The sequence below is a fragment of the Tetrao urogallus genome, assembly GCF_951394365.1.
Source record: "Tetrao urogallus genome assembly, chromosome: 1".
In the NCBI taxonomy this organism is placed as follows: Eukaryota; Metazoa; Chordata; class Aves; order Galliformes; family Phasianidae; genus Tetrao; species Tetrao urogallus.
In genome coordinates, this window is record NC_136813.1 from 182,951,519 (window position 1) to 183,023,607 (window position 72,089).

At 38.2% G+C, this 72,089-nt stretch overlaps 1 protein-coding gene across 1 annotated transcript; it reads right to left on the reverse strand.

Moving 5' to 3' along the window:
- Window positions 1-13,461: 13,461 nt before the first annotated feature.
- On the reverse strand, window positions 13,462-38,320 carry GNAT3 (G protein subunit alpha transducin 3; the record flags this gene model as incomplete). The annotated part of the gene is made up of 8 exons (XM_079541831.1): window positions 13,462-13,652; window positions 14,709-14,862; window positions 15,051-15,180; window positions 19,378-19,506; window positions 21,866-22,023; window positions 26,655-26,796; window positions 30,887-30,929; window positions 38,203-38,320. The coding sequence occupies 8 exons, from the start codon at window positions 38,318-38,320 to the stop codon at window positions 13,462-13,464; spliced, it is 1,065 nt and encodes a 354-aa protein (XP_079397957.1).
- Between the last annotated feature and the right edge of the window lie 33,769 nt (window positions 38,321-72,089).

Below are 72,089 nucleotides of genomic sequence, written 5' to 3' on the forward strand. Positions count from 1 at the left end.
TTTCAGAAAAGTCCTTTGAAACCTTATTTGCATTGAAAATACTTATTGAAAAGCTGAACCTCATGTCAGGGTTTCTGTTCTACTCAGAGGATGTAATTTTGCTTTGTAAATTGGTCTCTCATCTTGAATGAGCAAATAAGCATCCTGGTGGATGTCAATTAGATGAACTTTTGTATCCCAAGTAGAACTGCTGAGAGCAATTTTGATGGACTGATTTTGCATTTGAATGTGCTTTCAACTGGATCTAAAATACATTTTAAAATCAGATTGACCTCTCTAGAGTTTTTCTGAAGAAAAAATTCCAGTTGTGTTCAGACATTTAATTTGGAAAGTTTCAGAGCAAGACATTTTGATTTCTGTTTAGTTCCTAAGTCTTTTTTTGTTCACAACCCAAACACCGTAACTTAAAAAGTCAATGTGAAAATATTTCAATTTTGCTAAAAGTAAACATTGAGAATGACTGCATATATGACGTTTGCCTGCTTTTGAGATTTATCTTCAAGGAACAGTCTGGAACACTGATTCTTATCAGAATCAAGTCAACCATTGAAATCCTGACATTCTTTTGAAATGTAACTTCCATTCTCCCAGCTCATCTGCAGAAAGAAACGCATTGGTTGCTTAAAATGTCTCCAGCTGTAATAGTCTAAATCAGGAATTTGAAAACATTTTTGACAGACTCTGCCTTTGGTAATGGCAGCGTGGGTATAATCAGTGACAGGAATAGCACTGATTATTGGTGTCAGTCAAAGCACTTCCAGCTCACAATGACTATCTGTCATTTACAGCCAACTTCCACACCCTTACTGGTATATGTAGTACCTCCAGAACTGCTGGGCTTGTACCAGGGTTTCTGGTTTACTGCAGTGCTTACTGACCTGGGCTTTCTTTGCTTCCTCATATTTGCTGGGGGGCTATTGGTAATGTTTGTACATTCAGAAGAAATAACGCTCAGGAGGAGGTGCCAGTCACCATCCTTCCACTGGCACGGAAGATAGGGAAGAACTTTTAAAATCTTCTCCTAAACTACTGAGACTCCAGTGAAAGCAAGATATGCCTTTGTCTTGGCTTTGGACAAATGATATACCAGTCTTTTGCTGCAAAGATATATTGCTCAGCTCCACAAGGCTACAGACTGGTATTACTGATATACTGCTGTAATCCCTGTTCATCCATACTCATACATATAGTACCAAATCCTTCTGGAGTCAACAGGGAAGAAAAAAGGTGCCAGGTTTCCTATGAAGCCACTCACAAACAGTCGTTTCTGCTTGTACTTAAAATCTTCAAATTCAGCAGTTGTGGGCACTGCAGTATGAGCACAGGCACAGATCAGTGCTCTGTGACATGCGATCATCCCAGCTGGCTGCTCAGAGGCTGTGTGGTTACCCAAGAAATCCCTCTCATTTAGTTCCTGAAGACTAAACTAAAATCCTGTATCAGTGAGAGGCACTGACTTCAGCACTGCGGGTTAAAAAGGAACCACTAAAGGAAAGTCAACTTCTAGACAGTCTCCCATTCTTCAAAGTAGTAATGGTAAAATACTGTACTTCCCTGGAATGGAGAGAGAGCGAGCAGCGGACACTGCTTGCCTTTCTTTTATCTACAGGTTAGTCTACATCAAGGACATTTTTTCTAAGTATTTTCCAGCATGACTCACATTGTTCCCAAGCTAGAACTGATGGGATCAATGGGGAAGAAATTTGGCTGCTCCTGTTGTTTTATCCAACCCTGATCAGTGTAAATGTAACAGAAGCAGCTATTTAAAGCCAGCAAGCAGAGGGCAGCTGATGGAGCAATTCGGGGCCCTGTGGGTAATGAGGAAGTCTTCTCCCATGGCAGTTTGCACAGGACAGCTGACAGATTACTCTGAAACACAGCCTCTCAAGGATGAGGCCCTCCTCACACGGCCACCAGAGCTCTTTCTTCATCATCACATTTACAGTTGTCCCCATGCTGCTTCTTTGTGGCTGAAGGAAAAATGAATTTACCAGAGGACGTCTGTTTGGCCACCAAGTCTCTGTCATGATGAATGATTCTGTGGGCAGCCAATGTCAAACAGATAATAACAGGGAACTGGAAGGGAAGAAGGAGGGAGAACTGTGTCATCTTGATGTCTCAGAAGGCTATTGGTTTCCAGCGCTAAAGATAGCCCTTACCACTTCCACACCCCCCAGCAACCAGATCCCATCTCCCACAGGCTGCTGGATAGTAGTACTCTGAAAGACAACCTCACATGTTTAGCACTCTATGCAATTATCTGAAGCACACAAATCCATGTTTGTTATGGCAGCTAGACAAACTCACAAACATCTCAGAATAGGCCAGGTTCATATGAGATCCTAGTCTCCAGGGAGCTGTGCTGTTCTCAGAAGCTGAAGACCACACCCTTAAGTAGAAAGTTCTGAAGCAAAACACAGCTTTGTTTCTTCAACAATGCCCACAGTTTGGAGATACACAGTTTGACTCAATTGTAGCTTACTAGAAGCACAAGAAACACTTAGCTACAGTTAAGAAAATCTTTCAAATCATTATGAGTTTAAAGCTTGAGGTTGTTCATTTTGCTCGGCTAGCTCCCTGACCGTGCTCTGATTTCTGTAGCTGCAGAAAATGTTATGTTGTAGTAAAGAACTGTTTGGGAGAAAATATCTATTACATCCAGATGTAGGGGTTGAGGCTTTTTACCCTCAGGAGGGCCCTACGAAATGGAAAATATCAAAAGCAACCCATAAATTTTTCATATTTTTCATATAACAATGCCTGTGTGTATGCACACATGCACATTTTGGCACAGCACTTTGTTCTGACCTATATCAGGTGGCTGTGCTTCATCTTGTGGGCCAAGTTTGTTTTAGCCATTTTTCTTCCCAACAGAGCTGGCTCAAGATCTTCACCTCTTTTCTATCCAGATACTCTGCTGAAAGGTCAAAGTTTGCAGGGTAGTTTTCAGAGACTCTCTGTACAGTCAGTGCCAAGCTTTATTTGCCTTCAGCAAAATTATCCAGGTCATCTTGCTCCTAAGGGAATTCAGAAAATGGCAAAAGAAATAACAACCTTTTCCAAAAAGTTCAAGAGCATTTGAGTTGCTTGGCCCCACAGTCTAAGGTTCTGCTTGAACTTCTTCTTGTTGGTGGGCAGCAGCTAGTGCTGCTCACATGGTCTTAGAATTTGCAGGTATGCAAAGAGTTCCCTGGCAAATGCTTGTTCATTGCTTTGAAAACGTGAAATGGAGATTTGAATCAGATCTGCCTACGAGAAGGCAAGATCTTGTCTGATTCCATTATGTTTTTTTTCTTCATCAAACAAAACTTCCAAAGAGCAGAAAATCTTTGCATCACGGCAACTTGTTTTCTTTAGAGGAAGAAAGTGAAGCTAATAACCTGGAAAAGGAAAATTCAGTATTAACAATGCTGCACCTTTCCTATTCATGAGGAATACTGCTCCAGTCTGCCAGATTGAACAGTGTTAATGTCACTTCAAAGCACAGATTACATTAAGATTATTCTTCTGCATTGCACAACACTAAATAGCATTGAAACTTCGTGGAATCAACACACAGAATCACAGAATAGCTTAGGTGGGAGAGGACCCCAAAAACCATCTAGTTCCAAACCCACCTGGCATGGGCAGGACTGCCAACCACTAGACGAGGCTGCCCAGGATCCCATCCATCATGGCCTTGAATCCTTCCATGGATGGGTCATCCATAACCTCTCTGGGCAGCCAGTTCCAATGCTTCACTATACTCTTCTTCCTAACATCTAACCTAGATTTCCCCTTTTCTAGTTTGAAGTCATTGTCCTATCACTGTAAGACTGAAAAAAGTTGCTCCTCCTCCTACTTGTAAGCTCCCTTCAATTACTGGAAACCTCGAGGAGAAGAAACTAAATGGTGTGGTTAAGAAGATGAATCTATTACTTCTCAAGCTAAAAAAGTATATGACCTGTGGTTGCTGCAGCTTCAGCAGGAAATATCTGCTTCCTAACAAACGACACAGAAAGAGGCAGAACAGGCAGAACTTTTTACAAGATGCTAAGTGCAAGCTTTTTCTTGGCTAACATTTTTTCCCTCATGACAGCTCTCAGTCAATTCCAGTTGAAAGCATCTGCTTCCCTGGAATGGGCCACAGCTTTTCTGACTTGGCCTCATGTCTGTCAGAATTTGATACACAATCTTTTACTAAAAAGCATATGTAAACTTTTTTTTCTTTAGTTATCTTCTTGCAATAATCTCTAAAGCTACCACATTTTCCATCACCTCAGAAATGCATTCTCTGCAATTCTTTGTCTCAATACTCTCTTTGTAACTACTCAGTGTGCATATTTTTGACTGACTTTGATTGTGCACGTAAATTCAATCATACATTGTTGTTCTTTGTCATTAGTTATTATTTGATTTTGGCATTCCTTTTCCTCTAAGAAAACAGAAACACTGAGGCACATTCAGATTTTTGGCACTTTTTCTGATTCTCAAAAATCCTTTACACTTTGAGGATCCAATTCTGTCAGGTGCTGAGTTCTTCTAGCAAAGTGCTTAATTTCATGTTCACAAGGGGAAGTAGGCAGGAAGATCTGGCTTTTGGCTGCTAGATTTTCTTACAGAGAAGTGTCTGGGTCTTATGTCTAGAAAAGACAACGTCCCTATATTCAAGCCTTCCCTACAGCACTTCCTATTGACTGCACTGAGCAACTTTACCATATGCTGCCTATTGTAACCTCTTACTGACTTGCTAAACTTCCCCACCTTTTTGCAGGGAATTCCACTGCTCTACTCAGGGAGAATTTTGCCCCAAGAGCTGCTTGTTTGCACCTAACTCCCTTTGCCCTATGGCACAGAGGCATTTCTCAGCAGCCAGGTCTGGATGTCAGTCTGAGCAACGTGACGCTGCAATGAAAACCACCACCTTATTTTGGGTCCTTAAGAACTGAGAAATCCAAAATTAGAGGCAATCTTTGAATGCACTACACTTTAAAATGAGTGAGTCCATTTGCATTTTGCGCGCTGCCTCCTACTCCTTCCCAATCCATCTTCTGGATCCATACCAGCAGCCAGGACTACATGACTTTCACTACAGGATGAAATGACTTTAAATGGCAACATGGCTTTAGTACAGCATTAACATCTCAGCAGCAGACAGTGTGAGATTAATGTCACAGTTAGCAAGTGGATGTTTGATATCTTAACCTCAAGGATTCATTGCACTTGTAAATCTGTGGAGGCTCAGTTGGGTGCTCTGCTGTTACAGATCACTGAGATAATGTAAACAGGGACTTGCTGGGGCCTGGTGGAACCAGGAGGTTTCTGTTTGTATGAGCAGCCTTTTCAAAAGGTGAAAATCTTGTTATAATACAAACATCAGGTGTATGTATGTAAACATTGTTTTATGGAAGAAAATGGAATAAACCAAAATTCAGTAAACAAGAGTTAAAAGCAACTCCATGTTAAATACTGAAAGGGGGCAGGAGCAGCTCTCTTGTACTTGTGAACTCAGGAATAACTCTAAGCAAATGTCGTGGGCAGAATTCCTCTGTTCCTGCCAACCTAAAGAAAAACACAACTGAGGACAGCAAAATATTGCGTACTATTGCCTGTGCAGATCCTGAGATGGGAGTAGCAGGATAAAGCACACAGACCTGATATTGACGAGCTTTCTGGATGTCACCTGTGAGTCAGAGTCTGCAGGCCCCACTGTGTACTGAAACTGAACAAAAATAGTGATCCTGCCAGGCCTAGCCCTTGCTGATGGGGGTACTATTGCTCTCTGCTGGTGCAAAGGCACTGGTAATAAAACATTTCTGAATGTGCCCTGCTGATGCAAACTATCTCTAAGAAAGTGAATGCTGTGGATAAGAGCCGTGTAGAGAATGGACATTCCTCATCAGGGAACATGTTGAGACTTTCAACATTAATCTTTGTTTCTGTTTTTCTAACAAGTGCCAGAAAATCTTCATACGTGAAAAGGGAAATAGATAGGATTTATCAAAATATTTTAATTCAACCAACCAAAATGTTTTGTCAGAACTTTGAAGTTTTTACAGTTATGATATGTGAAATTACAAAAGTAAGAATGGTTTTGAAAAGGAAAAAATGTTCTCTGAAGCCCCCCAAACATTATACACATACTTTCTCTGCCTCCTGTGTCTTTTCAGAAGATTTATTTAGAAATTCAGATTACATATAATATGAAAAACACTGGCTATAAATGAACTTCAAAGTAAATGATAGTCTGCTTATTCCAAAGAAAAGGTATAAAGTATTTTATTAAGACCTAGCTTTCATTTTACTTTCATGTAGTTACTACTTACAGACTCTATTTAACTAATGGCTTTTTTTTTTTCTTCCAGTGGGAGAACTGTTCACTAGTCTAAACAGAGTTGAAGCACATTAGATTAATCAACTGAGTGCATTATTTAAGAGAGTCATTATTGATTCCATGTAAAATAAAAGCAAGGAAAGAGAGTTGTAAATAAACCTAGACGTTGTCATACACATATACATTAAAAATTCAATGGAAATTCTGCCTGTATACTAACTTTAAATGCTGTTCTATTACTAATACAACATGTTGTGAGTATCTTTTTTAAATAGAACTACTGAACAACATTTGTATTGGCTTTTCCATAGTAGCACGATAAGGGCAAAAGTGTTATCAGATCCAACTGAGCACCAAAAAAAAAAAAAAATCACCTACAGTGCATCATTTTACTGATGTTAAGCAACCCACTAACTTTTAACTCGTGGTTAGCTCTGACATGAAGGGGAACTCCTTTGCAAATGTATCTTTATAATTGGAACAAACATGATTTCCCCTTAAGCTGCAGCTCTTTATCACTACTACAATAAACACACAAAAACCGTGAAAATATTCTCAGTTTTAAGACATTATTTCCCTTTGTAAACCAAGCAGGATATGAAGCCTTATCATTCCTGTCTATATGTCCTGCTATCACAAAAACAGCCTCTGAGAAGTGGCGCTAGGCAGTGAATTAGTTTTGTACCTTTTGAGACAAATTCCCCAATCTCTCCTGGCTGTATAATTTAATCCTACAACTTTTTGCTCCTGTGTGGACAGAATCTGCACCCCTGGGTGCACACAGTTAGAGGTTTTGCTTGTTGCATGTTCAGCGTGTATGCATTCTTGAGCCTAAGGTCTCAGATGATCTTCCCATGTGCTTATTATTAGAATTTATGATTTGTTTTTAATGGACTGTAGCAAGGCTAAGAAGCTTTCACAATGCTCATAAGCAGTGTCTCATATCCTGTGATATATATGCCACTCCTATGCTTTTAAAATGCTCTAGAAAAAGACTGCATTTATGGCAGGTTTTCTACAACGTTTTAGAATTGGGTTCAGGACATGTCATGTATCTTATAGATTATACATTATAAGTAGAATTTATTATCTTCTCTGAGAGGCTCGCAACCTTCATTGACACTAACAAGATTTACATGTCCCAGTGGACAAAGGAATGGACTTCAGAGTCCTTAATTCAATTTATCAGAATGAGTGGCTGACTCAGAGTTGAGAAGAAACACGACCTTTTGACACTAGTTGTTTGCTTCTAGGGCCAATGTGGAAAAACTTGTGATCCCCAGGGAGAAGAATATTCTTTGAGTGTCTACTGAGTGGCCTCACTAGCCATTTTGGCCCCAGAAGAACACAGCAATTTCTTTTGCTGAAATGTTTCTTTTCACACTCTTAGTGACTGATGAATTTTGCTGAATCAGGGCCTTGGGAAGTATTTCATCTTCAAAGATAAGGCAGTGCAAAAACAAGTACATCACAGGGTGATTTGTTTCCTTCTCTACACGGTGCCTATTGACAGTTCTCAAGGGAAGAGATGAGATTTTTTTTCCTCTGTTATGTTTAAAGAGGACACACTTGGATTTCTCTACCCTTCCACATGCTTCTTAGGATTAGAGGGGGAAAACAGGAGGTGTAGTTAAAGAGAAAAGAGAAAGAGAACTGATGGAAACACAGGCAAGGGAAATCAATTCATGTACATATATCTTGTCACTGAAGTGGTCCACATCACAGTTCAGTGGTCATGAAACTGTCCTCATGGACATCACACTTCTGAATTTCAGAAAAGTTACAGGTAATCAAGATCTAATTTATTCATTGAAATGGCTGGAGTAATGATTAATAATCAATCAGACCTTGTAGAAAAAATGCAACCTTGTAGAAGCCCTCTCAGCAATATTTAAGTCTGATGCCCATTGCTTCATGCCGTTTATGTAACAGATGGGTTGAAAGTCAGTGCAAGATCAATGCATGAAAAAAATGATCCCACACAGCTCATTCAGCTAGATTTACAGCTCTAAAGAAAACAAAGCTACTTTCTTGATACAAAAGATTGTTAAGTTTTGGATGCCAATTTCAAATTAAGGTGAATCATTCAAATATTCGTGGACTACCAGAGCCACAGGTAAACTATTGTAATAATGGTACCAAGTAAAAACAATTTAAAGGCAATGCTGTAAAGTCTATGAGTTTCTGAGAACTCCTTCAGGAGGTTAATGTTGTCCATAGAAGAGCCTGAAAAGTAAGCAAAAATTATAAATATTCTACGCAAAAAATCTTGTTTTTTCCAACACCTGGAAGACCCTATACACAAAATGGATGCCACAAAAACTTAGGAATGAGAATTAAACAAAATTAGAAATGCAGTTCCTGAAACAAGGAGCTCAAAGACAGTTACAAAAGAGTGTGCTGTTCAACACAGTGAATCTCTTCTCATTTGATCCCATTCGAAAACATATGCATTCCTAGAGATCATCTGAAAAACAGGGCAGGGGTCATATAGCTAGTCTGATATAACTACTACCTCAGTGTTTGAGTATATGCCAAATACACTGTGCTTGAATTCTTGTCATGGGCAAAGAGAGGACTGTATCTTACACCCGAAGCCAGGATTTTATTGTTAAATCTCATTTAAAGGCTTAACTATGTAACCAAGATACAGAAAACAGTTAAAGCTACTAGCCTGAATGAAGTTTAAAAATTTGTTTTGAAATTACATCTAATGAGCAACGCTACATGTAAAGGCTGTAACAACATCCCTCTCCTCAATCTAATGCTTTTTCTTTGGTGCTGCATTTACTGCTCCACTGCTCCACTTGCTACATTCACTTCTCCATCTACTAAAGCTTTTTTTTTTTCTTTTTTTCCCAGGGATAATAAGTGTGACAGAAAGCTATCATCCTGAAATACTTGTTTGAAGAGTATGATTTTCATGCAGGGGATTTCTCCTCTTTGCTAGGAAAAATGCGGTATTGATGTTAAGTGTTTCCTCCTCACTCTAGGGACAACTTGGTTGTATTTTTATATGTTTGTTAATGTGTACTTACCCTGACTTTTCTTCTGTAGTTTTCAACTCTTATATTACATCTAACTTTACTATATGTGGCAGGATTTATATATGAGACACTTGGCTTTTTTTGTTATCCCTACAAGTGCTGTTGCACAGTTTCTAGGATTGCAGTATCTTCTCTAATGACTAATTGAGAGTCCTGAGGCCTTTATCACACTACACCTTCATAATGCTCAGTCATTAATCTAGAGATTCAGGGGTCATTCTACATAGCATAATTAATTGCTACATCTGTTTATACAAGAACTTTTAGCTATAGGCATTACATCAATATGAAGATAAGAAAAATGAAAACAAATGAGGGAATAGACACCTGATCACTGGACAATAGCTGTTAGAGGTAAACAAGCTGAAACAAAGCTACAAGCTGGCTGAGACTAGTCTACATAAAACCTGACAAGCACTCCGGACTGTATTGACTTAATACAAAGCCTGTGGCTTGTTATCAGCAACAGCGATACTGTATTTACTTGGGGCTACACAGGACACTCTAAGGTGGAGTAGAAATTTCAAGGGATCCAGTCCATTTTTTTTTTTTTTTTACCATTTAATGATCAATTTTGCGTCTCTGAAATACACAGCATTTAGACTGAAATTTAGGGTGAGAGCTGAAGACAAGTTTAGAGTTTAGACATGAATAGTTTTGAGAAATCTAAATTCTCAGTGAATTATTGTGAACTCTGAGAAAAATGGAAAGGACAAATAGATTAGAATACTACTTTATCTTCTGTCATTCACATCTCAAGGACCAGACCTGATTTCTAGCTAGAATAGGTTTAAGCTAGGAATGGGGTTAGAACCTGGGAAAGTATAGGCTGAGAAGCCCAGTTTCCTGCTGCATCTTATAGGTCATTTGGAGTAGGGAAAGGGATTAGTGTTATCTTAATGAAAAGTGTCTTCTTTACTCTTTGTTGGTTCCTGTCTCATGTCCATATTTACATTTTGGAATGAGGTAGGACTGAGACCAGAATTACAATTAGGGCTTTGGAAAGCACAGGATCACAAACCCAGGTTCTGCCTATGGCAAAAACACAAAAAATATATGGTAAATGAAAGTTTTCCCTCTTCCTTCTCCCTCCAAAATACAGCTTGTTTATTGCAGTCATCCTTCTATCTCATGTATTGATCTTGCTGGGGAATTCAGAGTTTGGGTCACTGTGTGCTGACAGCCAGGGTAGGCTTCAGCACTAAGAGTGCCTGTCAGGGCAGATCTGGCGTTGCTATTCATGTGTTGGTGCCTGAATTCAGGTGCTCGGAGTCTCTGAAGTGAATTCAGAGATACTTAGTGGACTCGGGCACTCAGTGCATGAGACAGCCTGTTAGCAAGCCAGGTCTCTGCCGGGATGACCCAGCTCCAGAAAGCACAAGTGTATCGGGCTGCACCCTCACTGTGCTGTCACATGCAGACACGCTGTTCTTTTTTTTAGTGGTTTTGTTCACAGACCTCTCCATAAATTAAAAATAATGACCAAAATTGCCAACAGGACACTGAGCTCCTTCTCCCTGCGCTTTCCCTGCCTGCCTGAGCCAGGAAAGGATTGAGTCGGAAGAAAGCGGAGATGGTGACGGCCATACAGAATCTCAAGCGCTGGCTGCCCGGACCCTAGCGGTGTTATGGCGTCCCCTGGCGGTCGTGCCTGGAGCCGCTCACGTCTGCGGGCGGGGCGAGACGCGGCGGAGCGGGCCGCCATGTCGGGGCGGTGCGGTAGCAGCGGCAGGGTGGAGTTGCATTGATGCCGCCCTCTCTCAGCGTTGTGACCCTAGGCACGGTTGTGACCTGTGCGGAGCTCTAGCGGATGAGTTCACAGTTCGAGCACCTTGGGCTCCTCTGGTATAATCACTATAATCACTAATACATATTTTTAACTCCGAGTTGCTTTTTGTTAACTTGATTTTCTAAGTAGTCCTTGAGCAGATGCAGGCATCCCCTAGCCTGCCTGCTGTGGTGAGCGCATTCCCCAGTGTGAGTTGTCAGTTGTCACCGCCTCCTTGGCAAAGTGCAAACCAATGTGCCGCAGCGGTTGTCGACGGCATAAATAACACCCTTAAAAGTGAGAATGAAGTGATTATTTGGGGTTTAGCCACCTGTTCTAATTGAGCTGGCACCAAAGTGGGATGCGCAGTCCCAGCCAGCAGCTCTACCCGGCTGTGCCGTGTCTGAGATCACTGGCTTTACTGGGAGAACTTTGGGGCCAGGGATGGCTGGACTCGAAACAAACCTCTTCCTGAGGTAAAGAGAAACACATCAGTGAGTTTGCATCCACAGTCATTTCTCTTGGAGGATCACAAAGTACTGTGCTTATGTATCACTGGTTTGCCAGAAACTCAGGTTAAGGATTGAAAAATGAACAAGTCATGCCAATCACCATGTGTCAAGTGTTTCGTTTCTCCCATTGATCAGCCTGTCTTCTTACTGCGTGATGTAGGATACTCAATCTGTTCAGCTTTGTATTCATCAGCTTTCAGCCTGCAGTGCAAGGTCCATCTGATTCTAAGGTGTTTGCTGGATATGTTTGAGAGATGTGTTTGCTTATGGGTTTGTTTCTTAAAGTTCTTGACCTTTATTATTCCACTAGGACTTTCAGAAATTAATGCTGATGCCACCACAGTTCAAATTGCTCATTTAAAATGAGATTTATTGCTGGAAATGAAACCAGAAACCTTACCATTGGAAATACAGTATTTTCAGCACAAACAAGGAATTAATCAAGTGAACCAGTACAGATCAGGCTGAAATAGAAATCCAGAAAATACAAATTATATCTTAGTCATGTGCTGGTTTAGGACAACTCTCTGCACAGCTCTGGCTAAGGGTTCATGCACATGATTTTCAAAATCAAGCATAGAAAGACTGCACTGTAGCTTGGCGAGTGTCTGTCAAGGTGCTACTCCACGAACTGAAGCTTCAAAGTGCTACTCCATGAACCAAAGCCTAATAATGACTCTTGAAATGTCTTCAATTGAAGGCGTTTGTTTTTTTTTAAACATTATTTATCATATTTCAAAAGTGAGTGTTGCTCCAAGACAAAATTCCAAAAATATGTTTAATATATTTAGAAAGAATGCTGGTTTTGTTTACCATATTTTTTTTTCTAGTTAAAGGCACAATTAATTAGGGGGAGCTGAGTGGAAGCAGTTCTTCATCAGCAATTAATTTGCATAGATAATAGATCTCTGCATCAAAGTGTCACAAATGTGCTTTGCCCTGGGGACAGGGGCATCTCATTTGCTCTGCCCTGGTGGGAATGATTGCAGATGTCAGTGGAAAGGTGCTCAGCTGAAGAACTATTAATTACTGTTTTGTTTTTTTTAAGTCGAGTATTTAATTGTTAAAAAACGTTTCAGCTTGCCTTTATAGTATATGCAGAAACTGACAGTTACTGTAATATTTATTTCTTTCTCAGAGATTCCAGAAACTTACTTGCTATCTATCACTATCTTACTTTCCTGTCCCCCAACAACTGAATAGCAGCATTTCACATATGTGCAGTTTTTAGGTGTGTGTCTCTCAGCAATTCCATCAAAACACTGTTATTAAACATCCAGATTTGCACTGCTCTTTGTTGTATGACAGTTAAGTCTGGGAGTTTGGTTCTGCTAAGTTAATGGAATGTCATTTATGTCATTTTTTGTTGTTAATGTAACATGAAAACATGAGTAGTGAATGGAAATTATCTGCTGATAGTATTTTAATGTTATGACTTTCTTTTTTAAAGCTTTAAATGTGCCAGTTACCTAATAGCTGTTTGGTATTATCCTTTTAAGCTCTCTCACTGAAAAACACAGGACACCGAAGTAGGAAATTCCTGACAGCTACTGATTACCTACAAAACATATTGATTGAGATAGGAATGTCCCTTTGATTCATATATCACTCACTAGCATCTCTGTGAAGCAAAGCATGTTTTTCAATTTTATGATGCACAGAAAGTCAGTGTAGTTTTGCAATGCTTTGGCTGTACCCAGGGCTTCAATTCACAACTAACAAAAGCCTCATTCCTACTGAGTTTTATTTCAGTCAGCAAGCAGGATGAAGAGAAGAAAATGTACAGACGTGGAACTGGGCTACAAGTCAGGGAATGCATGGCTAGAAAAGCCCACAGTCTTTCAGATTTTCTTTGATTATTATATCTGTGACTGCATCAAAAACAAACCTGACATTCTGGGTGTCTGTGGCACAGGTTAGGTGACAGTATATCTCCTTATCTTCTTTCCTTATGTTCAAGTCTAGGAATTGTTTCTTGATATAATTCCCAGCATCTTCAAATGTATTTAGTCCTAGTAGAAACACAGAAGACACATACCATATCTATACTGCCCATCCAAATTTAAATTGCAATTCCTCATTTCTTAGGTGAAATGCTCACAAGTGAGTAAGACACTGTTAAGGACTTCAGAAAGAAAGCAGAAAGTGAGACAAACAGGGGGAGAAAGGAGGGACCATAAATTCTGGGAGAATTAGATACATAATTTGCTGCTGTTTGGCAGTACTCCATTAGAGCAACTGCAGGTTTAAACACTGGTACTGGGACTCAGTGTAGGTCTAGAGAAGGATGAGACATCTAGAAGCAGGCTGTAGTATGAGGGCCCTGCTGGCTCCCATGTGTCTATGAAGGTAAAGTGACATTGCTCCATTTATTCCAGCACAGTGTTTGATTCTCCCAGTGAAGCAGTGTGCAATTTTGGGTCACTGTACTGATAGATTATCGAAAAAAGAAGTGAAGCAGCTCTTTGTCTGGAAGTCCACACAATCTCTCTTCCATTAATATAATTTATTGAAGTATGCTTTATTTCAGACAATTCCTATCTGGAATATAGGAGGTTAATACTAAAATACTGGTAGCATTTGTTTTTATTCTGGCACTTTCTGGCATAGCTTCATGTATTCTCTTGCATTAGTTTGGAACAGCTGTCATTCTCTTTTTTCAGTAGATACCATTGTGACATACAAAAAGAGGCAGAATTCCTTTACAGAAATGGTTTTCCAAGTGGGGACAAAAGACCTGGTTGAAATATGTGAGTGATAACCCATTGGCTTCTACTGAAATAAGAATTGTTTTCATTATATAAGTCTTCAGCCATTTGAAACTTCTAGTTGTCTCAGATTCCTCTACTTGCAGTGGAGTGAAATAAGTGTCTCCAGAGACAGCTGACCCCAACCTAAGTACCCTGAGTAGATGAGATGAATTCCAATGTCTTTCCCTTTCTTGTCTTTTGAGAAAAAAGGCTAAATGTTCAGGCAAGATGCCTAGTCTTTAAATGGCTATCTGTAGGTGATCTGAAGCAAAATCTCAATCATTTGAATGTATTTTCTTCTGAAAACCCCAAACTTACCATTGTATTCAGGAAAGCAGATGTTCAGATGAACTTTTGCTATTTTCTCTTGAAAGAGGTCTTTTTTGTTTAGAAACAGCACGATGGAAGTGGTTGCAAAGCAGCTGTGGTTGCAGATGCTGTTGAACAGCTGAAGGCTTTCATGCATTCTGTTCTGTTGTGATGCAAAAGGTAAACACCAAATCTTAACCCATATGCAATTTTTACTGTAATCTTCACTGACAAGAACCCGTACAGCATAATAGCCTTTAAATTGTTATAAGGGAACAGGAACAATTCTGATAAGCCATCAGAGAATGCATTAGAACTAAGCAGCAAAAAGGATTGTTTCTTCTGACTCACCACTTCTTTATCTTCCACCAGAACCATGTCATAGGCACTGAGTGCAGCACAGAATATGATGCAGGTCACTCCCTCAAAGCAATGAATCCACTTTTTTCTCTCTGATCGCTGTCCACCCACATCAAACATCCTGTGCAGAAAAAAAACACGTACAGTGTGAGGCACTAACTTATAAGGATGTAGTCACACTGCTTATTTGCTGAGTGCAACTAGCGAAGGATGACAATCAAACATCCGTTTTGACAAAATAGATATTTGTTGGTCTATTTCCATCTCAGCAGGAGAACTATATATTATTTATGGCTTTATATGTAAAGGCTTAAATATCTGCACTAGGCAGACAGATATTTCTCTCTGTTGAGGAAGTTGGACTCTTCACAAGAGCTGAGGGCAGGACTTAGCTCTGCAGGGAAGGATTTTTCAGGACAGAATTCATACATGAAACATTCACAAAAGACTCTTAGAACGATGATCATATGTTTATAGAATTGCTTGTGTTGAACTGACACGCTCATCAGTAAGGCATATGATTGGAAACCAGACACTGTTTGATCCACCAGTTATGCTTCATTGGCTGGTGTGATTTTATATTTAGTCATCGATTCATTGTCCTTGTGTGATCATTTAGGTACTGTATAACCAGCAGCCTGTGTTTATGTGTAGAGGTCTCTGCCTTATCCATCTCATTTAGTTCCTGTTTAAGCAGTAAATCATGGGGAACATAAATTTGTTCATTCACAGAGAGCAAAATGCAGAATTGTCCTTCCCTGCATTATTTTACTCCAGCTTTTGCCAGAAATTACTGTCTTTGGGTAGAATCATATAAACCTTTTATGGACTTTTTGTGTGGGTTCCAAAACTAACTGAGCAAGTTAACTCAAGCTTCAATATAATAAAGTTTAGTGCCTAATATAGAAGGACCTTCTGTCAAAATTTGTGTTGTTTTTCTTAGCATTAGATTTCAAAATTACTACTTATATTTACAGTTTTACAATGATAAGGAATTGGTCTTTCTCTTCACTATTTTTCTCTGTGCAAAATGAGCATTTTTCAAGTGCATTGGCAAGGAAAAACAAGACAAGTCTGATTCCTTGTGTGCATGACGATTTTTCCCAGTTCAGTATGTTGCTGAACTTACTGTTAAACCTAATCCCCTTTTGCATTATCCATTCATTTAAGAAACTGTATTGGGTCTTACACTTTGAATGTATTTCCTGCAGTATCTAAAATCAAACAGAATTCATTTTTTCTAGCAATGAAAATTGATTCAGTAGGAGAAAATCAAGTCAATAGTAATCAGAGAAATTTATTACTTGAAACACTTCTTTTTTTTTTCAACACATCGATCCTCCTTTCTTCACCATCAGCAATACATCTGATCAAAACAAAATTTATTATCATTTTTTCATCCTTAGAAGAAATGAAATCCTTCCCAATTCTAGTGATGAATGACTTGGTTAGCTGAGAAGCAATTTGAGAAAACAGTGTTTTTAGTACATGCCATCTCCTTGATCTTTGTGTGTCTACTAATGTGAATTATTAGGAAATCAGGCAGCTGTTTTGGAACAACCACATATTCCCTGAGTTCAGTAGGCTAAACTGAGTGAGATCAACATAAACCATCTTGACTTTTGGTTGTGATCGGTGTCCAAAAGTCAACTGCCACTTTGTGTCTTCCTTGGTTTGTGGTATGCAACTCTGAAATCAGAGACAAAAAAGGGGGAAAAAAAGGAAAAAAAAGAAACTACAACATTTAATCTTTGATGAAGTTTTACAAGCATATGTTATACAAATATGTACTCCCTTCCTGCAATCTTTCAGCATATGGTCCTGTGACTATTCATGAGGAGTCAAATTAAAATAGTAAAAGATCAAGGCCAGAGGCAAAGCTTATGGACAGTTTTTATTGTACTAAGCTTAGCTTGCTTAGTTCTTATCTTGTCACTCCAGAACTTAACATGCTGAAGTCGTGCCATGAGTGGTATATTTCTGATCTTAACATTCTTTTATCAAGATAAGCTAAGATAGTCTTGAAAGCTCTGCATTCTCCTAGCACTACTCATGGAAAATTGAGCCCCTCCAGGTGAGACTAGTTGTGTATTCATTTGTGTCAGCAGTACGTACAGTGAGACCTGAATAAATAAAATAAAACTTGCCTGATTTCAGTGAGACTCTTCCTAGCTTTTCAATGGACACTAGAGCAGGAGAGGACCTTTGGAGGTCAATCTCCTTTTAAAAATATTTCAGTGTATTCTCGCTTCTGGAAATCAAAGTCAGTTAATGAAAGAAATTAAGATAACAGGAAAGATAAATTATGTTAAAACAACAACATAATGGCTAAGAAGATAGCAAATAAAAAGCCACGTTTCGTGTGGAACTGCAATACTGTGATATTCAGACTTTTACAGCACAAAGTGTTTTCTGCCTCAGTCAGATCAGAAGAGGGTAAAAACTTCAGTGAATAAGGCATCTGTTCATGATTTCTTTTTATCCATGTTTGGTTTGTGACCCCAAGCTTCTCTGAAGTACTTCAACTAAAACTCATTCTGAGCACTGAAGTGTCCCTCTCTATATAGATGTTTCTATGGTGCTTATCAAACTAAGTGCAGAGTCATCGGGATCTCCCAGCTGTTTCGCATTGCTCTGGCAATGCAAACTAGCTGTAACTGGCTGGTTAAGATGGATTTATTGCTGCTCTGCATCCCTATAGATGAACAAAACTCTCAGATTGTTTTGTAGTGACTTCATATTACTTAAGTCATAAAACCATCAATTAATTTACTTGCATAATACAACTGTGATGCAAAAAAGATGCCAAATACACTCTGTGTGTGTGTTTTCAATGTTATTAGGAACCTCTCCCTTGTTTACAGGCGTTCAGATAGGAATCTTATTTTCAGTTGTGCTAAATTTCATCTGGACCTACACACAATTCTAGTATTTTATTCTGACTGGTAGCATTCATCTCATAGAGGGTTTGCGGTCTCATAATTTTATTCTCCATCTTGGATTAATTTTTTTATTTTACATAAACTGTGGTTGTAACTATGTAGATGTTCAGATTTCCAGTGTAGAAAGCAGTCTGAAGTACATTAATCAGAGAAAAAAGGAACAGTATGTTTATGAGTAATAGTATAGTATTTGGGATTAAGTGCTGCATTAGGAGAAGATTCTTCACTAGAGGGCAGTGGTCATAGAACAGGCTGCCCAGAGCAGTGGGCACAGCCACAAGCTGCCAGAGTTCAAATTGCTTTTGGACGATGCTCTCAGATATAGAGTTTGATTTTTGGTAGTCCTGTGTGAATTTGATTGTAGGTCCCTTCAACTTGGCATATTCTATGATTTTATGAAGGCAGTTTCCAGACGTGACCCATTTATTGGTGATAATAATTTTCTTGTTGTACATCTATTTTTAGGGTCTTATTTGTACATGTAATCTGATCTCAGTTTCATCAAAGAGTCTGTGTGATTAAGTTAGATAGTTTGGGAGATGTTTAATTGGCACAAGGGAAAAAGTAAGCCCTCTGAAAAATGTAAAAAATATAATCCTGATACTTCCTACAACTGTCTCTATAGACATTTTCTTGTCTAGTCTTATGTTCCTTAATGCACACTGTGGCTTTTAAACTAAGAATTAAATGGAATTCAATCCATAGAGAAAAGTGGGGCTGGGCTATAGAACAATTCAAATATATTTTAACATGAAATTACGTTTTTAGTTTGTTCACCAAGAGTAATTAAATCGTGAGTATCTGAAGATGTCAGTTTTTTTCAGTCAAATTTCTTAGAGACATTAATTTTGAGGATTTTTTTTTCCTGAATGTTTTGCTTTTCACCTTAAAAGAGAATGACGCCATGCATGGTAATACATAATTATCCATGGGACATTATTATTTTTTTTGCCAACAGTAATGTATTCCACTGTTAAGAGCAGTTATTTCTGTTCCCAAATGAGGAGAGTGAAAGGTTGAGAATGCATGCAGATTAGCAGTCATCAAATGTTTTGCATGCTGTTAAGGACTTTTAGTTAGGCAAATTTCATAAATGTCACAAGCAATTATTCAAATAGCAGAATACAAACAATGCTTTGAAAACACTTACATATGTAAAATGTCCTTTTAGAACCTGATATTCTGAGATCTCCTAATAACAGTCCATTATATACTTAAAGTTGGAGTGCTGATATTAAAATATCTTCTTTGGCACATACAAAAAGAAGATTCAAGAATATAACAACTGGATTAGTAGTAATATAATCAATGACTTTGAATGAAAAATACCTCAAAAAGGTAAAACCACACAAGCCTGACAAATGCATCTTTTGTACCTGAAGTTCAAGTCCTTGAAGGAAAACTGAGTCTCAATAATCCCAGTTGTTTTTACTCGGGAGTGCAGAACATCTTGCTCACTAGGCACGTAGTCAGGCATTGCTAGCCTATCCAAATCATTGAGATAACTAAGGAGAGTAAAAAGAAATGGTGATTGGTGAATTCAAAGGGTGAACCAAGCACAACATATTCACTAGTCCATTCATATTGAACTCCTAAATATTTTCTGTAAATTACATGCTTAAATACTATTGTTTTTTATACAATCTTTATCCACAATCTAGATTTTAAAAATATTACATATATTAAATGTCATTAATTTAGTTATATATAATAAACATCTTTCTGAGAATTGAAGGTCAAGGAAATCCATGTTTTTCTCCGGGATGCTAAAAAACACCTTGTCAGGAAAGGGATGTTGTCCATTTCACTTCAGTAAATGGAAATTAGCACCACAGGGGAAGAACTAGACTAACTAGAAATAATATAGCATATCAAACCATTCTCTTGTAATGCTATCTTTCTTCCCAAGTAAAAGAGAAGGCAGAAGAGTTCGGAGTAATTCACAGTTGGGGGCCAGTTTCCACCTAGTTAGGGGTCTGTTTGACAAGTTTACAAGAGGAGGGTGCATGACATTTAAAAATAAATATTTTGTAATAAAAAACAGACGTTTCAACTAAGCTGAGAACCCATGAGGTTAACAGTCTCAAAGCTAGCTGGAAAAGAGCGGATTATCTAGTTTTGTGTCTAGCATACAGAGATAAAATCTGCATGAAATGAGAATCTGAACCAGATCTTTAAAGCCAGTTCTTGGCCTTCCCCCAGCCTTCCTCCTTTCTCTTCCAGTGAGAAGTAACTTCTTACAAATGGCCTAATGGAGTCTATAAATCTTACTGACTGATCTAGGAAGCAATGCAAGGTAGTTTTTATTCAACAAAAGGAAAAAAAGAGGTGATATGTGAGTAGTTTTTTGACTACTAATCTTTCTAGCTACTGACACTCAAATAATGAAGTAAAATAAAAGCAAGAAACCACATAACAGTTGAAACACTTTAAAGCTCTTACGCTGTCTCACTTGGCACCTTTCTTTCTGTAGTGTGTATTTTATCTCTGGAAAAGAAAACACAGACTCTCTAATGTTTCTTAGTGTTCATAATTTTTTTTTTCTGCTGCAGTAAAGTCTGCTCAGCATGAAGCTTTGCTGTTTATCTTAACCAGAAAACTACCAAAACAAACCTCATAGCTTGTCATTATTGTCTGCAATATTAATACATTTGTAAGTAAAAGCAAAAGCAAAGCCACTTCTGTATATATATTTATTGTAAAGATATGGTGGTATATGGTTATAAAGACCATAAAATTCAGCTGATCCGAGTGCAATTGCAAGTTAATTATCTAATTAATAGAACAAGAGATATCTTTGGATTCTTCCCACTGTTGTAAATAGCCCCAGGAGGGCACCAATGGCAGAATGGAGAGCTGGCCAGTAGATTAGTCCAAATGCCAAATCAGGCTCACATTAGCACAATGTTTTCTGTGTATGGGTGCATTGCTGAAATGATCTGAAGATAAGAATACCAGAGATTTTTTTCTTTTCATGATATATCCCTGGTCTTATCTAAAATTGACGAGTTATTACTAACCAGAATCTGATCATGCCTTTTTCTGCCAGGTGGAAGTAGCACCTCAAGCAGTTTCCCTGTGCAGGTACCTTTATCCAGCAGGAGGAGCTGCGGGAGCAGCAAAGGCTCAAGCTGCAGGTCTTGGAACGGACCTGAGCTGGAACAGCACTGTTCTTCAGGCCAAGGGGCAGATTTCTGCACTCCAGAACAATCTTTTGACAATCATCTGACAATCACTGTGCAATCATCTGTGCAATCATCTGTGCAGTCGTCTAAGTGCATAGAGGATTGCTGATCCCCAGCTGGATCCTGACCCTCCATGAAATCGGAGCTGAACAGGGCTAGTCTCTGTTTATGTGCCTGCCACCTCCCAGATCTCAGAAAGCAAACGAGCCATCAGGCATCACAGACCAAGATGGATGCTGAGATACTAACAGTCCAGGGACCACCAGGGCATGCAGCCAGATTCCTTTAAAGGAAACTTATGGTTTTTGCTGGACTTATGTTTAACTGCTTGAAATCTTGAATGTATTGAAGTGCAACTTCAGGTAAAACCTAGGCTGTTTCAATTCACCTTGTCCTTCATTTTGTCAATTTTAGAATTACCCAGGGGCAACAGACATTTTTAAAAACAAAAATTAAGAAGACTCACAGAATTGAGCTATTTAGTTTTGCTTGCTTTCCTCGGTTGAATGTCTCAGATACATTATTGACATTATAGCAGGAGTAGCAAAAGCCTCATTCTTTCTCAGGTTAATGAGCAATAATTTTCATAGATTATGCTTGTGAAAAGTTCTAACTGCAGGGACCCCGTGCTGTTGCAGTAACAGCCAGGTGCCCAGCACCCTCAGGTTGTGTCACTTACTAGGCTGCTGAGTCATTGAGCTCGTACTCTGATGCCCTTGCAAAGCATGCCTGGATCCCACCGTCTTTCCACAGTTGCTGGATGAGTTCAACCAACTCAGAAGACATGTTGCTATCATCCAGATTTGTTTCCATGTCATGGAGTTTCCTTTCATCTTCCTAAGAAGAAATTTCAGTGAACATTCTGCAGACATACTGTACTCTCTTTCTGGGTGTGCTTGGTTTACAAGGAATTGCAGTGTCAGGAAAATTTCTCTCTTTCTTTTTCCCATGTAACTGTGCTCACTTATGCATCCTTTTACAAGTTCACTTTCCATTAGTTAGTGCAAAACTTATACTCAAATTGTGATATGGAATTTTTTGCTTTTTACTGTTTTCTTTCATTCCTACATGGGCTCAGTTTCATCTCTCTGTAGGTGTTCTCAGAAGGTCCAATTTTGAAGGAAGGCTTTTATTTTAAGACGGAAAAGCAAATCAGCTAAAATTCAGTGTAAAAGAGTAAGCATATTATGTGACTATATTAGGACAGAAATATATAGTAAATATAATTATGAATATATTTGGGAGAAAAAAATTCTAGTTCTAAAACACGATGAGAAAGGAGGCAAAGGAAGTATATTTTTCCCTAGGAGAAGAAGAAACCTGAAAAATTCCAAATATTTTGTATGTATTTTCTAAATTCTTCCTTTTGCAGTCATTCCAAAAAGTCTTCATGCAATCTGTTACATTAAAAATATTTCTTTTCAGTAATGAATGCACTAAAAATAATGAAAAAAAAAGTAAAATAGAGTTAAGCAGTGGGCAATTATAGACCATAATTCCTTCCAAGCTGTAGACAACTGAAGCAACTTGCAGTCAACAATTGCAAAAGTAAATATGAATTCTGACAGACCCTATTTTGTCAGGGAGTATGTTTTATTCAAAGGTGGAAAACATCTTCACAGTAATTTATAACAAATTATTTTAGGGATGTGGCATATTTTTTTACATTTCACTAGAAGTTGCAGTCTGTAGAAATGTTGTGAAAATAAGAGACTGATCAAAAGAAAAAGATAGCAGGTTTTATAAAATAGTGGTAAAATCAAGATAACATGCAGATATAATATAACATGCCCCATATAACATCCCCGCTGGAGGCATTCAAGGCCAGGCTGGATGTGGCTCTGGGCAGCCTGGTCTGGTGGTTGGTGACCCTGCACATAGCAGGGGGGTTGAAACTAAATGATCATTGTGGTCCTTTTCAACCCAGGCCATCTATGATTCTATGATTTTATGATTCTATGATATAATGTGGAAAAATAGAAAGTTTTGTTTAAAAGAAAAGAGAGAACAGTACAATTGTCCTTGTGCGTTCTAAACCCCCACAAACAGCTCCATTCTACAGCCCCATCCTACAGGTCAGTGCTGTGATCAGCAGACCTGACTCATCATTTCTTGTGTATGCAGCTTCATTTGTCTTCAGGGCTGCTGTCTGGAGTGCACACATGTTCAGCTTCAAGATAAGAATTGCCAAGTTCTTACCTTGATGTTCTTACCTTGATGTTATCACATATCATTTAATGTTTATAACTGTTCTCCTGCAGTGCTGAAACTGTTGGTTCAGTAATGTATAATGAGAAGCCTTGAGCTCACTGGTTATTATGCAAAAGGTGGCAACAGTGGATTTTATTTCTTATGTCAAAAAGGAAGATAGCAGCAAACCGAGTCTATCATAGCCCTGGTTTATATAATGTGTAGTTTGCCTTTGCTACTTTGTCTCTGCACTGCTTTCAGCGCTGAAGATAAGCTCAGTCAGTGCCTTAGTGACTTTGGCCTGGTAATTCTTGGCCAGAACTCAGCAAGAACAAAGTTCAACAGAAATCAAGCTTTATATCTAAACGGTTCAAACTTATGTATGTGTAACAATTTCACAGAAGAAGCAAGCTAGTTTTGCATTTGGAAGAAGGGATAATGTTTAGTAAATGTGAGTGAAGCTTCCAGAATCTTTAAAACTTAGAGCCAGATTGCTCTTTTGTGATTCTGGGAGAATAGAAACAAGGCACTGCAAATGCCTTATACAGATGTAGTCAACTAAAGGCCTGTTCTGCCAATGACAGTGAAAATAAGGGTGTACTTACTGTGCTGTAAGTGATAAACTCACAATATCTGTATTTTCTGCATTTGGTTTGTATGATGCTAAGAAATTAACTGTGCCTATTTAACAAAAATTAAAAAGAATTTAAAAAATCAATTATTGGTTCTCCAGTTTGCGAAAACCCTTGGAAATAATTTCTGTGAAGTTAGCATAGATTTTTGGAAGAAGCTTTATGGGATCTTGCAGTGATCCTTCTAACTTCAATTTTGTTAAAATAAATGCATGCAAAGGAAAAAAAAATAAAAGTTTTATATCTCTTTTGCACAGGAGTAATCCACAAATGAGCATTTGTCAAACTAGCTTTGGGCTTTCATATTTTAATTTTCTTGTTGAAAATTGAATCTTTATGTTGCTGCTTACAGCGTGGATTGCAGTAGTCTCCTAGGAGCAAGCAGTGGATACTTGGTGTATGTTCATTTCTGAGAAGCTGCTCCATGGTCAACTCGTGAAACAGTGACTTCTCCATCAGGGAACAAGTAATTCCGGGAAATTCTCAACTTGGATACTGGACAAAAAGCTTTATAGTTTAATAATAAATAGTTAATATCTGTAACTAGCTATTTCTTCCATGAGAAGAAAACCCTGGAAAAAAAGGACGAAGTAAGGGAGGTCCAGACAGCCCTAAGGACATTCATCAAACACGTCTAATATGGACAAAAGTTAAGTAAAAGTAAAGTACAAATTCAAAATTTTCTTCTTTTCTATCACTTATGTCTTGATATAGTTTAGACACACTGTTTTTGAACAGCCAGCATGGATTTACCAAGAGCAAAGTTAACATAACTAACTTGTTTGCTTCTACAGTAAAATTTGGTTTGTGAATAAAAGGAGAAGCAGAGTATGTTGCATATCCTCTTTGATATCTTTGCTCATAATGCTCTTACAATCACATTGAGCTGAAGAAATGATCAAGAAGGTTGGTAGAAAATTTATTAGATCATCCTTCCTGCATTTGGGGCCCCAGGCTTGGACACAGTACTCCATCTGGAGCCTCACAAGTGCAGAACAGGGGGGGACAGTCACTTCCCCTGTACAGCTGGCCACCCCTCTTCCAATGGAATCCAGGGTACCATTGAGGGCTGCAAGTCAGAAGAATGATGAGTGAACATGTATGAACTTCCCAGAAAGTTTGGTGTAAGTAGGGAAAGGGGCTGAATTATGCAACATGGACAGAACTTATCTCAAGTTTAGATTTTAGATATAGGTTTTATAAGGTTGGTCTGGCTAAGGCCATGTAGACTGGCAGATGCATCCTCATGCAGTGCCTATTACATGTGTCTGTTACAATGGAGACTGGGCCATACTGAAGCATATTCACATGGGCCTATATTCTGTATGCTGGTTTAGGGGACTTTTACATTTGTTTGCATGGTTTGTGAACATGAACTCTTAAAAGAATAAAAGAAGAAAGTATTTTTTTTTTAATTTTTGTCAAATGATCGTACATCCCTTAGTAACCACTGAATCATTTGTTTATCAGTTTTTAGGTCAAACTACCATATGTCATTATAAAGAGATACAGGCTTCTGGAACAAGGAGAGCTCCTTTCAGATAAGCAGATGTAATTCCCTCTAAGATGAATTGTTTGGGAATGTGCAGAATTTTCTGAAATTGGAACCAGTTGATATTCTGACAGACTTTCAAGAAATTCTCAGCAAGATCTGAATTTCTAATTTCTGGTGACTATGTCCCTCTTGCTTCCTATAAAGACTCCTTGCTTCTTCTTTTCTATCTTTTCTATCACCCTCCTTCCCTTCCCCATTGCCCTAATTCATAATAGTGTCCGTCCTCCCCTTCCCATCTCCCTAATTAAGATCTGTAATAAACTGGTCAGACCAACATTTGAACTGTCGTTTCTTAATCTCACGCTGGGTATACAGATATTAAAAGAACCTCTCTCCTATTAATTGGAGCGAGACACAGTTTACTTGCCAAAAGAAGCCCAAAGTTGTATGATTTGGAACCAATGTACTGGATGGAAGTATGGTATTGCTAGCCTTTGCTCGAGGGCACAAAAGTGGGAACTGAGTTTCCGCATTTTTTTGTCTCTCTAATCAAATTTCTGATCAAAACTACTTCCATGAATCCTATTTAAAGTCTCCTCATAAAGTCTACAAGGCGCTGAAATCAGTGTTACAGGCTCCATTAAAGAAGTTGGACAATCTGGAATGTTTTGTTTTTCCTCAGTGTTCTTGTGTACAGTACTGCAAAACACACCAGGAAAGTCAAACTCCACTTCTCTGCAGTGTCAATGTGTAAGCATTGCTCCTGTACACTGTGGAGGTCCCTGCCCCAGGAGCAAGACAAAACTGAAGTATTCCCAACAATGTACATGACATTTCCTTATGTGTTTGAGCCCCAGATTTCATTCTTAAAAGGGAAATACTTATTACAATTCCCAATATCAATAAATAAGTGCCTAAAGAGACAAGAATTTTTTTTTTCTTATGTGTATTAATGTAAGGAAATCTTGTTGAATCCTAACACAAACAGTATTTAGTTTTCCCTACTGTAAAGCAGATACTCACCTCTCTTGCTTTACTGTCATATTACAATAAAATGAACAATGAACTCTTTTTCTTTCTATTAGAATCTCCTGTTATTTCAAAAGAATGTATTTTAATACCTACTTAAAGACAAAGAACTTCATACTCACAATTCTAGCTGGGTTTTCATAACTGATCCCTAACTTAGTCATTGCTTTCACGATAGACAGGATAGACTGCACTGTGTTACTGTAAATGATAGGCCGGAACTCCATGCGTTCTTGGTATGTGAAACCATCTTTATGGATGATCCTGGAGTAAAAACAAACAAAAAAGTGTACAGGTAAAAAGGAAACACGAGAAAAGTTGGATCAAATTTTTGTTTTGTTTTGTATGAAAAAGAACTGAATCCATCTGTCTCATGGAGAAGCATTTATCAGTGGTTAATCTGCCTATTCTGGTGGAATGGATTAACAGTGGTTTCTGTAATGACACAAAGCTCGGTTTTAACTTCCCAGTTTTAGTGAATAGGTAACCTATGACTCAAAGTAATGCTGTATGCCTCCAGTACAGATCCCCAGCCCACTCCTATGGATTCAAAGGTGCATAGCTGGAGTTAGATCTCAAATATTTTACTATTAGAATCTGCAGTATTAGACTTGGGCTCTTACATTTTTTGTTTAGTCACTACTGTTTTTAACTCGAATCTCATCTGAGTGGGAAAAGAAATGTAACTAAATTTCTGCACTGCAAGACACTTCTCAAGAAAAAAAAAGACACGCATATTTCTCCATGCATTCATTACAACTTCCAGTTCATGAAATATATTAATATTATTACCTATAATATCTTTGGGAAGATAGGTATTATTCAGGAGAATTTGCCCTATATTGTAAAAGGTCAAGGAACTTTAGCTGTCAAATTCAGTTCTTCAATTAATATGATTAATATGATTCTGAAAGAGGGATTGTAATTTCATAATGTTCCCTGACTGAACGATGGTGTGGGGTTAAAATTCTCCAAGATCAGTGTGCAGATTGTGTCTTGATGGAAAAAAAAATAAAATTGGTTCACTTGGAGAAGTTTGATACAGCTCGATGGTGGTGTAGTGGATTGGGGATGGCCTAAGCCATGGCCTGTGTACAAAGCACCATGTAGGCCAGAGATCCCCATTGCTGTAGCTGGCCTCCTTTAATGAGTCAGATCACCTTAAAATCAAAAATTTTTGAACTCTCATCAGAAAATACAGAACACTGTATTTAAGCATATTTTCTCCACCTTTCCACTTGCTACCTGTGAAAGTAGGTGTTTTTCTATAACAAAATATAAAGCAGCTGAAACTTGAAGCACATGAGCTTGGTTTGACTGCTTTGAGCCTCTCACAGTAGTGCCCAGAACAGGATGTGTGGGGAAGATGAGTGTTTTGCCTGGGGCTGCAAAAATCCAGGATAAGAGTGAAGGCAAGACATTAATGCAGTCTCCAAATGACTATTTTATATGTTGTTTTCATGCTTTCCTTTGAAGAACAAAGAGAGGAAGAACATTTAAGATCTTGAAATAAAACAAGAATATATAATTACAGAACAAAACCTTGTTTTTGCTGCAGGCTTTTTATGTGCTATTTTTTTTCAATGTATATGTATTTATGTCCTCTGGAAGAAGATATGTTAGCCAGCCTTTTAAATCAGTGGTGAATTTTGCTGCTTTTATTAAACATTCATCATTCTTGTGTCATCTTGTTGTCACCTTGTTTTAAAATCCTTTCTTAAGAATGATATATGTATAGACAGAAAAAGCTTTCTATCAAACAGAAAATCTTCCTTGGATAAAATAAACAACCTATGAAAATTACATGCAGGATGCTGAATCTGTGAAGTGTTTTTTTCTAGTCATAATATCTAGATTATGTGCCTATGGGAAGAAAGAGTTCAATCTCCACATTTTAATTATTATTATTTTCACACAAGGTGGATCTCTTACCAGATAGGTGGCATTGGTTCAGTCTCAGCGGGCTTGATGAGTTACCAGATAATTTTTTTTCTTTTTGTTTACTGGACTGTTATAGTTCTGAGACTTACAAAATAGATTTGCATTGAAAATTCAAGGCACAGAAATACACAATTTGGTTTTAAACAAGTTATCTCACACATTGGAAATGTGAGAGTCAGAAATGAGGAGGTCCAGAAGAGCATTTTTATTTCTCTTTTTAGTTTTGCTCCATAACCATCCTAGCTTTTTGGGGGAGCTTGTAACAATTTATATTCAGAGCGTCAGAAGATACTGTGCAAAGCTAAGTGGAATGTTTTAACTTCGATTGAAATTTTCACTCTGGGAAGAATGAGGTTTAGGAATTAGAAAATTATATTAATAGGGGTAAAATAAATCTAATTTTGGTGTGAATTTGTGTTTTCAGCAAAATGACTCCCTGTGTAAGTATTTATCAGTCTTCTCTAGAAAATGTTATACTTAACCAAAAAATCAACTTTTCTTAAACTGTAAATTTTCCCTTTTTAGGAAAAAAAAATTGGTTATGACAGAAAGTTAACATTTTGTGTGAAAAGGGATAATTTTCATCAACATTTTTATTGGAAAATAGTTCATATTTGGGCTCAGATTGGCAGCTCATATATGTGCAAGTCTTCAAGTAACGTAGCTTTGTCATTTTCTGACCTCTCTTTGAAGCTGTTTAGGGTTATCTGCTTTATTAAAGTGCTCAGGTCAGAGGAACATCTTCAATCCTCTCCTAGTTTGTGAAGTTTTCAGCCCAATACATTTCAATGGTTTATTGCATAGTAAGTGTTTCCTAACTGCAACACTAAACAAAAATAAAGTCATCCACCACTGAACTGGAACAAAAAATAATTAGGCAACTACTGAATGCATGGTATTAAATCAGTCCAATTAGAAAATGAGGTGCTTAAGTAGTAGCAAATTGGTTTTATGGTATAACAGTTTTTACTCCACTTTTTAAAATATGTTGGTGAAGATGAAGCATTTAGGAGAACTTAAAGTAGAAATAATATTTCTGATTTAGTAAAACATTTTTTTTTCTTACACAGGAAGAGAGTGGAGTCATGACTTAATGGTTACTATGCCTGTAATTTTTTCCTGTACAAGGGCTGCTCTGAAAGTAATGCCTCCTATTTTATGGTGTTGGCTCATGATGTCAAAGGCAAATGTTGGTGGTAGAGTATGGAGGTTGAATCTTTCCACCAGTATTCTTTTGCAGTTTTTTGCTGAGTAACACATGACAGCAGAGGGGCAGTCTGACAAAATGGCATCTGACATGGAAGTATGTATGAAGAAAAGTAGTGAATTCCTCCACGTGGAAAAAATAGCACTCACTGACATTCATTGATATTTGCTGAATATTTATGGAGAAATAACACTACTGACTTCAATCTGTGTGGCATCATGTACATGTTGAACACATTTCTACCACAAATATTCTTGCAGTAGTTTTATGCACAGTCCCCAATTCTTCCATACCAGTTAATCCAAATTTGAACAGTGATTTCTGTATTTGGGCTTGCACAGTCTATTTTCTTCCCTTTTGATTATAGTATGATTACCCTGTCATACAGTATGGGTTGACAACTAAAGATTTTCTCATCTGAACTGTGGAAGACCTGAGAACAATCATTCTGGCCACTGGCAGGATCTAGAAAAATAACGTGGAAACCAACAGTGTTCTATGGAATTCAGTTTGGAAAAACAATGATGGAGCACTATTTTTGTATAATGTGAATGCTTCAATATTTTCATTTGATATACAGTGAAATAAAATGAAATTAATAAGGACTAAATTAAAATTGAGCAAAGGGAGATGATTGACATTGTGAAATTAAACTGTGGAACTACTCGCCATCGAATAATGCACATGTTTACATTGGTTCAAAGAGATTCAGGAGAAACCAGATATGAAGTAACTGAAGGCTTTTAAACACAATGATACCATCTCTGGTTCTCTGCTTCAGGATGCTGCCTGACTCACAGATCACCAGATACCAGCAGGATATTTAGTGAAAGTATTACAATGTGCTTCCATGTTTGGTTTGTTCTGGAAACATCCTCCAATAGATACTGGAGAAGATGGGATAGTAGGTTAGGTGGATCTGTTATGGCCCATTGTTTTATATCTCTGTGATCTGTAACTCCTACCAAAGACAATTTTGAAGCTTCCCTGTTCTTTAGCAAGAAGATGTGCACGATTTGAGCAGATTTGATTACCAGTCCAGCTGTGTGCCTTAGTCACTTTGTGTTGTTGAATAAAAACTTGATTTTAATGATGTTTCTTTGCATATTATTCAAATAAGCATAAATATTGTATTAAGGAATTAGCTAGGTGACTTATGCTACAAATAACAATTTCAACAACTGATATGAATATTCATGCACTTACTTCATTTGCTTTACAATAGTGCTCTTTCCTGACTCTCCAGCACCTGCAGAAAGGGAGTATTAAGATGTGATTGATACATAAATAAGTAGCAAATATTAAAAATACCACTCTGGAACAGAATTTTGTATCTATGAGGAGCGATATAGATGTTCCAGATCCTCATTGCACTAACTATAATCCTCTCCAGCAATTTAAAAAGATGAAATCTTGGACAAAGTATTAATTCTGAGAAAGGAAAGGAATTCTTTAAAAAGAAAGGAACATGCAGTCAATTAAAGCAAAAACATAGTCTCTTCAATTGTTAAAGAAATAAGGTAAGGATTTTATTTTGATTGTGTGACCATCAGCTGGGTATATGGGCAAAAAGAGATGGAAAAAGCTCCAGCTCCTGAGTGTTGTTCATTACATGATTCGTAGCTTCTCATATAATGTGTTTCATGACTTTTATAAGCCAAACCCTCCAGTGTGTTTGAACAACTGGAAAAGTGGAGTATCTGCGCGGTTTATGTCATGATGCAGAGGAAGCACATGAGCAAATGTCTTGATAGTGCTACATTGACTCTGTTCCATGTTCTACTGCTTTGAGAGGGAAACCTACCATGTAGCCATGTGCCATGTTGCAGATACAGCTTGGGAATGGTTCCACAATAAAATTCCGCAGGCTTTTGGTTGCACAGACATTTTTCAGAAGTGGAGTTAACTTTTGGTTAGAGCACTCTGATGAATTTGGCCTTCTCATCTCACGCAAAGTTGGTAATTGCAATAGAAACCTTTCCACTGGAAATTAGTGTGAGTTTAACTAATTTTAATTTCTGTCAGTGAGATTGGTGAGGAACAGGACTTGACTACACCTGCCAAACAAGGGCTAGATTTTAAAAGCAGTTGAAGAGAGGATTTGATTTTGCATATGAATCCTTGGAACAAGAATCATCATTGCCTTTTTTCAGGTTATCATTTACTTCATTGGACAGTGTTGAATACTTTTGACAAAAGAGAAAACCTGAGACATAATGACTGAAATTAGGGGCTCCTCAATGAATGGAAAAAGCAAGATAATTTCCCAAACAGATTTTGTAAATCTAACAACATTTAAATGACAGAGATTAATTTACTCAATTAATTTACTCAAGACAGCAAATCATACGCAAAACATTTTCTAATGCCCACAATTGGAACAGCAGAAAATGTGAGAGAAAAACATCAAGCCTATGCAAAATGATCTGATGCTGCCATCTGCCACAGTTTGAACAAAATGCAAATTTGCTATGGATCTTTTTTTATGTCCTCAATTCCTCTCTGAAGAACCTGGTAAAAACCTATTGGTGAGACAGCGTTTGCAGCACTTTCTGTAGAGAAACAAACAAGCAGTTGTAGGAATGCCTACATTCATCTCATGGAAAGATCGCAGAATCACAGAATTGTAGGGGATGGAAGGGACCTCCAGAGATCATTGAATCCAACGCCCTGCAAAGCAGGACCCATGCAGTAGTCTGCACAGGTAGCTGTGCAGGCGGCCTTGAATATCTCCAGAGAAGGAGAAACCTCAGCTTCCCTGGGGCAGCCTGTTCCAGTGCTCTGTCACCCTTACTGTGAAGAAGTCCCTTTGCATATTGGTGTCAGGAAGCATAACATAGAAATGAAGCTCTCTGCCAGATCTGGAAGACAACGGTAAAATAGAGTAGGCAGTAATAATTTGTATCTTATGGAAGCATTTCTTTACCTCTGTTCATCTCTAATTTCATTAGAGTGGTTGGGATTTGAAGGGACCTTGGAGACCATGAAGTTCTAACTCCCTGTTGTAGGTAGGGACACCTCCCTCTAAACCAAGTTGTTCACAGCCCCATCCATCCTGGCCTTGAATGCTCCCAGTAAGGAGGCATCTACAACTTCAGTGGACAATCTGTTATGGTGTCTCTCACCAACCTCACATTAAACAATTTCTTCCTAATATCAAGTCTAAATCTACCCTCTTTCAGCTTAAAACCATTTCACCTTGTCCTATTGCTATCTACCCTTATAAAAAGTCCCTCCCCAGTTTTCTCGTAGGCCCCTTCAGGTTCTGGAAAGCTGCTATACGTTCTTCTCGGAGCCCCAGGCAAAGAGAGAGCCCCTTATGAAAGGGAGGTGCTCTAGCCCTCTGAAACAACAAATGACCCTCAGACATTGGCTTTTCTCTGGAGTGTTCTTTCATTGTAGCAGCATTTGTACCCCAGGAGATGGGCCAGAAACAATTTCTTTGCACCTGCTTCCTCTCTTGCTTCCCCTTCCTGTACAGCGGGCTCCTCAGGATGGGAGTGCAGGGCCAAAGCTGCATTTCAATGCTCTGCAGAATCTTCTGCTCATGCAAACAACAGAAAAAACATTGGGTAGCCCCTGCAAGACTGCAGGGGGAGCTGAGGGTCGCTTTCCTTTAGGAAGTGGTGTAGAGAGAAATTGTAATCTAGCCCAAATTTTCTACATAACATAGTAGGCCTTAGGCCGAAATCAGTCTTGTCTTAAAGCTTGGAAAGTTTAACTGGCTTTTGAATAACAATCTGCAAAGATCTGTGAAGGTATCTGCCTGATGGGGACAAGTAACATGCCATTGCATGTATTTTGCATTTCACATGCAGTTGATTTCAAATTTATCTTTGATTTCTATATCTCTATTTGGATGCCAAATTTCCTGGAAATGAATAAAAATATGGAAAATAAAGGCAGAAATATCTCAGTCAATGCCTGAAATTCTTGCTGTGCTCTTGGGAGTCAAAAGATATTCGCTGTGACCTGGTGTGTGCTGCATCCTCTTTCACACTGTTCTTAACAAACAGACTGGCAACCTGTAACTGCCTCTCTTCTTGGCTGGGATGTTTTGAACTCAACCTCCCAAGTTCGATGCTGATCTGTGCTTCTGGACTCACTGTGGCTTCAGGGAAGACTCAAAAAGAAGTGCATTGTGGTATGGCTGAAAGCATGGAGCTGCTGCAGAACCTCACCCAGCAGCGTGACATGATTTTTCCTTTGCTCCAGGAAGTCTCAGCCTCTACAGTGCACAGAAGTATACAGATAGATCAGGAATAGAGAAAAAAAAAAAAAAAAAAAAAAAAAGGAGGTGCCTTGAAAGTCAAGGATACTTGCCTGAATTCAAAGTAGAGATAAAACCAAGACGTCAGCTGCATCCTGACTCCCTCTACTTTCCTATGCAGAATCACAGACTGGTCAAGGTGTGAAGGACCTCTGGGTCCATCTGCTACAGCCTCTGCCCAAGCAAGGACACTCAGAGCAGGGTGCCTCCATGACCTGAAGACTTGTGGTGATCTCTGAGGAGATGACTCCACATCTGCCTCTGGGCAGCTGTCGCAGTGCTCTGTCTGCACAGTAATGATATACTTCCTGGAGTTCAGATAGAATGTTCTTACAGTTTCTGCCTATTGCCTCTTGTCTAATCACTGGGCACCACTGAAAAGAACCTGGTTCTGTCCTTCAGATATTTATGGACATTGATGAGATTCCTTTGAGTTTCCTCCAGGCTGCACAGTCCTAGATAGCTTCCTCAGACTTTTCTCACAGGAGAAGTTCTCCAGTCCCTTTGTCATCTCATTGGTGCTACAATGGATTCTTTCCAGTATGCCTATGTCTCTTTTGCACTGGAAAGCCTCAACCTGCTGCCAGTACTCTGCCTAATGAAGTCCAGGATATGTTTAGTTTTCTTGGCAGATAGAGTGCACTGCTGGCTCATGTCCAACTTGGTGTCCACCAGCACCTCCAGGTCTTTTTCTGCAGAGCTGCTTTCCATTTCATGTCCCCAGCATGTCTTGGTGTACAAAGTTGTTTGTCCTCAGATGCAGGACTTTACACTTCTTGTTCACAAACTTTGTGAGGTTCCTATCAACATATTTATTCAGCATGTCACCGTCCCTCTGGATGATAGTACAATCCTCTGTCATATCAGCCACTCCTCTTGTTTTTTGTGTCATAAAAAAATTGCTGAGGGTACAGTCTGTGCCATTGCACAGATCATTAATGACTATGCTTTGTTTGAATATTTGTGGATGCCATGGAGAGTAACAAATCCCTTTCAAGATTAACGTCTGCTGAGCTGTTGAAGAAGTTTTTTTTTTTTTTTTTTTTTTTAATATATTGTGCTTCTTTTCTATATCAAAAGAAATAGCTGTTATCTCTTCACAGTTATTATTTATATGATAATAAAGGTTTGGTTTGGGAAATTTTCCAGAAGGAAAAGTAAGAAAATAAAAAGTACTACCTGAATATTTTGTTTGAAATTTGTTACGGAAGACACTGACTTTCATGTGAAATGGCAAAAAATGGAGAAAGAAAATCGTCAAATTAAGATCAGAACATGTGTCTCACCTCTGCCTGAGACTTACCTGTGGTGCTTAAAGCTCTCAAAATCACAGCTTTCTGATCCTCTTACCAAACTGAGCAAATTTATGCACAGAAGGAAACTGGTAAAGAGATCTAAGTTCTCAATTAGCCCTCTTTTCTCTTGATGGTATAAAGTTCTTAAATGTCTTCTCCACTCAACTCCCCAAAAGTAAAAAAATAAATAAACTAGTGTCTTCCAGTCAACAGGATTATTGTTCTCAAAGTCTTTGCTTTCAGAACAGATAGTGATAGCAGCAATCTTAACCTGTCCCCAGAACTATGGTAATTGTGAAGGATTTGATTCATTTTAACTGTCTACACTTTGAAACTCTGTATTCAGACCCACTATCAGAGATCTGTATTCAATGGAGGCAAATATTTATGTCTAAAACTAAAAAAAAAATTCACTGGACTTTTCATCACTTCATCACATCACAATCATGAGGTAGACTAAATACTCTAAAAACGAGTACTTCCAAGTGAGATGGGGGTGGCCAGCACTCACCACTGGAAGCTCTCCTGAACTAATAAACTCGAAAGTTGTAATCAACTTCAAAGTTCTAATAGGTGTCTGATCTACAGGTGAGTTCTTCTTTCTGTGAAATGTCGCTGTTGATATGTAATACTGTGAGTACCAGCTGTTGTGGTGTGCTTTGCAATTTACATGCAAATTACAGGCTGGCCTACGAAGTACGTAAACTTCAGGCAATGTGGTACAAGGCTTGACCATACCTATTTCCTGAAGCAAAAGAAATAAAACTTTCATCTTAGAGTTCTGGTATGATTTTTTAAAGTAAAAACATGCAGAAAGTATATTTCTGGCAAGGATGGCCTTGGTAGCACAGCAGCATTTAGCAGAGAGGGCTTAGACCTCCTGGCTACTAGGCAGCTTCTCAAGAGCATGATAAAGGGACATCATTTTTCTATTGATTCCTCTCCCTGTGTGTGTGTGTGTGTTTAAACAGCAAATTATCAGCTCTGTGTACAGAATGTGTTTGCTGAGATTAAGGAACATGATACAAACAACTGCGTTGTCTTTTGTTTCTGTCTGTCATTCAATTTGTATAAAATGATGTATCAGAGGACACAACAAGCTCACAGCTGGTCATGGCTGTTTCTCAGAGACATCTCATTAACACAAAGGGCAAGTCCCCCACCCCTTCTGCCCTGCCTATCCCTTCTAAAAAGCTTGTAGAAATCAGAGTATTCCAGTTATGTCATTTGTCCCACCACATTTCCATGATTGCAATTAGGTCATAATTTTCTAATTGCAACATTATTTCCATCTCCTCTTGCTTATTACCCATGTTGCGTGCATTGGTGTAGAGGCACTTCAGCTTCTTGGGAGAACCTCCCAAATTCCTCTGGGACAAATCAGAAGTTCTCCCATTCTTCTCGAAGTGACAGTGCTCCCTGGTTCTTCTCAGTCACTCAGCACTACATCCCATTTCTCCATCAAATCTAGGTAATCTAGCTTAAAGTTCTGGTGATAAGGCCAGATAGCTGGCTGCCCTAATCACCAGCTGGCTATAGAAAAGTTGATGTGGTGCCCCTAATACACACTGCTTCAGCAGATGTTCAACAGAAACCTTCACTCTAACTTAGACTGAAAACAGGCCTAAGTTTTATTCACCTCAATTTTTTTTAAGACCAACTAAATGCAGGTTATTGACTGTCTGTCTGTCTGTCTATCTATCTATCTATTTATTCATCAAGTGTTTTGATCCTTGTAGTCTAGATCCTAACAGCTCCCCAGAAGAAAAGCCTTTCCAAAACAGCATCCAGACACAAATTTCAATTTTTATTCTGTGTATTATGAATAAAAGTAGATAACATAGAAATACATACTATAGAGAAAACTGGTAAAAATGTATCAAGTTCAGATGGTTGTCTTGTTTCATGAATAGAATGTGAATAGTTGAGAATGAAAAATATCAAACGAATTAAATTGAAGTCTTTTTCATATAGCTTGCAACTGATCTCAGAGCATTTTACTAACAGAACTGTAATGCTGAATAATGTCAAAAATAAAAAGACTGTATATATAGGAAAACTTTCTGTGTTAGTGTTCTTAATAATAAATACATACATATTTTCTAGAAGTAAGTTTGTGTCCAGTGTAAGACAGCCCACAGTGAGTGCCAAGGTTTGAAGATCAAAATATATAATCAAGCTGCTTATCTTACAAGTTTCTTTTTATTCTCTAAGTTCCTCTTAAGGATGTAATGTATTTCCTTTGTGGATCAGTGTTGGTCAGAGGCAGGATGCTGGAATAAGTATGATTCTGGTTTTGACTAACTTGACTTTGACTCAGCAGGACCAATATTTTTTATATTATTTTTAATAACGCTATTTCATTTTACTACCTTCTGTTCTGCTATCTGCATTTTTATGCATTAAAAAAAAAAAACTCTCCTAAGGGCTTCTGTAAAAATGGGGTGGAAGAGTTTGGAAAACAATAAATTTCAATAAGTGATAACATGTGAAGGTTTTCTATTTAACCATTTGTATCGCTTAATCCTGCTGTAAATGAGTGCATATAGTATCATACAAAAAGTCTGAATTACATTCTGCATAATTAAGCATCAGAACATTTATTCTAAAAGCAACTTCTCATTTCTCAAATCTTTACATTCTTTTACATTCTTAAAGATTTATATAATTTAAAATTGCATACTTAGAATCACAGAATGGCTTAGGTTGGAAGGGACCTTAAAAATATATATTCATCTTTCGTCCTATAATTACATGATCATTTTCAGCCCATTCCTTGTGTCTTAGTCGTTGGCTTCATACATATCAACAACCAGAAAGTATGCTATACTTGTGTACTATGTGGATTATTTTCTTCTAGTAAATAAGTACATTCAGAGAGATTCACTGTTCTAAAATTTTAGAGCAAAATAACACATCAGTGAAAGAATATTATCAACAATTTTTATTTTATTTACCCAACAGTAGTAGTTTGACTGTCCTGGCTTCCCTCTCTGCATCTTCCTGGAGTTTCTTTTCCAGCTCTCTGGATCTCCTGGCTGACTCCTTGCTCTCAGAACTGGCTCCACCGCCCATCTTGAGGTATTCACAATCCTTTCTTTGTCCCAACTGATTTACTTCTAGATAGACCAATTGCTTTTATTACAGAAGGCCAATAGCCTGTTCTTTGAGAAAATCTAAAAATCCCGTTCAACCCCTGTGCTCAGCTTTCAAATCAAGTTGTCCATTTACATGTGTCATATGATCTGAAGACATTACAGTCAAGGATTTGCATAGAGACATAAAATGTACTGTTGTGATGCCATAGAACCAAGATGATGTATTCAAAAATAAAAACCAGGTCTGGATGGTTCTCTGTCCTTGTTTGGATGGGATACAGCCTCACCCATTTCAAATAAATATGCAGAATGTCTTCAAATGAAAAAAAGTTGGGAGCAGCTTAAGGGAAAAAATTTCAGCGTATGAATCAGTCTTTGTGCTGTGGAGAAAAAAAAAAAAAGACTTATATGTCTTTGAAGCATTCTAAGTTGTCATAAGTAAATATCTTTGTTATCTAATCGAGTTATTAATCAGCACGCAGTATGTTCGATGTATTTTCATGTTATGGCAAGTGCATTTATTTACTTGTAATGATAATAAGTTTTTCACTGTGGTTTATAACATCTTTTATTATAGTTTTGTGTGATCATTCCTTAATGAATGTAATTGTGCTTTTCCATTGCCCTGTGATTATGTTATCAGTTATCAGTTTCAGCTGAGAGTACCACACCTTTTTATGAAGAGATAAGACAGGAAAGAGGTCAGATTCTCCTTGTTGATGTAATTATTTTGCCTAGCTTTTTTTGCTCAGTGCAATTGCAATATAGAAGTGTTTTTATGTAATATGGTGGGTGCGTATGTTGTCAGCAGTGTATGGAGAAAATATACTCTATTGTAATTCACACCTGGCTGAATTACTGTCAAGACTAAAAGATTGAAAATACTTCCTCTTTGGTCTCTTTCCTTGGATTAAGAATTAAAATAAGTCTCGTTATTGGTGTGCAGTACCATGCAATTAACTGCAATTTTATTCACTTTATATGCAGTATTTCAGTTATATTAAATGCACATATTTGTATAAAATTTTATGGCAATTTTACAGTTATTGACTAGTAATAGTTGGTAATGCTCTGACTTCACAAGATTTAGCCTGGAAGTAATGTTTAAGGGAAGTATAAGCATACAGGTGTGTTTGAGCGATATTAGATAAATTTTCAGACCAGAAGAAAAATGAGGAAGAAGATCAGAAGGAAAGTATTTCACTCGTCCTATTCAACAGAAAAGTAACTTTCTCCTAGCAGCAATCCAGATGTACCAGGAAGGGAACCAACACTGGGCCATGAAGGTGGGAGGGAGAGGAATGAAGATGAGCAATGTTCCTAATGAGTGATCCATGGGAGTAGGGGAGTGCTGCCTTCTGAGAAAAGATAGGCCCTCTGCTGTTCTGGTCCCATTTATTAGTGAGTGTCACTTCCTGCTTAAAAAAGACCACATAATGCAATAAAGATCTGAAGTTGTTCAGTATATGCTTCTCAGTGTAGCAGGAAGTCTGTTTTCAGTACTCTGCACTGCTTTGCCAGAAAGGAATTACCAGTACTTCCAACAGTTGCATTTTTGCATATATTTCTATAAAGGGTAAGATTGCTTTGTTTTGTTAGACTTGTGTTCCTACTTTGCTTATTTTTTAAGGCAAATCAAAATAAGACCTTAATGCAGCTGTACTAACAACTTGTTTGTTTAAAAAATGAAAATAAGCAGCCCCCAAACTATTATATCTGTACCAGGTGTCTGTTTACCAAAACCACACGCAAGTACTGTGCCCTCCTGGACTTCAGTGTTTAGGAAAGTAATTTATTAAGCATTTCTCAATCATTTCATTTTGTCATTTCTATTAAATATGTACTATCTGGGATTTTTATTTGATAAATTACAAAGACTCTTTGTAGACTTGTTCAGTTGTCTCATAAACCAGTATATAAGGCATATACTGGTATAACTGTTAATTTTGCATTAAATTTTTACAGTATCTAACTGAAATTGTGCAATTGTAAACTAGAACCTATCCAGGTGCAGTGGAAGGAAATGAATGTAAATAAGTAACAAAGAAAGCTTTACATCATTTTGCCTAGATGGAAAGCAATGGAAAACCAGGTGTGATTTCCATAGCATACATTTCCTAGCATCTTCTGTTGCATGTCTACATATAGGAATTGATTTTATATAATTGGGTGTTTGATAGAAACAGACTGCAAAAAGAACATCAATAGAAATAAAGATAAAAGCCATTACTTCATAAACATGCAATGCCTTTAACATTTTACCCATCTGATTTTCTTGCTTCTACCTTCTAACTCTTAACTAAGTAGTTTACTGGGAACCACAAAATCTGCTTCCATTTATCTGGAGAATTAAAGCAGATTTAGGAGGAAAATGAGGATTCTGATCTTCTTTGAACATCATCATCATTATTATTGCTATCACTACTTATATTCTAATTGATGAATTTTCAGCTAATGATCAAGCGGAAACCATAGGCATTGGCTTATAGGACTCAGATGAATCTAAAATGTACCACAGTAACTTTTTTTCCATCACTTCTAGTTGCAGTAATAAAAATATTGTCTCTGTGTCTCTCTTCTGTTGTATAAATCAAGTATGGTTGAAACTGAACTTACTGAAAAAGAGTACATCTGGAAAAAGTTCCTCTGAAATACAGCCACATTTTGTATAGAATATTAAGTTAATATTACTGGAGTTGTTTCTAGTGATGCACTCTAGATGGTGCTGATATATAGAGTGCACACGACAGGCATTTAGTAGCTACTGTGATAAATTATGAGACTTTCTGAAAGGCTGTTACAGGTAATCATTTCCAAAGTTATGGATTTGGAATTCTAGACTGCGTTTTCTAATTTTGATTTTGCAATTTAAACTGAAGGTGTGCTGGTTTGGGATATTTGTTTTGTAAATGTGGATTGAACTCATTGTAAACTCTTTCAATTAACTGATTTTTTTTTTTTTTTTTTAAATTTTCAGTTTCTTAAAGGGGAAAAAAAAAAACACCAAAAAAAAACCAAAAAAAAAACTCTGTAATCTTCTTAGTAAAAGAAAGAGTAATAGCTTATAGCAATAGCTTATAGAACACCTGAAAGGTTTTTTGGTTGTTTGTTTCTTTTTATTTCTTTGCATTCATGAACTGACATCTGTTCATCTTTTCCATATTTCATTATAACTAATGTTTTCCCTTTTCCCTGATAACATTTGGAAGAATGACATTGACAAAGAAAAAAAAGAGGAAGTTTTAGTAAGAATGGAATTCTCTAAATATAGAAACTTTCAATACATTTCCTTCATTATGCACCTAAATAAAGGAAGCCTGAAAAATCTTCAGTACAATACCTGTAACAATCAAAGGAAGCTCTTCATCTTTTTCTGTTGTTTGATTACTTTGTTACACGTTGTCCTTGTTAGCGGAGAAAAAAAATCCTTTACACCCAGAATGTTGGCAAATCCATCTGGACTTTTCTAACTACTTGCGTGCAGATAATTTGCTGAATGACAGATATTACAGACACATCAAAGCAAGTGTGGACACTTCTTACAGTCAACTCTGCTATTAGCTTAGATCCATTGCAAGCTACGTTAACTTTGTAGAAGGGCAGAGCTTTTAAAACCTGTTAAGAATTAAGATTTATTACGTTTGGCACTTGGCCACGGTCATGGGACTTAAATGTTTGTGGATCTGAGGTACTATCTCCACATAGGGCTGTGTTTTGCTATGGTATGTTTAGTTTGGCTTGTCATCTGCAATGTATGATGTAGACATACCCATATCACTCGACTGTGATATGCGATGATATACAGCACATCTCAGGGTATTAATGCTTATGCGAGATTTTCATCTCTCAAACTCGCAAGAACAGCAGTGTTAGGTAGACCTGGAAGAAAGTAGTGGGATTAACTTCGAACTGGCAACCCAGCCTAGCAGTAACAAGTAACAGGTGGAGAACCTTTGAGTAGTAGATTAGCTGTTGACTTCTTCTTAAGTTATCTCCCTTTGCCACTCAAATTGTCTTCCAAGATACTGTGATTCAGTCATAAAACTGAAACAGCTGAAGCTTGAGTGTGATATGAAGACCACAAAAAGCTGTCCAAATAGATACCTAGGTCTTCTTAAGAATCATCTTCAAGACAAGGGGAAAATATATCAAAATATATCTCAAAACCAATCATGTCACTGAAATATTTGGCATAAAAGAAGAAAATGTATCGTCTAACTGATGGTTTCACACTCCTGTAAATGCTTATAGAAATGGCATTAGCAGACAGAATTACTTCTGTTATTTACCATTCAGTCTATGATGGAATCCAACCTTTCAGAATCTCTGGCAGCAGGTTCTCTGATTTTCCTATCTACTGCTGCCTTCAATTCTGTCAGTGCAGATAATGTGATGTATTCAGTTGAGTTGACTCAAGGGTAGTCAGATTTCCTCAATTTTCTACTGGGAATCCAGAAACACTCCTTTGGGCACACAACTTTTAAAAACTTGGACATAAAATCTAACGGAAAGACGAATGTTTAAATATTTGCCATGCTGCTAGTCTTTGTATATGTCTTATGTCTGTGAAATAAGGCAATTTCATCAGAAAATCCTCTTTGGTCTTCCTCTCAATAGGGAATACTTTGAAATTCATGTCTGGAGTAAAGTAAAGTAGGCCAGTGACATTCTGGCTTCTACAAGAAATAGTGTTGCCAGCAGGAGCAGGGAAGTGATCATCCCTCTCTACTCAGTGCTGGTGAGGCTGCACCTTGAGAACTGCGTTCAGTTTTGGGCCTCTCTCTACAAGAAAGACATTGAGGCCCTGGATTGTGTCCAAAGAAGGGCAACAAAGCTGGTAAGGAGTGTGGAGGGGTCTTATGAGGAACGGCTGAGGGAACTAAGATTATGTAGTGTGGAGAAGAGGAGGCTCAGGGGTGTTCTCATTTCTCTCTGCAACTACCTGAAGGGAGGTTGTAGTGTAGTGGGGGTTGGCCTCTTTTCCCATATAACTTGCTATAGTTCGAGAGGGAATTATTTCAAGCTGCACTAGGGGTGGTTCAGGTTGGATGTCAGGAAATACTTCTTCTTCAAGAGAGTGGTCAGGTGCTGGAATGGACTGCCTAGGGAGGTGGTGGAATCATTGTCCCTGAAGGTATTCAAGAAACGTTTAGATGTTGTACAGAGGAACGTGGTTTATTAGGAAATATTGGTGATAGGCAGACAGTTGGACTGGATGATCTTAGAAGTCTTTTCCAACTTTATGATTTTATGATTCTGTGAAAGTTCCCGGGTCAGTCTCCTGCTCTGTTCTTGATGAACAGCAGTTACGTTTGTGGATACGCACAGTGTTAAAGGGGGATCTGCTGAATTTATGAACAGAGGAGGTTGAAATGTTATGGGATGTAACTTTGTTTACAATTCAGATACCTATGCTAGAGGAGTCAGAGCAGAATATCCGGTCACAAAAGTCAGGTTATACCTGAAAGATAGCACTCACTAGCAAAGATGGCTTACCTTTTCTTAATCCTCCTTACTTCAGACACACAAGTAAATTTTTTATTTTGTTTTGTTTTAATTTAGATGATTTTATATATAAAAAAATAGAGATTCCACAAGAAAGAGGCATTCTAGCATGTTTTGATGCCATAGAGCCCATCACAATTTAAGGCAAAAACTGAGGTTGGAAGGGAGATCTAGAAGTCTCTAGTTCAACTCTCAGTTCACAGCGGAACTAATATCAAAGTTAAAACATCTCAGGGTCTTGAACTGTTAAGTTATAAAATATCCAAAGATGAAAATTTCACAGTCTCTCTGGGTAGCTTATTCTAATGTGAAAATTTTTTTCAATCCCTCTGGTTAGAATCGTCTTTGCTGGAACAAGTGAGCGTTGCTTCTTTTCCATTTCTCAGGAGAGCCTGGCTGTATTGGATCCTCATTTTCTTAGTGGAATCCTACTGTTTGCAGATTTAATATTTATGTTTACTGTAGATATGTGGGGAAATTATGATTGACAGATCTTTCTCTCACTCTGAACAATATTATTCTTAAACTGCAGGCTCTTGGGCCTTTCCAACTGGAAAACAAACAAACAAACAAAAAACAACCCAAAATCAATCAAACAAACAAGCAAAGCAAAAGCAAAAACTTAATACTTCTAAGTTTCTCATAGGGAAGAATTTTTTTTTTCTGTGTAAAACATTTAAATGCAATGAATATATCTATAGTTAAATTCCATCTGTAAATGTTGCCTTTTTCCCATTAAGATATTAAAAAATTGAAAATTTGGATTTTTTTTTTTTTAAGTTCATTTTTCTCCTTCCTTGTTTCTGGGTATAAATAAGTAAGTGAAATCTAAGAATTTTGTTTTCCTAATTTGTCATCCCCTTTCTAAGGAAATAATGCCAAATAGCAGGACAGAAAAAGGAAACTTGTCCCTTAGTTCTGTAGCAGCAGGAAAAAATAATGATGTAGTTGTTCATACTTATTGCTTACAGAGGCAAAAAAAAAAAAAAAAAAAGGGAAGTAGAAGAAGAAAAGAAACAACATTAATCATGTTAATAACATCATATTAAAAAAAATTACAATGAGCTGTTCAATTTTTAATCCTGACAGATTTCTTTTTCCAAAATATTGACATACCCAATAATTTGTTTACCTTTATGTGAAAATCTTAGAGTCACTATGGGATACATGAACTGTGCTGGCTTCAGTACACCCATTATCCTCAGTTCTATATTTGCCACACGTGCTGATGCAATGGAATATTTGACACTGTGTGTTCTGAGAGGGGGCCAGCCTGCTCAATATCAGTCCGGATAAGACTCACATAATTCTCGTGTGTTTACAAATACTTTTGCTGAATGTGTGGTCTGTACTTAGTGAATCTGCACCAAATTTGTTACCAAATTTGTTGCCAGATTTAGCATGTGGCTAAACTACTGTGTTCAAGTAAAGAACCAGTCATTCCAAAAACTTATTATATAGATTTGGCTCACCAGTGAAAAGTCATTATGAAGCCCAAAGTGCTCAGTTTCTCTGAAGTCAGTTCCCTAACAGACCACGTCATGTCTGTGATTTAGCTTCTAGTACAGGATGAACAGTCAACACAGAACATTAAAAAAATCTTAAAACAATGGAGAGATATTTTGTCAACATCCCACTCTGAACATTTCCAATTCCCAGCAGAGCCATATTATACGATCTGCCCCCCACTGCCTTGGAATGAAGCAAGAGTAAGAACAAACACAATTTTAATTTGAAATGTAGAACTCCTTTAATAACTAAAATTTTAACCTTTCCTTTTGTTGTCAAACTAGCATGAAGGAAAAAATATGAAAAAGGCAAAAATGCCTTTTTTCCTGCCTCCTGGTATTCTTCCTTACAAGAGTAAGTGACAGATTATGCACCTGGGAAGGGGCAACCCTGACTACACTTACAGACTGGGTGATGAGATGCTGAAAAGCAGCACTACTGAAAGAGATTTGGGCATCTTGGCTGACAATAAGTTGAACATGGGTCAACAGTTTGTCCAGGCAGCCAGGAAGGCCAACTGTATCCCGGGATGCATTGGGCATGGCATTATGAAATTTGACTTCTGAATGATATTTGTTTCTTCCTTCAGAATCCCGGCCATGATATTAAATAAATCAGATTGTTATGTTGGTAGGCTTTTAAAAAGGATGTTGTCACAGAGGAATATTTTTTCTATGAACACATTGCACCGTAACCCTGTGTTTAGACCTGGTGAATTCAAAGAATGGAGCATGGCAACAAATTGTGGTAAGGGAAGAAAGGGAGATTTCCTGGGAAAGTCAGCCTATAATACTGAAGTTATTCTGCAAAAGCTCTGCTCAGTGTAACTTCTCTAAGAAATGTTACCTCTCCAGAAAACATAAGCTGTCAATCATTATCTTTGTAGGTTGCAACTATTTTAGCCCTTAATTCTCATTTTCTTCTGTGATCAGACTGGTTTAACTTTCAAATGTATTCAGTCAAGAGGCACAAAGTTAGAATAATATCCTGACCTAATGTTTAAGAGCAGCATGATGTGCCTCATCCTGACACACGTCGCACATAGAGGAAGTACTGGAGTTTTTTCTCTCTTTTGGGAACTGTAAAAATTGGTTTTTGTATTCTTTTACGCTGCTTATAAAGCAGTGTTCTAATTAATGCAACTTGAGATGACACTTCCCCTAGAAAAATATGTATTGTCCTGGGAAGAATTCAAGGGAAAATGGAAATTATCTCATTCTTCTCAGCTCCCACTCCCCTTAAAGAATTACTTAAGGGCTCTGCATTTCTTCCTGAGCTGGGCCTCCACCCCAGAAATGTTCTGTTCTTAGAGAGGAAAGGAAAAACAAAAACAAAGTGTTTTTACTACTCTTCTGAATATAACGAGCACAGCTCAGCCTCTCCCTGGATATTTGGGAAAGGAGATCCTAAGCACACATATGTTGAAAACTCCACCTACATGCAATAGGTTGATGAGAAAAAAATCCCTCAGGTCTCATAAAAATGAGGTCAGGATGTAGGTGTAGAGGAAATGGAAGAGCCTTCAAGACTAGCCACGCATTCTCTGAATGCCAATAGTGTCTAATAAGATACCATAATAGTTCCATAACAAAACACAGTTGGGAGTGGATCTCCATCCTCAATGGCATCCAACATCAAATGAGTAAAAGGAAGTGCAAATATAACTTTTAATTAGAGAATAGCATATTCAGGTGGGGAATGCCTCAATTAGGTAACACATTAGTTTATGCCTTCAAGAGTGAAATTTTTGTTACTCAGAACTACACAAAATATTATCCTTCCAGTTTTATTCTGAGATTTGTTACTTTAAGTGAAATTATTATATATAGAAGACTATCTGAGGACTTGTTCTCTTGGCATCTACAGATACTCTGTGCAAATGTCTCCCTAATTTCTTGTCTTCCCAGCATTTATAATGTCTCAAAGTTTACTGGTTAATGTCTCAAAGTTTACTTTACCTAAGTCTATTTGTACTGAACTGCAGAACAGAATCTGCAGGTCCTTTGGACAGTGACTGTGTTTTCCTATTTGCACATTTTTCTCATCACAGGTTCTGAACATGCTGTAGCTGTTTACTGTATTCTGTGGTATAACTTGAGTTATCCCATGTTACAGTGTCCCATGTTCCACTTGTTCTGTTTGCTTTTGCAATTAATTTTATGGTTTCATATTTATTTTTAAATTTGTTGTGGAAGTACTTCCATGTTATGCTGAGTAAAATTCCCTCCAGAGGTCTTTTTAACACCCGTCCCATATTTATTTTAATGTTGTGCAGCCGGTAAGCTGTGTTACCGATGCTTCACACAAATTTGTCAGGCTATTTACTAATCCGCATGTTCTCTGCTGCTTCAGAGTCACCTTTATGGAAAGTCATCTCTGGGTTGGATGGATGCCACGTGCTGCCTTCTGTGATTCCATTTCCAGGGAAGAGGAGGGTCATGTTGTCACAGTTCTGACAGCCGAGCAGCCATGCTTCATGCTACGGTGTAGTGCTCTGCTTGGGTCTTAAATTTCATTTGTGCCTGCTCACTTTTTAAGTCCCTCTGACTTGCAGACATGGCAGGGCTGGATTCCAGCAGTTGGAATCTGATTCCTCGTAAATATTCAGCCCTATATTCTGTTCAGATTTTCAGTTTGCAGTCAAACCACTCCCTACAAGTGCTTAGCAATGCCATTTGCCTTTTCAGTTGATCAGCTCTGTTGGATCATCTTGTTGTATGTGACAGAAAGAAATAAGTCTTACTCAGTGTTTGTCCCCTACACTGAGTTATTGGTTGAATTTATAGGCAGCAGCCTATATTGTATTTGTATATTCAAGAATGCCTGGCAACTATACTAGAATGAGACCTTTAGAAGTGTTCTAGTGAAGAATTTGGTGTGTTCATGACTTTCCCTGAAAAATTTTTGGACTTGGCAATGAAAACTGGGACAAGTAAGGAAAGTTTTCTCAGAGCCAGTTTGGCTTGAAAGCTTTGACACTTTATTAATACAAACAGTTTTCATTTACTGTTAGTATAAGACATATGTTCTTAAGTTGGGCAAGAGGCTTGCAAGCTAGCTCATTGTTAGCCTTTCCAGATTTTAGTTCTCAAAGCCTTGTTCTTCATTACACCTTCCTATGCTTCCTCAGGCAGAGTGTGAGTTAGAGTTCCTGCATTCCTAAGCTAGAGTGAGGCTGAGATGGTTTCTTTGTCCACAACATGCACAAAACTCGAACACCAGAGATAAGAGTCTTGTTTCCAATGGGAACAACCACATACAGTGGAGATTGATCCAAATTTTGGATCAGTACTTGTACTTTCCAGTACATGTTATATGATTCTAACATAATATTATTGAATCGTTTTCTCCTTTATGTCTGGATGCTGGCTACCAAGATGCTTCATCTCCCTGGATTTTTTAATCTTTCCTATAGCTACTCCCTGTGTGCTGAAATCCCTAGAATTAGTACTACTTGTAGCATAGTAGTACATTCAGAAAATAAAATGTTTGTTTATTATTTGGCTTGTGACTTCATTAATATGATCAAATTTTAGAGCAAATTAGTCAACAATAACTTTCAAGAATGCATTTCTCTTCAGATGGCTGCTGAATCCTATTTGTTTTGAAGCACAATGTGTGTGCAGGTAACTCCACAATCTGGAAGCCCCTCCAGGGCCTGAAGGAAGAGGTAGGTGTCATGACTGTAAGTGTACCCAGCTATATGAACATCTTGAGTAATTGCCAGTTCCTCTATCCTCCCAACTGGAGACTACCTGATGTGGTTGCCAAGCACTGTCCATTGTATTTGAAAAGTCATGGATGTCAGGCAAAGTCTATGTGACTGGAAAGAGGGAAACATCACTCTCATTTTTAAGAAGGATAGAAAGGAAGACCTGGGGAACTATAGACTGGTGAGCATCACCTCAGTGCCTGAGAAGATCATGGAACAGATTCTCCTGAAATCTGTGTTAAAGCATATGCAAGACATGGAAGTAATCCAAGACAGCCAGCATGGTTTCACCATGGATCATCTGCATGGACTTTCTTCAACATTCTCAATTACTTGCCCTTCAGGTCCCAGAGCTTCACACCTATTTTGCCAGGGTACATGGGAAGACGAGATAGGCTGTGAGGGGATTCAGTTGCCGCCCCAAGCAGGGATCTATTTCCACTCTTTATCTCTTAGGTCCCCTCCTTCTGCCTGATGACAAGAGAATAGAGGATCCACCACTACTTGCAGAATGTCCTCCCAGTGCCTCTCTTGCAGGGATGACAGGGTATGGATCCTCCAGTCAATTTCTCTCTCACACAATTTGCCTACTGATTTCATACAATACATTGCCATAATTTGTAGGGTATACTAGAAGCTAATACCTGAAAAAGTAAGTGGTGCCTTCAGATATGAAGAAGTGATCATGAGCTTGCTGATCATTCTTTATTCCCAGCTACTTTGCTAAAATCACTTATTTTTTTCTGGTCTTTGATTGTATCTGCATGTACACCCAGCTTTTCTTTTGCTCAAATTGCTCAAGCACTTAGCATCTTTCTAGAACATATGACCCTGCATTGTAAGGAAAAATGGTGAAAATGTTTTCTTACTTCCAAGAGCTTAGGCTGAAGAGAGTTTCTAGGAGGGCACCAAATAACAATCTGATGCTGCATCATTGTGAACAGAGGCCTAAAGTGTAGGCAGCACTATCCTTTTCATCTTTTTTTTTTTTTTTTCTTCTCTTTTTTCTTTTTGTGTATTAGAGAAGTCACAGTGGCCAAAGTTAAAATGTAATTAGTTGTGTGAGAACAGCAAAAGCAGGAGGAAGAAATGGAACTTTTTAAAGATTCTCAAGAGACATACCCAAAGACAGAAGAGGATGTTTCTCTTCCGTGAGAGCTTTGGGAATAGTCATCACATTCTCCAAGGGCATTTCTATTTATGTGACACTATGAAAGAAAAGTCTGAAGATTCTCGCTTTATCACCATTTGTTAGACCAAGATGCAATTCTAAACAACCCATTTGTACAATTTTGAAATGTGCACATTTGAGTAGAGGTATTCAATAATAATTTATGTTACTTCAATGTGTATTGTTACTTCATGTGTTATGTTACTTCAATGTTATGTGTTTTTTATTAATAATTCATCAGAATAATGAATGCTAAATAAAACTACTTGCAACCACTGCTGTTAAAATATTCTGAAATATTTTTTGTTTTTTCTCTACCTGACGGACAATGAGCCAGTTCCCACATTATCAGGAGGCACTGATTTGCCTGAGGGGAGAAAGGAGCTACAGAGGGACCTGGGTAGTCTGGATCATTGGCCAAGGGAAGAGTGGCTGGAAAGCTGCCTGATGGAAAGGGACCTTGGTGTACTGATGGACAGTTGGATGAATATGAGCCAGCAGTGTGCCCACATGGCCAAGAAGGCCAGTAGCATCCTGGCTTGTATCAGGAATGAAGTGCTGAGCAGGACTAGGGAAGTCATCCTGCCCCTGTACTCGGCATTGGTGAGACCTCACCTCAAGTACTGTGTTCAGTTTTGGGCACCTCAGTACAGAAAGGACATTGAAATGCTGGAGCAGGTACAAAGAAGGGCAACAAGGCTTGTGAAGGGCTTGGAGAATATGCTGTCAAGTTGTGCCAGGGTAAGGAAACACTTCTTTACAGAAAGGGTTGTTAAACTGGAATAGGCTCCCCAGGGAGGTGGTTGAGTCACCATCCCTGGATGTGTTTAAAAACCATTTGGATGTGGTGCTTAGGGATATGATTCAGCAGAGGGTTGTTAGAGTAAAGGTAATATGGTTAGGTTGAGGTTGGACTCTATGATCTTTTAGGTCTTTTCCAACCTGAGTGTTTCTATGATTCTATTATTTAGTCCTGGGTGCTGGTGAAAGTTTCCAACAATCAAATATAATAGTGCAAGCTTCTTCACTGTATTTATACATTAAATTCACATGTACTCTGCCTATCTAATACAGAAGCAACATCTACCACTTACATATACAAAACGGATACTCCATCCCCCTTTGGTTACTTTCCCCAGCTGTCTATGGTTGTGTGGAGTTGTATGGGGGTCTCGCTTGACTCTTGGTTGTCACCGGGGGGGTGCACCTTTTATTCCTTACCCACAGATGGTCACATGTCACCAAAGCTGGACAGGTCCCCTCTTGCCAACTTCCCTCTATCCCTTCCAAAGGGAACAACTGTCCTTGAATAATCATATAATCTTAATGGCCAAGAATGGCCAGGATGCTGTTTTGATTAAATGTTAAACATACTTCATGCTTTACTATAAACAGTGCTTGATCAAAGGGTTCTACATTCATGTTGATTAAGCACAATGTCTCCTTCTTAGGAAAGAGAAGCTTTTTATTTCCATTGCATGTGTCTCCCCCCCTTCAGAAGTTTCAGATGTCTACCTGGTATCAGTCTACATCTGAATGAATCATCTATCCTTTCACAGACAATAAAAAATAATAGGCACTTCCAGATTTCAGTTTCTGCTCATATATGCAGTAGTATACATACCTCATATTTTACTGCTGAAAATTGTCAGCAAGAATGTTAAAATATTCTTTATCTCCCCCTTCAGTGCTCTGTCTTTTTCACAAAGGTTATTCTGAACATGGTTCTCATCAGAAGTGCATATTTTACATCAGAAACTTCCAGTTTTTTTTCCACTGCTCTAAATTCAGCATTTCTCCAGGGAGAATTTTGATGGTGTCCTTCTCTCATGCAAGTTAAAGATTTCTTTACCACATAAGCTAAGGATGAACTGATTTTCTCAGAGTAATTGAACAAATAACAATGTCATCAATGTCCAGAGAGACTCCAAGTGCTCAAAAGGTCATTTTCTCATTTTAGGAAAACACTGTGTAAAAAATTTGATGTTAGGAGCTTCTTTAGACTCCAGTGCATGAATACTTTCAACTCATTACTAGTGGTTGGTTGTAGTGATTACTGGCAATCATTCAGGCTGTCAGAGACATCAGTAGCAATCAAAGAGATCCTGATAAACTTCAAGGTCTACTTGGACTGCTGGTCAAAAAGTACAAGTTGATCTCATGGAAGGTCCAACAAAGTTTCAAAAGCTGACCAAAAATACGGTAAATGTCCAAAACTAGTAATAATTCTCAATAAACCAGAATGAAAGTGATAAGATGGATAATAATAATAATAAATAAATAAACATATTTCATTTTAAAAATTCTGCATTTAATCTATGATCATAAAATAAAGAAATAGTGAACAATAATAATGGAAGGCAGGGACAACTGCTGTGGCAATAACTACGTGCATTTTTGTTGACAGGTGCTCTTTTGTGTGTGTCTTTTTCTAGTCTACATAGATAAGATAACACATTTAATTTCACTTTAGAAGATTAATTGGGTAGTTTAACCATCCATCTAGGTCTAACTTTTGAAAGGATATTTGTCAGAGGTTTTATCTAGTTAACAGCTATGAGTTAAATCTTTCTCTGAATTAATCCTGCTTCACTGGACAGTGGGCTGAGGGTTCAAATATTTGTTCATAAGTTATAGATTTCAAAATAAAATACAATAAATAAATTCAAATTTACAAACAAACCAAACAACAAAAACAAAGCTGAACTGTTTTCTCTAACAGCTAAGGAACTATATATAAACTTCATAGGCAAACATTAGCTATTGTGTGTTTGACTGCACAGACAGCATACTACAGAAAAACATCTGTTTTACTACAGGCCAAGTTCTGAATCATTGTGGGTGTGTATGAAAATTACATGAAAAAAAATACAGGCAAAATTCTACTGATGGGAAAATTCTCTATATATACTCAGTTTTCTGTATGTACTAAGAGGACAGAAGTGGACATACAGATTTCTTCTAAATATTATGCCTGTCATAAACTGAAGATTTTTCATAACTGACATACCTGAAGAGAACTGTAATATCCAAGTCAACATGGTTACAGAATTCTTCATGGAGATGGCATTACACTGCTGAAATACAAGAGGAGCATTTATGTGAGACAGCACTTGGTCTCCCATGGTCTCCTTAGAGAAACCAGTTACAGCCAGGTACAGAAGCTCCTAATGGATGCAAAAGTGGAGAAATAGCCTTCTTTCTCTGTTACACATTTTCTGATTGAAAATGCAAGGGACATTCTAGCCAAGAAAATTCTGTAATTCATCTTACGGCTTCATAAGTAAACACCAAGTGAATACAACAATCATATAGAAATGCATTAGATCTCAGTTTTTACAATAAATACATTTATTGTGTTTATCCAGTATTTTGAAATTAATCTTATGTTTTTGTCTAAGATAGTACATACAATCTGAAGTGTGACCATGAAAATTGTTATCTGTAATTGTTTTGAAAGATTATACATACCATTCTGTGATACAGAGGGGTAACAGTGTTTAATTAAAAAAAGAAAAAAGTCATTAGGAAAGTAAAAAAAAAAAAAAAAAAAAAAAGCATTAGGAAAAAATATACTTATGGAAATAATGGTCACAGTTAGAAAAACAAACAAACAAACAAAGAAAAGCCCCAAACAGATTTATTTCTTAGTTCAGAAAATCAAGTAAAATGAAAATGAGGTGTGAGAGTGCAGAACCAATACCAAACATACACTATGAGATAAAGAGAGGTCAGATGTTTATGTCAGAAAATAAAAGATGGTCATAAATTATAACAAGGAAGTTTCTATTTGGTCATCTGAAAAATGTAACTGCAATGGTAGATAGGAAAGTTATGGAAACCTCAACAAGTCTGATGGATTTCTACCAGGAAATGTGACAACATGCTAAATCCAGACAGTTAAATTAGAATGGGATCCTTTTGATATCCTGTGTACTGCTTCATTTCTTCTACTTACCTGTAGAATAGGGTAACTAAAAGCAAATCTGAAGATGTTCTCTTTGAACATGATTGATCTCTGGTGCTGATCTGCCTGGGGGCAGGGAGGCCCTGCAGAGGGATTTAGACAGGCTGGACCGCTGGGCTGAGGTGAATGAGGTGAGGTTCAACAAGGCCAAGTGCCGGGTCCTGCACTTTGGGCACAACAACCCCATGCAGCACTACAGGCTTGGGGATGAGTGGCTGGATGAGTGTGAAGAAGAGAAGGACCTGGGGGTGTTGGTTGATGCTCGGCTGAACATGAGCCGACAATGTGCCCAGGTGGCCAACAGGGCCAATGGCATCCTGGCCTGCATTAGAAATAGTGTGGCCAGCAGGAGCAGGGAGGTGATCATCCCCCTGTACTCAGCACTGGTGAGGCCGCACCTTGAGTGCTGTGTTCAGTTTTGGGCTCCTCACTACAGGAAAGATGTTGAGGTCCTGGAGCATGTCCAGAGAAGGGCAACGAAACTAGTGAGGGGTCTGGAGCACAAGTCTTTGAGGAGCGGCTGAGGGAGCTGGGATTGTTCAGTCTGGAGAAGAGGAGGCTCAGGGGAGACCTCATTGCACTCTACAACTTCCTGAAGGGAGGTTGTGGAGGAGAAAGATTTGGCCTCTTCTCCCAGGCAAAGAGCAGGACGAGCAGGGGTAATGGCCGCAAGTTATATCAGAGGAGGTTTAGGTTGGACATAAGGAAGAACTTTTTCTCTCAGAGAGTGGTCAGGCACTGGAATGGCTGCCCAGGGAGGTGGTGGAGTTGCCGTCCCTGGCAGTGTTCAAGAGGCGTCTGGATGACATGCTGCGTGATATGGTTTTAGTGCTTGTGGTGGCAATGGTGATGAGCAGACGGTCGGACTAGATGATCTTAGAGGTCATTTCCAACCTTGTGATTTTATGATTCTATGATCTCCTTATTCATGTAGATCTCACTGTGCCATTATGCATATTTAGCTTGGTCAGTTACCTCTTCCTCTTTTTTGCTGCTAGCAAAACTCCTTACTTTCCCTTCCCTTCCTGAAATATTGTACCTCATGCCTTAATGGTGTGTGTCAGATCAAAACATAGACGTCTACTTTAAAGGAAATAAGAAAGATTTCAAAAAATGTTTTTTAGGCTTATGATTTTTCCTACAGCCTCAAATTATGCAATCATGAATTGCTTTCAAGAGTACTCAAAGGGGAGTCCAGTTTGAACAAAATAAGTATAAAAGAAATATAAAATTATGTATGTAATTCATTAAGAACAATGGAGAAATGCCTTGTTACCTCAATATGTAGTTGTTGATCTAAACCAGATTCAAAATTTAGACTCTGACCACCTGAATTAGCCACCCTAGTGCACAGGAGGGCTTGCCAGGCCTGGAAAATAGAATAGAGTACTAAATTTAGGCATTGAGATTCCTGATATAGCACAGATTGTCACCTTCCTCAGGGATGCTGAGCTCTCCAAAGAGATGCTGAATAGAGGCATGAGCATGAAATTTTGCTTAGAATCCTCTACCAGTAGCACAGAACAGGAAGGTGATCATAAAGCAAGATGGCTCTGTAAGCCAGTATTGTAATTGGTAGGACACAGGCACTCAAAGTAGATGAATATTTTTCTTTTTTATCTAGGAAGAGCCGTCTGGTAAAAACAGCAGAAGCCCCATCTTTTTTAGATCACCTTTTCAAGTTAGGATTGTAATGAGAGATGGAAGATAACTTTAGTAGCTGCTCCTGATAATTTGAAGGACTTTATGATACAAAATACAAATTTTATCAGAACGTTTCTGTGTTCAGGGTAACATCACACCAAAGAGAAAATATTATGATTCTCTTTAATCAGCTCAATCTTATTAATTGCTCCTCATATTTATCTATGGCACCAAATTAGAGGATCTTAATATTATTCTGTGTTTTTCAACATAGGAACAAATGAATTTGGGTGAGTCTTATTATCTGCGAATGCAAATTTGCTTCAGAAATTCCTGTGTTGTTTTATTTTTTAAGGATGTATCTGAGACTTGAAGCCAGTTATTAAGGTAAGGAAATTGGTTGGCTAATTTCTGTCTGTTTTCCTTCTTTTGTTGAGCCTTTAATAAAAAAACAGAATGTTGTGCAGGCAGTGGTATGAAACACAGGTAGTGGGCTGAAACCTCCTTCTATTGTATGAAAATTTACTCATGCTATAACTCCCTGTTTTCCCTCCCTCCATTCTCCAATTATTTAATTAATTGATGATAATTTATGCAGACCTGGAGAGTGATAATGTAAGCATGAAGCTGTCTAAACAAGAATTCAGTGAAATTCCATGTCTTATGCTATGGAGTAAGCAAAGAGAACTGCAATGCAGCAATGGATTTGTGACTTATGTACTGTTTCATATGATATTTCTGCTCAGCTTTAAACAACAAAAGACCTAATATCCACTCAGTGCCTTTAAGTTCAATGGTAGCACCAGGCACATAATCATTAGTGATGAATAATTGGGCCCTTAATGACTCACAGAAAATAGAAGCTGGCTCCTTACATTGACGGCATCTAATTGATTAGCAAGCTACTTATATGCATAATTACATGTTTTGCTTTGAAAAAGCAACCAGAAATTCTGTTGACACAACTCATAAAGCATATGGTTGCATCTTCTGTATCTACCCAGCTTCACATGCTTGTCTCATTTATGAGAACATTTGTTGTCTTGTTTCATCACAAGCATATGGATGTAAGGTAATTGCACATAACACTTGGTTTACATACTGTCTCCTTTCTTATATCTTCTGCCCCTTAATTTCATGGTATGACATCCTGGAAGTGAAGTGATTCAGGGCTAAGCTAGAAATGGGCAGAGTGTTTCCTGGAGATCTATAGTGATGCTAGACCTAAAATAAGGGACATTATTCTTTTAGGCATCCAGGTGACAGTGAACGCTGTGATACCTTGCATGTAGTTCTATATCAGAGCCTCTGATGTGGCCAAACAGCACTGAGAAAGGAAAGAAAATGGAGAATGAGTTGTGACGTTCTCAGAAGCCCTTTATATGGACAGAGGGAAAGAAAATGATATAATCCATCTGGACTTCAGTATGACCTTTGACATGATCCCCCACCATATCCTTATCTCCAAATTGGAGAGATATGTATTTGAAGGGTCGACTATTTAGTGGATAAGGAATTGCTAGGAAAGTCACAGGCAGAGGGTTGTGATCAGTGGTTCCATGTTCAGGTGGAGGCCGCTAACAAGCAGCGTCCCCCAGGAGTTCGTCTTGGGTCTGGTACTCTTTAACATCTTTATCAATGACGCAGGCGATGGGATTCAGTGTACCCTCTGCAAGTTTGCTGATGGAACCAAGCAGAGTGATGTGGTTGATACAGCAGAAGGAAGGGATACCATCCAGAAGGAATTTGAAAAACTTAGAAGGAGGGCCCTTGTGAACCTAATGAGGTTCAACAGAGGAAAGTACAAGATTTTGCACTTGGGTCAAGGCAGTCCCAGATATGTATACAAGCTGGGAGAAGAACTTCTTCATAGTAGCCCTGCTGAAAGGGACTTTGGTTGTGGCTGATAAAAAACACAATGTGAGCCAGCAGTGTGCACTTGCAGCCTGGAAGGCCAAGGTTATTCTGGGCTGTATTAAAAGTGGAGTGGCCAGCAGGGCAAGGGAGGTGATTGTCCCCCTCTGTTCTGCCCTTATGAAACCACAGATGGAACAAGCACCCAAAACGGAAATGATGTGGAGCTTTTGGAGAGGGTCCAGAGGAGGGCCACAAGGATGATCCAAGGGCCGGAGCTTGTCACCTATGAAGACAGTCTGAAGGAACTGGACTTGTTCAGCCTGGAAAATAGGAGGCTACAGGGAGACCTAATTGCAGCCTTCCAATATTTAAAGGGAACTTATAAACATGAGGGGCATCAATTTTTTATGCAGGTAGATAGTGATAGGACAAGGGGAGATGGTTTAAAACTAAAGGAAGGGAGATTTAGATTAGATGTCAGGGGGAAGGTTTTTACTGAGAGAGTAGTGATGTGCTGGAACAGTGTGTGGAAATTCCATCCCTGGAGGTGTTAAAGGCCATGTTGGATGGGGCCCTGGGCAATCTGATGTAGTACTTGACCTAGGGGCTGGCAGCACTGCCTGTGACAGGGAGGTTGGAACCTGGTGGTCCTTCAGGTCCCTTCTAACACAAATCATTCCATGACTCTATGATTGTTGCAAGAGGTGCAGAACAAAAGACCTTTATTCTAGATGCTTACCACCTTTTATACCCACGTGACACAACAGTTTTCCGCACAACCAAGACTGGTTACACGTGAGGGCTAGATGCTTTGTGAATGTATAGGTCTGGCTCAAGTTACTGTTGAGCTTTGCCACTCATACAACAACCCAAATATGATAAGTAAAATTAGATTATATGCTGGCCATCTAGAATGCCTGTCTTCTATCCCAGCTGAAGCCCGGCTGCCTTTGCACCTTATTTTTCTGCTGCCTTATGCTGTTAAAGGCTTCACTGAGGTTAGGACAAAAGTATAATAAACTTTGTAAAAGAGGATGGTGTGAGATATGCCAACTTTTCTGTACATCACTTATCTTTTCAGAATGACAAGAAAGCCCAATGTTTTGGTGTGTGTTGTTAGACAATCAAAGCATTATACGGTATTTAGAATTATATGCCATTGACTGACAGGATTTTTGCCTCACAAAGGATTGGATAAGCCGAATCTTTTGTTATCTTGTTCTTCTTAAGTGTGTAGATGCAGTAGAAATGCATGTCATCTTTTTTTTTCTTTTTTTCTTTCTTTCTGTGTGTGTGTGTTTATGTGTATTGCCTCTTTTATTCAACTTCTATATCTTAAGGAGTTCAAAGTAAAATTATAAACTTTTCCCTGGTGGTTAGTCACAGCTTGAGAATGCCAGAATGTAATTGTGTTCTGGAAACTGAGGGAAGTAAGGATACTGCTTTGCAGCATGTATCCACCAGAGAGCTCCAGTGCAGCAGCAGCATTTAAGTTACTACAGTCATTTTAGTTTTGGGCTCCCCACATCCTCATTGATGGCTTGCTTAGATGAACTCAGCATAGGGCCTCTCCCTGTTGGGAACGGTGATGAAGACAAAGTTTATTTATCACTAAATTATTGAGAGGATGCATTGTGTAGGTCCTCCTGAGGCATCACAGGGTTTACAGTCCAATGGTATGAATAGTATGTACAACTACGTCCATACTTCAAGCCACAGTCACCACCCTTCCCCCAGCCCCAAACTGATAAAATCTCTCTCTCTCTCTTCCTCTCTGAAGGCTGAAAAATATTCTCCTTCCCTCAGGTTGCCTCTGGGGCTTTAGCTGAGGATTCCAGTGTTTTGGCCACTGTTTGTTTTAAGTTGATGAATCTCTGTTGCTTCAGTTCAGTGAAGGTTAAAACCAAGAAAAAGATTTTGTTGACAGCTGGAATCAGAATCTTTTACCAGACTTTAAAACAGAGCAGACTGAAGCTAACTAACAGTTTAGAGGAAGAAGTAACTCATCATTGCTACAAAATTAAACTACCTTTAAACTAAAAATATACAAAGAAAGAATAGGATGGGTAAGCAATTTCAGTATGTAATCTGAGAAGGCAGTTTTGAAATCCCCAAGCCTAATTGTTTCACATGGTTGGAGAAGTACCGAGAACAGACACTCAAGAACATTTGTATTAAATACATTTACAAATAAAGTTGATTATTAGAGTGAGTTTTAGAAGCAATATTGAAAGGATCATAAATGCTATGTCTTCTAGTGGAAATGTGAAACTAAATGAAAAGTTTGAACATAATCTTAGGAAGGTAGGGACAATGTAAACTTAGATTTTAGAGAAGGGTATATTGTATTGTCTCCCATTTTAGACTATGCTGCATCATCCCTTTTGCATGCTAGCATGCAAAATAGCATGAACCTTGATTTTAAACTTCAAAACACAAGATTCACAGAATCACGGAATCACAGGGGTTGGAAGAGAACTCAAGAGACCATTGAATCCACCCCTCCTCCTCCCCACTAAAGCAGGTGCCCTACAGTAGGTCTCACAGCTAGGCATCCAGATGGGTCTTGAATATCTCCATGGGGAACTCCACAATCTGTCTTCCTGTGTTCAGGTTTTCAGACACTGCTCCTTGTTCTATCACTACACACCAGTAAGAAGAAACTGGCCTCATCCATTTGCCTCCTACATCCCTTTAGATATTTATAAACATTAATCAGATCCCCTCTCAGTCTTCTTTTACCTAGGCTGAACAGAACCAGGTTACTCAGCCTTCCCTTGTATGGAAGATGCTCCAGGCTGTTAATCATCTTTGTGGCTCTCCACTGAATTCTTTCTTGGAGATTGTGTCTTTTTTGAACTGGGGACCCAGAATTGGACACAGTTCTCCAGATGTGGCCTTACTAGGGCAGAGTAGAGAGAGAGGATTACCTCCCTCCACCTTCTGGCCATACTCTTTTTAATGCTCTCCAGGATACTGTTGGCCTTCTTGGCCACAAGGACACAGTGCTGGATCATGGTCAACCTGTTGTGCACCAGAACAACCAGGTCCTTCTGCACAGATCTCCTGTCCAGCAAGTCATCCTTGATGATGTATATGTTTATTCCTCCCCAGATGCAAGATTATACTTGCTCCTGTTAAATCTCATCAGATTCTTCCATGTCCAACTCTCCCATCTGTCCAGATTTTATTAATGGTAGCCCAATCTTCCAGTGTATCAATCACTCCTTCCAGCTTTGCATCATCAGCAAATTTGCTGAGAGTGGAGTCTCTCTTCCTCATCCAGGTCATTGATGAAGATGTTGAACAAGACTGGGCTAGCTCTGATGCCTGGGAACGCTGCTAGTTACAGGTCTCCAACCAGACTCTGAGCCACTGATGGCAACCCTCTGAGCTCTGCCAGTCAGCCAGTTCTCAGTCCACCTCATTGTCCACTCATCTATCCCACACTTTCTAAGTTTCATAAGAAGGATGTTCATCTTTGTGTGCTCTGCGGACATAAATATTTTCCTTAGGGTTTTCTCACAGTGACTTCCTAGAATGTAGACTTACCCCATACAGCAATTCTCCACTTTGAATACATGCAACATAGACAGCTTATGCCTTGAAGGAAACAGTGAATTTTACTACTCCAAGAAATACACCTGGGAGGTGTGGGGAAGGTTGGCTGAAGCTGAGCAAAATTCTCTACAAGGAAGGAAGAGGAAGCTGGTGTGAAAATGTGTCAGTCTGGTCTGACTGTTTCTGCTGCCACTTGGAGATACAGAAATACAGATAGCGCGCAAATGGCAGGAACTACTCTTCCTCCTCCCCATAGTACTTCAAGCCAATCCACTCACCATCGAATGATAAATCATCTTTGTAAGGCTCCTGTATAATAAGAAAGGGATGGAGAAAAGGACAGCTGTTTTTTGTTCTAGACCTGCTTTCCAAATTAACTGCCTACATTGCTATGGCTAAATCAATAATCTGCAGGAACAAGTTGATACTACTGTATACCTTATCTGCAATTGCTAAGTCTCTCAGTCAGAGGAAAGAATAAAATAATCCAGTTTCTCAGAACGGTACTGATAGAAATGACTGTGTGCAAGTACTCAAGCTATCTTTTGTTTACTTCAATCTATTTCTGCACAGCAAAGTGCTGTGTGAGCTAACTTACCAAGTTCTCAACTGATAACATGTTTATTGGTATTAGTCCAATCAGATGTGTTTCCTGTTGGGAAACTTAACAGGTGTTTCTATAAAAACTGCAAACCATTGTGCTTCATTTGGTACATTCAGTACTGTAGAGTCCCTGTCTAGAACCTGTTCCTGCTACATCTCTTTTCAGTGCTTATCTCCGAAAATGTAAAAACATCTCTTCTTTCTTGGTTACACAAATGCTTTCAACTTCTGGCCTTCAGGTTCAAACTCTAAGTTTAAGATTTATGCATATTACGAGAAAGAGGTATAAGGGTACATAGAGATAAAATGTTCCTGTGCTGATTAGCAAACTCCAATAAACAGACACACTTCTGACTAGAATAGTTGGTACCCAGAAATGGTCAGAAGATTCATATTCTGTTTCAGTACAGTGGACCTTTCTCTTGTACTTGGTTTTCCTTAGAGTTTTTTGGGGACATCTACAACAATTCTGGTAAGTGGGTTTCTTTCCCTTTCTCAGCAGCAACGGGCAGTTGGCCATCCATGACCTACTTGTCCTACTTTGCTGTCTCTTTGCTGTCACACCACTGCACATTTCTCAAAATCAGAATGCACCTTTCCTCCATTGTTTTAAAACTTATCTGGATTTTAGTAAGACTGAATAATGTAGTCTTGGCTATAGTGGCTGCAATTGTGGCCATGGTTGGCATCCATAGGCTTTCATCCATGGCTGACATCCATTTTTTCAGGAATGCTTAATAATCTTTTTTAATAATAAATTTCCTCAATAACTTGAATATCCTTTTTGTACTGTACCTTGCTTCTTGGAATTTGCAAGTAAAAGACTTCTACTTCTCGTAGATGATTTTCTGTTTCCTTGGTTGTGATTCTCTCAAACAGTGATCACTGCTTCTAATTTTTATTTTATTTTATTTTATTTTATTTTATTTTATTTTATTTTATTTTATTATTTTTTTTGTGTGTGTGTGTTTTAAATAACTGCTGGAGATAGCTTTCTAAAGAGGATCATGTTTGAGAAGTTTCTTCACAGGACCAAGCAACAACTCTGGCTGGTCCTTCTCATTAGGGTTTTCAAGCTGGCATAGTAAATAATTTTATGTATTTTCTAAGATGCTTTAAGATTTCAGATGCTTCTTGTCTGAATACTTCATTGTACTGTTTCACTTGAGCAATGGCCATAGCTTGTATTAGAAATATAATTTCATGCTGAGATCTTGAAATGTTTTTGAAAGAAGCTACATGTCTTCATGTATATATTCTTCCCCTTAGAAAAACACAGTAAGGTGCTTTTACTTTGAGTAAAGACGTAAGTAAAGATATAAAAACATATGTAAAAATGGCAAAAATATTCAGAAACTTTTCTGAAATGGTGCAAGTGTGTAATTTTCAGTGAGCGTTAATATTCTAACTGTATAGAAATTGTCTAGAAAGCAGAACAGGCTACTACTTAGTGCTGACTTGCCTATTATTTATTTGTATTGTTTTTCTTCATGAAAATCAGCAAAGTCATTTAAAATTTCTGGAGAACTTTGGTACTTAGGTACTTAGTGATTACTTCCACTTCCACTTAGTGTGGAAGTGACTGTTAGAATTTTATTTCATAAGGATGTGCTTTTAGGATCTCTCTTGAATGAGGAATATAGTTTTGTGGTTTTCTTCAAAATAAATTTTGAAATTTGATATTGTTATAATATCTTCTGGACATATTTTTCAAGATTGTTTTCATTTTGATGTTTCAGACCACTATCCAAGAAGTTTTTTAGTATTAACTGGTTTAGAGTCTTGAAATCTTCCTAACAGCTGTAACAGATGTTGAAGGGCGTATGGCTTTGATTTTTTTATCCATTGAATTGCCAAGTTTAATTGAAAGAATTTTCATTACTGTGGTTGCTAATTTTTCTTCTGTTACATGTTACCAGCACTATTACTACCGTGAATTGGTAAAAATGAGACAAACATTTAATTTCAGTTATCAGGGGAGGCTCCCAAGTTACACTTTCCCAGATATGCTTGCTGCTACTGTTGTGAGATGTGGATCTTTCAGTTTACTGAATGCTGCCTACTGGAACTGTTAAAATAACACTACTCTTCATAAGTGCATCAAGATTCATGTGATAATGCCTCTCAACATTCCTCAGAAGCCCTATGACTTGTAGTCAGTCAGTGTTTAGCTGCTCAGTAAAGTGACCATCTGACCTGCACAACCTGCAGCTTTTCAATTCCCACTGATTTTTTTGCTGTTGCACAACATTTCCTTTGAAATCCAGAACCACAGAATGACAGCATCACTGGGGTTGGAAGGGACCTGAAGAGATCATCAAGTGCAACCCCCTGCAGATACCCTACAACAGGTCACAGAGGTAGGCATCCAGACATGTCTTGAATATCTCCACAAGAGATTCCACAATCTCTCTGGGCAGCCTGTTCCAGTGCTATGTCACTCTTACCGTAAAGTTCTTCTGCATGTGTGCATCGAAATTTCTTTGTCCAAGTTTTAGGCTTCTTGTCCTATCACTACATATCAGTAAGATCATGGCCTCATTGCTTCTCACTTCCCATTAGGTATTTATAGACATTAATCAGACCCTTCACAAATGGATCAAATTGTCCTGGCAAAAATTGTTCTATTTAGAAGTGGGCTATATTATTTAAGGAAAAGCTTGAAATTTTCCAGGGGAAAACAAAGTTTGGGAAAGAATTATAAATTATTATGGTTTTTAAGCTTTCTGAAATCTGAGCCAGTGACAGCTAGGTACTTCTGAGATGTTTTTTGAGCACTGGCAACTTATCACATTATTTGACAGTAGTCTTACATACAAAAAAGGGCATTTAAAATCTGAAATATTCCAAATAGCAACTGGCATGAAATTTTCACTTTGCAGGCACGTATTCCTGTGAACTCTGTTTGTGATACAAGCAAGAAATCCAAGTCAAGAAATCCAAATGTGAACAGACACAGAAGGAAATACTGTCAGTTGTTTGCCAAAGTTGAAAAATGGGAGCCTGGTCCTGATTTTTGAAATAATGCTATATTGGTATTCTACTGGCATTAAGGATCTGTATCAGAGTAGAATATCACAGAATCACAGAATTGTCAGGGTTGGAAGGGACCTCAGGAATCATGAATCTCCAACCCTCCTGCAACATGCAGGGCCAACAACCTCCACGTTTAATGCTAAACCAGGCTGCCCAGGGCCCCATCCAATCTGGCCTTGAACACCTCCAGGGATGGGGCATCCACAACCTCTCTGGGCAGCCTGTGCCAGCACATCACCGCTCTCATAGTAAAGAACTTCCCCCTGACATCCAACTTAAATCTTTCCTCCCTCAACTTCAAACCATTTCCCCTTCTCCTGTTGTTATCTACCCTTTCAAAGTGTTGATTCCCCTCCTGTTTATAGGCTCCCTTTAGGTACTGAAAGGCTGCAATCAGGTCACCCTGCAGCCTTCTATTATTCTATGTCCTTAGCTTAAGGAACAAGAACACTGGTGCGGTTGCCAGGCACCTGCAATGCTGAAGCTACAAGAGCAGCAGAGTATTTAATTATCCTTGATGTGCATATGTATATGTAATAAATACTGAATGCTCATTTGTGTCTATTTTTTCCCTAGTGCTCTGTGACTATAAGAATCTACTTGAGAAATGCATTATCCTATAAGTGAGCTGAATAGGGGAGTGTCAGTTCTGAAGTTAATTTCTTTGCTGATAAGCAGTTCACTCCTTGTAGCAAACTCTAGCTATCACGATTGCTCAACAGTGTTTGGAAGAAGCAGTTATTTTGGTATCCCTGCACTTCCCACAGCTATGGCTCAGCAAAACTCAGGCAAGTTACTAGAGCACAGGTCCTTCCCCTGATTGCTCAGCCATTAGCTCCACTTCCTGCTTACTTAACTTGAAAATGTGATTGTCCTTTAAGAAGCAGGAAGGCTCAAATTTAGAGGCAGTTGGAAACTGTATGATTTTTTTTTTTCCTGGTGAAATAAAGAGAACAAACTGTTTGTACAAATATTAGCATGTTGTTCCCAGCAACACTAAGCAAAATGCAGCTGGTTGGCTAGCAGTTCTGGACTGCTCAAAGGGGCACAGCTGGAGATGTCTTAGAGAAAATATATTTCTATCGAGTGCTGCAGAGGAAGCAAGCTGTTTTGATGGCTACAACAGACACTGCTGCTTTCTTTAAAGACAGTACCATTTTGTGTGAAGAATTTCAGTCTACAGCTCCTTTAAATTAGTTCTTACTTTAAAGTTTGCTCTTGCAATTGTTTGTAACACATTTCCTAAACCTCTGACTCTGTAGTAAATCCATGTTACTTTCTCCATAGTTTCTCATGCAAGAAGTAATACTTATCAGCTACAACCCTCTGCAGCCAGCAGAAAATTCATGGGCAAATCTCAAAGTCAGTGGACAGTCTTTCCTACTTGAATCAGAGAATCATAAACACATTAAGGTTGGAAAAGACTTTTAAGATTATCCAATCCATTACCACCAATACTGCCCACTAAACCATGTCCCTAAGCACTACATCTCCACGTTTCTTGAACACCCCCATGGTCAGTGACTCCACCACCTCCCTGGACAGCCTGTGCTAGTGGTTGACCACTCTTTTGGAGAACTTTTTCCTAATATCCAACTTGAATCTCCCCTGATACAACTTTAGGATATTTCCTCTCATCTTATTGCCAGTTATGAAGGAAGGTCACAGAAGATTATTAATTTTGGAAGACAGAGGAACTGAAATTTTTAACCTGGAACTTTATTGATTAAATCACTCACTCAAGAACCTTCATTGTAGGATAGTTTGGTCTACAGAGCAGTACAAAATCAACTCTGCCATTTATTATGCAAAGAGTTCTTTCTGGCCATGTCCTGTTACTGCCAACAAAACATCTAAAGACAAACCTTTGAGTACTCTTGCCTATATGTGCCACTTTGTAGCACAAACAGTGTACTGGATTAATAACCCAGAGAGTGCTATGCTTATAGCAGTAGATAAATTCCTGCTGTAGTGAAAGACAAAAATGATGACACTATAAAATGAAATGCACTCCAGGTAGCTAACAAGTAGGTGGATGACTCTGCTTGCTGGCAGTGAGTGCTCAGGCTGCTCAGCTTGCTGGCTGCCTCAGTCTTAGAGCAGTGTTTGTTTGCGGTGATTCTTGTCCATCTCTCCCATAAGATATTTTTTCAGAAATGTATTATGCATACATATGAATTTTATGAATGAATATGTTATCATTCACTTTAACAATAAAAAATATATTAGAGATGTATATATCTAAACTGATGTTTTGGAATATGTAAATATATATATATTTTCACAATGCTGTCAAATAAATCATAAAATTCCTTATCATATATGTGGTTGTTGACAAAAAATAACATACCAGTTATCTTTATTTTTTGTTCTTGATTAGTATAAAGCATATTTCATACACATTATTGAGCAGATACACACTGTATGAGTGTCATAAAATATTCAAGAATAGAATGTAAATAACTTCTTTCCTCATAAATGTTCTCACTTATCTTTTCTTGATCAATACTGACATGTCATTATGTGATTAAGCAATAAAGGTTACATAAAAATAACAAGCAATATTCCAAGTGTACCTTATTCCTTCTCAATTCACTGTTTATGATAAGCTTAGTTAAATATTAAAAATTATTTATTTGAAATTCTCCTTACTAAGCTATAGTTTTCTGACAGAGTTAAAACACAGCAACAGCTAGCATGTTATGTGCCACAGCAGAATTTAAAAATCCTTATTTTTAATTCATTTAAGAGTATGTTAAATGTGCCAAAAATCAAAATGAGCTATGACTTCAAGTTTCCTTTTTTTTTTAATAGATACTTCTTGTGTCATCTCTATGGCAGAGTGGGATGGAGGGTGGCCAGTTTTACAGCAAAGTGGAGAGTTTGGAGTTTTGTCACTGATTCTAGTATCAGCTGTTTGGGTTTTGATTCACCCTAGCTGAAGACAAGGTACCCCGGCAAGCTTGAGCTATGATTACCCAAACAGCTGACTCCTGTCATGTTGCAAGACACAGAATTCCATATTTGCTTGGCAGAGTAACTTGGATCACCTCCACTGGTGCAGATTTTAATGAGTGCAGCATGCAGGCTGTTGACAATTGCTGGTGAAAATTTATGGTTAATAGTGGTGACTGAGTTGAAAAATAGCATTCTGTAGCTAATAATTTGTTCTGTCAAATAGTGCTATTGTGCTCTTTGTACCTGTTGTAGTTTCCATGCAAATAATAAGAGGCATTACTTTCAGAACAACCTATGTATCTAAACTTAATAAGAAAACAGCAGAGGGAATTTCCTCCTGTTTAGACCTATGACATCTCTACGTGCTTGAAGCTTGTGATGAAAAACTAAACTCTAAGATGCACTAAATAGTGTGATATGATTATGATTCATCTGCTTGCTGCCAGCAAACAAACACTGAGCCATGATCAAGAAATATAGTTAAGCACAGTTGCTCAGTACTTGTTGCCCAAATTTTTTCTATGTGTTTGTAAACAAGTATGTTCTTTCAAAACTATGAATGAAAAGTATTTCTTACCTTGTATCATGCCACTGTAGTTAAGGAGGTGGGGAGCACTACAGAATCACAGAACTGTAGGGGTTGGAAGGGACCTCCAGAGATCATCGAGTCCAACCCCCCTGCCAAAGCAGGTTCCCTACACCAGGTCGCACAGGTAGGCGTCCAGGTGGGTTTTGAACATCTCCAGAGAAAGAGACTCTACAGCCTTTCTGGGCAGCCTGTTCCAGTGCTCCGTCACCCTCACCGTAAAGAAATTCTTGCGCACATTTGTGAGGAACTTCCAGTTCAGAATTCCCAGTAACAATTAAGCTTAAATGAGACTATGCTGTATTTCAGCATAGTTGGGCTGAGATCTTGAAGTGTTGGAAATATAAGCATGATGGTTTGGCCATGTGAAAATGGTCTTTCATTCTTTTACATGCATTGTTTTTTGCTGTTCTAGGTTGAATTAGTGGCAACATTGTGATACCTTGAATCTTTTTAGATCTGATTCTTAGCTCAGCAACAAGACACTATCCTTTATGTGAGCTGTGATAAAAGTACAGTTTAATCAGTAATGAATTGTGAAATCATGTTTAAAATGAATTGTTAGAACACAGGTAACCTTCTAGTAGAAGTCTAGAAACTGCACACTGATTCTGCTTCCTCTGATTCAGGAAGCCCTACAGTTGTCTGTCATCTTACAAACTGGACTGCGAGGATAAGGTTAAATTCAGCGTCCAGATGCCTGAGGCTGTGTTTGCTATAAATCTTAGATATGCTTTTACAGTAATTAAGTAGGTCCTATACTCTTATCATCCTGTGTTCTCTCCCTGATTCATTTGTACTACCTCAGATGAGGGCTGAGACCAGCTGTGTGTGACAGGTAAGGAATCCTTAAAATAACACAAGCAGGGAAGAAATGAATATTCAAGTCTTTTTTTCTGTACCTATGTACTGGACTAGGTTTCTAGGACACCTTTTGTTACAAAAGAGGCGCTTTGGTGTCCCTGTGCAGAAATCCTTTGCTGCTCAAGTGAATTTCTTCTTTTCAGTCGTGGATTGTAACAGTCAGCAAGATGAACACCTGCTGAAGGGACAGTCTCATCACTCAGGAATGGTGTTCAAGCTGATCGTCTGATGTAACCTGTCTTCCCTGTAATTAACAGATGTGTGGCCATCATCATCTAAATGCTTGTGGCACACAGCTGCAACGTGTATTAACATTTGCCCTTAGAACAGATCTTTCATTCTGTGGCCTACTTATGTTTATCACCCTTTAGACTTTGTATTTGGAAGTCAGTACATTCCCTTTAAAGAAAATTGTTATTAAAAACACAATTTCCCCACTGAGCTTTCAGATGACACTATGACATTAGTAAGTAATTAAGCAGGTTTTTTCTAATGATCTTATAGAAGTTTATAAATGGTTTTAAGAAATCAGACCTTAGTACATCATTGTGATTTGAGTGGAAATCTATCAATATACATATTTTCTAATTAAGAGTGCTAAATATGTAAAATAAATCCCTTTTCCAATATCAAGAAACCACTTCTAACTGAGTCCATATTTGGAGTTCCACTGGAAGCAGTGAATTTAACCTTTTTTTTTTCTTCTTTTTCCTATGGATAATAAAAGAAAAGCTTTCCCAGATTTTAGTTGTACTGACTTCATGATTTGACTGTAGTTTCTTAGAAAACTAGATCCCTAGATAAATACTTGCAGAGATATGTTTAGGTCTTTCTCTGACAACAGTAGTCATGCTCTGCAAATACAGAAAAGTGTAGAGTTGTAGAATGCACAAATGCACAGTGCACATTTGTAGGACTGTGCAAAGAAATCGAAGATAATCCTTGGGATAGATACTGCATCAAGCCCTGAATTCAGCAGACTTTTCAGAGAGCATGTAACAGTATATTAGGAGTGTGTTCCTCATAAAAAGTCATTGCTTGTAAAGTGATCTGCAAATGTGAGTTTAGGGATTTAGATAGGCTTGACCTCTTTGCATGCTGTCAGGAATGTACTCTAGGACAAGCTTTCTGTACCTGCAAACACTTATAAGTCTCCCAAAGGGAGAAGACTGGTTAAACAAGATTACTGAGCAGGGTGCATGGTCTCCTAAAAAAAAATTATATTGGGCTTTGTTTTGGAGTCTATGACATGACTAATATAGCCACGGAATGTGCTTAGTAGCCACTATATATGTCATTCGGGAAGCTGTGCTTCTTTTACTCTTGTATAAATAAAACTAGCTATGTTTGGTTAGAGCAGTCATCTTGAGTTGAACACTACTCCACGCTTCTCTGTCCTTATTCAGAACTGAAACCTATGAGCTGTGACTTCAGTCATCTATTGGAAGCCAGATGAAATTTATTCCTTCTACTGACTCCCAGACATAAGACTGAACAAGTGAGAAAAAGAAGAGAGATTGAGGTAAGGTGAATGAGGCTTGTAGCCCTCTTCTTTAGCACTATTTAATCTGTTCATGTGTATGGCCCAAAATTCAACTTGATAGACAGAGGTAGATGTTTATTTGAGGTCAAGGAAAGAGCAGGAAAGGAGAAAGTAGTAGCAGAAGTTAGCTAGTCAGTTCACTAGGAAGATACAGTGTTGTGAACTTTAAGACAGTAAGCAACTAGCATAATTTTATCTGAAGGTAATAAAATAAGCAGAATAACTGCTCTTCATCTTTGGGAGGATTATAAATACTGCAGTAAACAGGATCGGGGTGAAAAATTCTACTGAAAATTACCTGTAATTTTAAAAAGTCAGTATAGTATAATATTTATGAAGGTGAAATATCTCAATATGACTCAATAATCTGAGACTTTTATGAAAATCTGAGGAAGTTAAAAATTATTGCAGAACACTTTAAAAATAGAATGTTATTATGAAGAAAAGACTATCATTTTTAGGTGGTGTCTGAGAGACTTGTAAGACTGTAAGTAGGGTAAGAACTACCAAGAAAACCTGGAGAAAATCCAGAGGAGAGAGACCAAGACTTATAAAAGAATGCATGATCGCTATGCGAAGACTGAATGAACTTTGTTCAATCAATACTATGAAGGGCATAACAATACAGCACTGTGTAACATCATAAAGAGTCTGGTGAACAGTTTTCTCTATGTTAGCTGAAGGGAAATATGCCTAATTATTAGAAAATAAGATCCACAGTGTATACTCACAATCTGGGAGACTGAGGAGCATCTTTCCCTGGATCTCTTCAAGAAAGTAAACTACTATTTATTGCTAGTTTACAGGTTGCTTATCTACAAAAAACACTGTTTACAAATAGCAAAAAGTATGTACAAGGAGCATGTCAGGCTACATGGAGTACTGCAAGATACTAAGAAAAATAGTAAGGCTTTCAGGGGACAGGAATTATTCTTTTTTCAGTCTTCAGCAATGGTAAAAGCCAAAGAAGGAAGAACCAAACACAGGAGGGGAATGCATGATACAGTTTAGGTTACCGATAAAAAGATTGATTTCAGCAAACTATGGGTTGCCATTCTGCTGAGAAACATCAAAGGATAAAAATCTGAGAGATAATTTACAGTGTATTTGTTTTGATCTCGAGGAAAGAAATTGGGCTGGAATATGAAAATCATCACAGGGCTTTGGAAGTGACAAAAAATCAATGGAGCTACCAAAACTGTGCTCGAGTTCTCTCAGCTTAGGCTCTTG